This window comes from Colossoma macropomum, unplaced genomic scaffold, assembly GCF_904425465.1.
Source record: "Colossoma macropomum unplaced genomic scaffold, Colossoma_macropomum, whole genome shotgun sequence".
NCBI lineage: Eukaryota > Metazoa > Chordata > Actinopteri > Characiformes > Serrasalmidae > Colossoma > Colossoma macropomum.
The window spans coordinates 34,580,745-34,652,833 of NW_023494799.1; the positions used below are offsets into that span (position 1 = coordinate 34,580,745).

Consider the following 72,089-nt stretch of genomic DNA (forward strand, 5'->3'; position numbering starts at 1 on the left):
GTAAAAATAAAAATGTTCTAATGCAACTTGCATCTGGCATCGTAATGAAGACATCACAATTTGTTGGAAAGGTTTCATACAACAACTAACATTCACTGGAAGAGGCTTCCGAAAGTTTCCAAGGACAACATTATTTAACCACACTCTAATGGAGGTCGCTACAGAGTCTTTGCAAAGACCTTAAACATCCCTGTCAGTATGTTTAGTTTGATAATATGAACTGAAAAGTGAAATGAAGAGAAAAGTCCATGGAAACACAATTAATCCTCCCTGGACAGGAGCAAGATTTCACAACGTGCTCTCAGAGTAATGATAAGGAACGTAAGAGACAGCAGTCACTTAGCGAGAGTTGCGTGATAACCTGAAAGCAGCAGGAGCAATAGTTACATCAAGAACAACAATAACTGCATTGAACTGCACCTCAATCATCTCTGTTTCTCCCCACAAGCAACTCCTCTGCTAAAGAAAAGCACAGAGATGAGCATCTAAAATTTGCATTTAGACAAATCAGAATTCTTTTGAAACAAAGTGCTCTTTTCTGACTAAACAAAAATAGAACTCTTTGGCAAAAATCCAGCTCATCATATTTGGAGAAAGATGAGTTGTGCGTATGATTCTAAGAACACCACAGCCACAGTGAAGCATGATGGTGGGAGCTTCAAGACACTGTGCTGCTTCTCTGCAATTTCAACAAGACAATGACCTCAAATATAAAGCCAAACTAACTCAAGACTGCTCTATGACAGAAGTAATGTTGCTTGCATGGCCTCTTGACTTGAATCGCTTTGAAAATGTATAGAGCATTTAGAGTCCATCTGAGAGACCCTTATAACCTTTAGGGAACTATTTACCAAGAGGAATGGGACAAAACTGAACCACAATACTAAAAATCACTTCTTACTGTGATCACTTTTTATGGTAGATATCTTGAAGCTGTAATTGCTAACGGCTTTGCAGCAAAGTACTAACATTATTAATTTGTGGTGTCTAATTACTCTTTTCCCCACCACTTTTGTTTTTTTTAAACATATCCTTATTTATGTTTATGGATACCTCAATGTCACTGCTGGACTGAGAATAGTTCACCAACCAAGAATAACCAGCCAACAGCATCCTGTGGGCAGTGTCCTGTGACCACTGATGAAGGACTAGAGGATGACCAACACAAACTGTGCAGCAGCAGATGAGCTATCGGCTCTGACTTTACATCTACAAGGTGGACTGACAAGCTAGGAGTGTCTAATAGAGTGGACAGTGAGTGGACACAGTGTTTAAAAACTCCAGCAGCACTGCTGTGTCTGATCCACTCAGACTCACACTAACACACCACCACTACATCAGTGTTACTGCAGTGCTGAGAATGATCCACCACCCAAATAGTACCTGCTCTGTGAGGGTCCATGGGGGTCCTGACCACTGAAGAACAGGGTAAAAGGGGGCTAATAAAGTATGCAGAGAAACAGATGGACTCCAGTCTGTAGTTGTAGAACTACAAAGTGCACCTATATAGTAAGTGGAGCTGATAAAATGGACAATGAGCGTAGAAACAAGGAGGTGGTCATAATGTTATGCCTGATCGGTGTATAATATAATGTATCCCTATAATGTAACATATTGTCCAGCTCTAGTCTTAATACTTGTTTTCCTTCACTCTATGCCAAAGATGCACAGACAAATGCAACTGCATAAATGTAACCATATATGACAAACATAAATACTGGCCTTTCAATTGTGATTCTCCATTATCAAGGAATGACTTGACCTAATCTGTTTTCAGGAATCATTTCTTGCTCAGCAGGCATTTCATGCTTAATCTCAGTCTGGCTGTGTAATGAAAGGAAACTGGCCCTCCGTGTAACATAATGCAAAGTTGAGCACAGTTAATTGAATGAAATGACTATAACAATGTGCTACAGCAACAACTGTAACAACATGACTTTCCTCCTCTCATCTTGGTCACGCTCTAGTGGAAGTGTAGTAGCTTAACATGTCTTACAGGTCTCACTGTGATTTCCAGGCTAGCAGTGAGCACACTGGCCGCAGCCCTATCCACATGTCTCCTTGCGGCCCACTGGGCTTGGCTGAGTTACCGCATAACCAGTTAGGCCGGTCAGCCACAGGCTGCGTTTAAGGATACGGTATGAGGGTTTAAGGGTTGGGACTGTTTAATGAATGTGTGTCAATAGCACAGGAGCCCATACTGTGAGAAGTACACAGTCCAGGTGATACTGTGACAAAACAATCTGTTGTACAGTATTACAGTGCTTCAGCATGACTACGAGGACTTGATATGTGATATGTTTACTTAAAGGGGAATTCCACTCTTCATTTAAAATTTCAGCATAACTCATATGTTGAGATGCAATCATTGTAGGAACTTACCTACTCTGTGGTGGTGATGGGAGCCAAGGGTTGCAATGTCTCCAACTCAAATATAGTCATTTTATTTACTATCCAAAACCACTACTGAAGAACATATGTCTTCTGAGATATTATATGTAACGTTGATGATGGTAAAATAATATTAAATGCAAAAAATGTTTTTTTTTGGTACTATTTTGCTTTATAATGCCCATAATGTATCTCTTACATCTCACAATGTCTCAGGCATCAGGCAGCATATTCATAACTGCATGTGATAACTTTAAGTGAGAGAGCTTTTAAAGGCACTCAACTCTTTAGACGTCTGGTTCCTATCACCATCACTGAGAACAATTACGACTCTGTAAGTTTCTCTACAACATCTTAACCATTACATTATGATGAAATTTTGAAAAATTTGTGGAGTTCCCCTTTAAAGCAGATCCAATTGCTTTTAAACTAGGAGAGCCATGTCTGAAGGGAAAAAAATACATTACAGTTTTAATTCTTTCAGTTTGTAATAGTATTATTACTGTATTTTAGTATTTTAAGTATTTTACTAATGACATTCTGGTTCCATGCCTCCTCATAGCTCTGTTTTCCAGCTCTGTGAACCAACAGCGACATCTGCTGGTGGAAAATGATTTTGGACCATCCTCCAGGAAAAAGGAATACATGAATTCACTACAATTAAAGATGTTCCAAACTGAATATGTTTCAAATGCAGAGAAAGCCAGAAATTAACTATCAAACTATGATACATGTATCGAATAAACTAACTAGGCTGTAATATACAGTAAATAATTACAAAATTGAAATAAAACATTTACAAGCATCATTTTAAGCTCATATATGCAAATACATGCTCCGGCCATTGCATGGATTGTTACTGCCTTGTTAAACAGCTTTTAAATATGATTTTGCTTAAGACTTTTGCTCAGTGGTATTAATCATACCGTAGCATATATATATATATATATATATATATATATATATATATATATATATATATATATATATATATATCAGCCATAACATTAAAACCACCATGTATCTGCATTTAATGTCCATTTTATCAGCTCCATTTTCCATATAGGAGCACAATGTGGTTCCACAATTACAGACTGTAGTCCATCTGTATACTTTGTTAGTCCCCTTTCGCCCTGTCCTTCAGTGGTCAGGACCCCCACAGAGGGTGGCGCGTCATTCTCAGCACTGCAGTAACACTGACATGGTGGTGGTGTGTTAGTGTGTGTTGTGCTGGTACGAGTGGATCAGACACAGCAGTATCACTGCTGGGCTGAGAATAGCCCACAAACCAAAAATATCCAGCCAACAGTGTCCTGTGGGCAGCGTCCTGTGACCACTGATGAAGGACTAGAGGATGACCAACACAAACTGTCCAGCAGCAGATGCTCCTGTTTCTGGGTTTACATCTACCAGGAGGACCAACAAGGGGCAACAGCAGCAGCCTGTGCAGAAGGACTGGGCAGCGGCTGAACAAACCCAACACAAAACAGATTTTTCTTTAAATCAGCTCATCGGAAAATGCCGACTTAGGCTCAAAATACTCACAAGACCCTCACAATCACACAGATGACCACAGCCTCGCTGTAATCTCAAAGGCGGAGGAAATAATCTTTAAATTGTGGCGAAATGGGAAGAATTCCCCGCTGGCGTGAATGAGGCTCGAGTTTCTGCTGAAGGGAGAGAGGATTTCCCCCTCCCGCTCACCAAAACCACGTGACTGCGTTCCCGGAGATATTTTGACATGGCGACTCTCGGCGTCATGTATTGTCTCTGGTTTTATGGCTACATTGGTTGCTATAGTAACGTGGGTGTTTACTGCGGAGGGATCTGATCGCTTAAGGGGAAAAAAAACGCTTTAAATTTAGAAATTAAAATCTAGAAATTTGAATTCTGCGGGGAATTTTGCACATGTGCACGCAGTGGTTGCTAGTAGACAATCAATCAATCAATCGCAACAAACTAATCAAATAATTATTTATTTTATTATTAATTTTAAATTTTACATGTATTATTTGTCTTGCCTTACTTTATTACTTATTTAAAATAAGTCTTAATTAGTTCATTTGTGGGCACACATTTCTGGTGCCACAAGCTTTAAAATTCCATTTGAATCGCATTAACGGTACCAAATCAGTGTTTGGGTTGGATTAGAATTTGTAAAAAAAATCAGATTCCATGTTTTTTTTTCTCTGTTTTTGCAGTTTACACTTCAATTCAGAACAGCAGTCCTACTTCAATATCTAAATCAATCGGATTGATGTTATCAGTGTAAACGCAGCCTTATCAGCAGCTATCTCCCTTCGCTCTCGGCCCACCTGCGCAGGCGCAGACTCGGCGCCGCGCGGCTACTTCCTCGAGGCGAGTTCATGGTTCTGGGCTTAGCTAGTCTCTTCAAGCGTATACTTTGACTTTCGCTTTATCTTTCAGACTCTCTCATGGCGAACTGAAAGGAAGGACGCATGTAGCCGCAGCAGTTTGAACCACTTTGTTTCTTCGCGAGTTTGTCAGCAGCCCAAACTCCGTCAAACAGGTCCGAAGTGAGCGAAGCAAAGTTCCGTCAGAGCTGGTAACTCCGGCTGGGCGGCTAGCGCGTTAGCTAGCTTAAAGTAGAGCCGCGCGCTCTTCTTAAACTTCACTTTAGCCTTTACAATGGCAGAATCTAACGAAAATGAGAGGACGGATGACGGTGAGCTGCTGGGGGCCACCGGCGGGGAAGGTAAGACACAAACCGAACTGACTTTCAGCTTCTGTTTTCCTCCACTTAGCCAGTCGACGGGAGCTCTGACGTCATCGACTGGAAGGACCGAGGAGTTGGCCTGACCTTCTCGGTGTCAGAGCCAAAGAGACCGTGTCGTTTCTGACGAGACATTTCAGCGATTCGAGCACGATTTCAGAGTGAATAGCTAAATGTGTGAAGTTTGGACCAGACGACTCCAATGAATGACAAACACCCTTTAGGAATTTCCTCTGACGTCACACAGAGACGTTTATCTGTCTAGCTCTACCTGCTCTCACTCAGACTCTCAGACCTGGCGAGGGTTGTTTTTTTAAAAGAAGAAAAGACAAAAGAAAGATTTCAGAGATAACCACAGGGCTGAGATTACGGCTACAAAGAGAATAGAGAGTAGGTCATAGACAGAGAATGGAATATAGCATTATATGACATGTCAAATTGCCTTCAGTCATTGTCTAGGCCCTATTTATCAGAATATACTTTGTACTTCCACTCACTAGCCAGATCTACATTTTAGGCCCACTATATAAATATAAAATTACATATCATAGTAATGAAGCCAGGATCTTACAGCCCCAGTGCAAAAAAACACCCTACCATAACTGTCACAGTTAGCTACTACACAACTGCCTGGCTGCAGATATTTGAGCTGATCAAAATTACTTTCCACAGTTGTTAAACAACAAAAGTTTATGGCATGATAAACAAAATGTGAACTGGGTGCGTTTTCACCCCGTAGATTTGAGGTCGTATGAAAACAACAACAGTTCAAACTTCCAACTTGGTGGTATGACGTGATTGAAGGATGCATATGTCTGTTTATATGAGCTCAAACTGTTTCTGTTTTCAGTTGGGAGCTGTCAGGTATCAACAGCTATGAAGCAAGATCGCTAATCAGGTGGTTTGGCCACTTTAGACTTTAATAATATTAATTAACTAAACAAAAAAGACAATTGTTAATTGTGATTACTTGTATGGCAGTTATTTGTTAGCTAAAAGTTTATGATCGTGACAGGCCTACCCCGCCCCCCCATATGAAAATAATACTTTTGTTTAATATTTGCTGCTGTTATCTATCTAACAAGTTGATGCTCTCAAGGCAGGACACTCCACCCACTAGCGTCTAATGTTACCTTAAGTGGATTGTAATAATTATGTCATATTTAGCCATCTAATATGCCACTGTCCAATTTTGAGAACCTTTGCTGTGTGAAATAGATTTTAATAAAATACGTATTTGATGTTTGAATGGAATCATTTTGATCTTTTTAAGTTTAAGGTTATAAATAATAAATATATCACGTTTCAGGTTGTGAAGGATCTGTTTATAAATAGTTACTAAGCATGAAATTTATTATGAATAGATGTAGATAAATAGATGTCAGTGCTGTAGTGTTGATGGAAGATAACTGGTGAAGCATGTTGTTAAGAAATTGGATTTTGGGTCTACGTTTGTGTTAGTATCTATGTGGGGGTCCAGTAAAGATTTAGGGGGCCTGAGTGACTTCCTCGCATCCCTCAACCCCCGCGTTTTACACTTGTCTGTGTCAGTGCTACGTTAAGAGTGATCCACCATGCAAAAATATCCAGCCAAGAGCGTTTGGCTTGAAGATGACCAATATAAATAGTGCATTAACAGATGAGCTACAGTCTCTGACTATACAGCAGCAATGTGGAGTTACAGGGCAGGGGTTCCTAAGTGGCTGATGTGTGTATGTCATTCACTGTCTTAATTTGTTCTCTTTTTTGTTTCAGATGTCATTGATGATAGAATCGTAGAGGAAAGTGCATTAATATTTAGAGGGTACAGAAATTTCCTTCTTGCATGGTCATGTGTTCACATGCATCACATTTGAATATGCTCGTTAACTGTGCTATAAGTTCCTCTGTTCCTCTTTAACCTGGCTGTTGTGTTTTTTTCACATGAAGGTATGTTATGGAGCGGGTCAGTACAGAGAACCCTGCCATGCATGTGAGCCCGGAGGACCTCGGTGGAAGACCTGAGGAATCTGACAATCCTCAAGTAAAAGTGGTTGTAGAGCAGCTTCTTAAGATCGCTGATGATCTGAATCGAAATGCTGAGTTTCAACAGTAAGAATTACGGATTTGTTATACATCTCCAATATATACTGCTGTTGAATTGTTGGTATATTTTCTATTTGTTGAGAAATTTGGTTTTCTTGAATTTTCACACCCAGGGTAAAATTGCTACATTTGTCGCTAAACTCACTTGTAATTATTATAAAATGAGTTCTTTCATTCATACTTTTTAATTATAATGTGATGTGAATTATGTAACATGATTTTTGTAAAATGATTATTGAAGTGTTCAATAAGTGTTTTTACACAAAGATTCATTTAGATTTCACTGAGGATATAATGTTAATGGACTGTATGCTAAGCACCTCTGTCTTCTGGACAGTCTCATCAGCACTGTGGAGGCTAACTGTGCTCAGGATGTGTTCATGACGGTGGCCAGGAGCATCTTTACAGACGGCATTAACTGGGGGCGGATTGTGGCTCTCTTTCATCTGGCCTATCAGCTGATTTACAGGGTAAAACTCTTCTGCTACGTGTTACTTAGATTATTGAGTGTCTAAATATTTGATAAGTTGTTGACTTGTGATGCTCAGATGCTTCGTTTTTATTCAGTGAGTTGTGACATAAGTGATGTGAATTTGGATGCCACTGACAGTGCGTTAAAAGTATCGTTTGAAAAGCAGCCTGAAATGCTCCTTCATTTGATTATTAATTGGTTAAATGTGTTATGCTGTTACTACTAGTGCGGCCATTAATCTTTATTGAATGACTTTTTTGGGCCATGTCATGTATTTTTATTGTAAATATTTATTTCTTGACAGCTTCACTTATGATGCTGTAACAGTCATAATGCATTTGAACTCTTTTTGACCAATAACTGACTGCTGTTAGTTTGTGATCAGATATTTAAACAAAAAATTTAATTATTCTCAACAAGAAAACATAAATTTGTTATGTATAAACATGGGTATGTGACAGCTTTGAAGGTGCAGAGAATTTGTGCAGGCGCAATAACCACAATACCGTCAGCTGTAGTCTTCTCAGTGTCCGAGTACAAATTTTCATATCAGCTTGGTGTGTCCCAGGCCTAATGGTTAACCAGCGAGCCTGAAAACAAGGAACCGACTCATCACAATTTAATTTTAAAACTGATAATTCCATTTTTGAAACCTGTATTACGTAAGAATGTTCCATGCTGGTAAGACCAAAAACTAAAAAGACTGTAGTATAATGAGCTACTGAAAGTTATGTATTCAAAAGTTCTAAATTAAATTAAGTAAATATACCACTCATAACTAGCCAAAATAACCATGCATTTCTCGACTGGGTTTTGCTTGGCTTAGTGCATCTCAGTAGCTCTCAAAAGCCATCAGCGTCTTTCAAGTCCTACTCTGTTATTCTTGATCTCCTTACACCACCATGCATCACACTTTCCTTCAGAGAACATGGATGAAACTAGGGTTGTGAAATTGAGTGTAATATAACATTATCCGATCACAGCCCCTTGCTTTTATCAGTTACTGGAAAAAAAAAAAACAAAAAGAAACGGGTTTAAATACTGACTGAGCAGCTGCTCCTAAAGCTGACAGTATGAGGATCCTCTTAACTGATAACTGTCTGGCTCCCATCTCCGAGAACCCGTTTTAGCATGGCAGATAATGTGGAAACACAACAGAGAAGCATGCTTAAACCAGAGGAAACAAAACATTGTTAGTGTTTCTGCTCAAAAACATTAAGCTAACTTTGTTCCTGGTTTGGTTTGGTTGTTCTTGGTATTGTTCAGTAAGTTACGTGTTTGCAGTCTATAAATTGCTTGTTGTTAAACTAATAAAATAGCTAAAACTTACTGTGTGAAGTAACAGTGGCCTTCAAGCTACTGTTACTTTAGCCTATAATTATTATTATTATTATTTATTATGCTATTAGTAATAGATTTTTGTCTTATGATTATATCAAAGTTATAAAAACAAAACAATGTTGTTTAATCTTTTGATTAAAAAGGGAAGGCGTTCACTGTGTGGCTGCTGCATGGCTTTGTCTGCTTAAAAAGCCCATTGTGCTGAATTGTCTGAAGCCAGATGACGTATTAGTACTGATTCAGTTTTGAGTTTAACAATACTGCCATCGGTCAGCTCATGCATAGTCATAATGGCTGTCTTGTGAATGGTTGGTACATTGTTGTAGATGTATCGCCCTCTCAAAAACCGATCCTGAACATCACTGTTTTTGGTTGAGTACTGTATTTTGTAGTAGGCCTGTCTAGCGGAACTATTTGCCTATTTCATTTGCCTAAAACGTTCCTCAGCTTGAATGATAAATCCACCTATCCAAATAGAACCTGTTGTTTATTGGAAATAGAATAAAAGGAAATTAACATTTTTTTTAACGGACATCGTTGCTCGAACAATTATTTATTTGTTGGTTAATCGGATAATCATTAACATCTCTACTTAGAATCAAACAGGCTTTTTTACCAGTAAGTAAATAGTTTTTTTGTAACAACTCAAGAACGGTCGATTCAAAGTGGGCTGTTTTTTAATATAATTTCCATATATGGACTGGGAAAATAAAATGATTTTTAATCTTCATCAATGTTTACATACTCCATCAAACTCCTACTTATAAAAAGTGATAAATGCTCATTTTTCCATGGTATGGGCCCTTTAAAAGATGTAGTAAAGATGAAATAAGGTCATTACAGCACTTTAAGAGAAATTCCTCAAACTAAGTGCAAATACCACTGCTTTGAAATGACCTCATGATTGCTCCAGCATGCTTATCTCTGGTAGAATAATACAGGAAATTGTGGAGAACACTGAAGCTACAGGAATAACTGCTTTCTTTTCTCTCCTCAGGCACTGACTCAAAACCACTTGGAAATCATCAAGACGATCATTAGCTGGGTATTACAATTTATCAGGGAACACATATCTGCCTGGATCAGACAGCAGGGAGGATGGGTAAGTTGCTGTGTTGTTAGGCCACCCATACAGAACCACACAGGTCGACCCAGATACCAGGCCACCACACACAGAGACGCGCCCACTCGAGTGGCAGGAAGCACAGGGGCGCAAACTCAGATGCATTCCACTCAAAAATCCACACCCAAACCTGCTGACCCACTTTATAATAGACACATATGTACTGTGTACACAAAACGCAGCTGGATTAAACAGTAAACAAAAACAAAAGTCACATGTGAAATGCGTGTATTTGGGTTAGGGTGAAGCTGGCAGATGCTGATATTCCCCCTGTAGCAAACATTATCACTGCAAAGACTAATTACTGCTAATTCACTGTAATGTAATCACACGCACACTAAAAAGGAGGAGGCTGGTTTTCATCATAATTGTTACTCTATGGCAGACAAAACTAGTCAGAAGGCGGCTGAACTTTTGGCTTTGCTATACAAATTCAAGATATCTAGTTTTGACTCCTGCTTACAGCTCTGATTGAGGCCTTTGGCTCAAATGTGTTTGTACGCCGGTGTCCGAAGGCCATCATTACGCCCCAGTGGAGTTCAGTGCACATGTGTGGCGCAGAGCCTCCTCCAGGACTGGTGGGAGTTGACTGGTTCCTGGGGCCAGGCAAGTTTTATAGCACACACATGATCATAAAGGCCATAGTACGTGCGGTGGTGGGGTTTAGACTTCAAACGGCTCAGCGTCATGGAGCATACCCTGATTGCCGCTGCTAAAATTGCGGATCATGGGAACGGGGCCCTCAGTAAGCATGAGACACGCTTCAGCCCAGCATCTTGAGTGTGAGAGGCTGATGAGGGAGAGCACACATGGAGAGCGAGATGGCTAAGAATAGCATAATATAGACAAAATGCCATATTGAGATTATATCACTACATTTGAGATTACGATATGCCTTGCATTTAGGGATTGTCAAAGTCGGTTACTCGATTAAAAGAAATATAACATTGACCATTTCAATGAATTCACATTCATTCATTGTCAGTTTTCATGATGATGATGCATATATTAAATTCTCTTATTGGTCTCTCTTACAATAAGAAATAGGCTTAGGCACATATAATTGTATGCTGCGTTGTTTAAAAAATGACACTATATGGTATGTATGTATGTATATATATATATATATATATATATATATATATATATATATATATATATATATATATATATATATATATATATATATATATATATACACACACCGATCAGGCATAACATTATTACCGCCTCCTTGTTTCTACGCTCATTGTCCATTTTATCAGCTCCACTTACTATATAGGTGCACTTTAGTAGTCTGCATACTTTGTTAGCCCCCTTTTACCCTGTTCTTCAGTGGTCAGGACCCTCATGGACCCTCACAGAGCAGGTACTATTTGGGTGGTGGATCATTCTCAGCACTGCAGTAACACTGATGTAGTGGTGGTGTGTTAGTGTGTGTTGTGCTGGTACGAGTGGATCAGACACAGCAGTGCTGCTGGAGTTTTTAAACCCCTCAGTGTCACTGCTGGACTGAGAATAGTTCACCAACCAAAAATATCCAGCCAACAACATCCTGTGGGCAGCGTCCTGTGACCACTGATAAAGGACCAGAGGATGACCAACACAAACTGTGCAGCAGCAGATGAGCTATCATCTCTGACTTTACATCTACAAGGTGGACTGACAAGCTAGGAGTGTCTAATAGAGTGGACAGTGAGTGGACACAGTGTTTAAAAACTCCAGCAGCACTGCTGTGTCTGATCCACTCGTACCAGTGCAACACAGACAAACACACCACCACCATGTCAGTGTTACTGCAGTGCTGAGAATGATCCACCCAAATAGTACCTGCTCTGTGAGGGTCCATGGGGGTCCTGACCACAGAAGAACAGGGTAAAAGGGGGCTAACAAAGTATGCAGAGAAACAGATGGACTACAGTCTGTAATTGTAGAACTACAAAGTGCACCTATATAGTAAGTGGAGCTGATAAAATGGACGATGAGTGTAGAAACAAGGAGGTGGTCATAATGTTATGCCTGATCAATGTGTGTGTGTTTGTTTATTTATATATATATATATATACACACACACACACACACACACACACACACACACACACATGAGTGAGAGAGAGACGTCTGTCAAATACTGTCTATACATACTAGAGGTGCAACTATATGAAACTTTCACTGTTGTTGCATCCTGATATGATACATTTTCGACAGATTTATATAACACTGCTAACATAACTTTTGCATTTATTTATTTATCTATTTATTGTTTTGTTCATGATGCGTCAGGCAAACGTGTGCTATGACAGCTCATAATAGTAACCATAAACAAAAACCGTGTAGACTGTTTACAAAATACAGGCTACACGTTACATCTTAATATTAAACAAACTGAGCTTTACAATGAATGTTTTCTAACTTGGCTCAGTCACTCCCAGGAAACTGTCGAATCCACAAGCAGAACAGAGATTGACTTTACAACCGGTTAGCTATTAGAAGCTACAAGCATCCCTGTCGGAATTACTTGTTTGGCCCATTCAGACTCTGCACTTTGCCCCTGTTGGAAACCTGTGTGGATCCATAGCTGCTGCCACTCGTGTTTTCTCCTTGCTCTGGTAACTTGGTTAAGACATGTGATTGAGTCTTCACAAATGAGTTAGCATAGCATGACATGAAGACCAAGTTCATCAAAACAATAAAACTCCTCTGGATGTTCATGGCACACAATAAAACATGTAATGATTAGTTTAAGGGTTTACTTATGCATATTATGAGCCTGTGATACCACTAATAAAAAAGCCAGCATTATGATGTCCATTAACAAATGATGTATTGTGCAGCTCCAGCTGAGAATGTTTTTTGAACTGAAGATCAATGGTTGTAGTTATTTTTATAGCATCACAGATCTGCTTAAAGCAGGGCTCACTTCACATTAAAACATCAACAACTTTGCATTCATCATGGTAAGCCAGGCCCACAGATGTTAACATCACCATGTCTGTGGTGGAGAGACCACATACGGGAGAAAGAAAAGTCTGAAAGCATTTGCAACATGCTTTTTTGCAAGGGGCCACTACTTCATACATTTGTTAGAAATGACAGCGGCAGGTGCCGAGCCTGAAAGAGCTTCCTCTCTTATGCAAACATAGGCAAAAATCCTCTTATCAAGTACAGTATGCTAACCTTTAGAAGTCACTTATTACAGGCGATATTAAAAGGATGGTGGTGAATTATTTCTCACTCGTCGCTTTAGTGAAACAAGCGGAGATTTTTCTCTCAAAAGTGCACATTCTAAAATTTCAGTTCATTTCAGTCAGAAGAAATCAAACATGCCAAAATGTGGTGTGTGTGTGTGAAACAGTAATTTAAAGGTCAGAAGCGTTGGGTCAGGTCACATGCAGACTTAAAAAGAATATCTGACTTGATGTTTTGATCTCAGATGCAAAATCAGCATATACTGATGAAGATCTAATGATATTAGATAATTCACTCACATCCTTAGAAGACAAGTCCTTCACCAAGCTTTGACCGAGTTCTCAATGAATGCTCTTTCAACACACTCGCAAACATCAGATTCATCTGCTTGGTGAAGAAAATGTTCTTCCACCAGAGAGGTCGCCAAATCCTATGCAGTGTAGCTATTCATTAAGAAATAATGAAGATATTCATTATGTTAAGTTACACCAAGATGTTATTAAATGATTAATAATATACCATAATTATCTATTTACAGTAATTCTTTGATGCATTGTCTGCTTGAGATTTGATCGCCACATTTCCAATATGAGGCATGGATTGAATTTTATTAATTATAACTTCATTTTCAATCTTAAATACAGGGAGATTCAATTGAAAGAGGCCCTGAATATTCTGTTGTAACTCCTGTTAGGATGATGTAATTTGAACCAAAAAAATGCACTACATACCTTGATGTATGTGTAATCGACTGCATTACATGCAATGCTGGAAGTGATCTCCGTTTTCTGCCAGACACATGAAATGGTAGAGGGGTACGCACCCGGAAGTTGCAAATGGAGGTTAAACGTCGCGACGGCTGTCCGGCGCCTATCTCATTGCACCGACGCAGGGTCATCCCGGCTTGTTCGAAGCTCTGTATACTGAGGAGCACATTGCACGCTGTTTCGATCAGATTGCCTCATCCTAGTGAGAGTTATCGCAGAATATTCGGGACCTCTTTCAAGTGAATCTCCCTGTAGCTTTCCCATTCATTATAGAATTATATATGGTCATATTTCTGGATATATCTAAATTTCTTCATTTTTTTTCACAGCTTCCTACAAATAAGATGAAATGTGTGACACTGTAGAGAAATATCATCATATTAAATTCATTTAATACCTGCACCATTTTTAACATTTTATTAAAAACATTGATTCCTAACCTCTGAATTATGATTCCCAAGTTTTGATGAAAAGTTAGTGTGCATACTGTCTTGTTTTGTGTCATCATGTATATTTCTGTCATTGTTTGATGTCAAAACAAAAAGCCGGAACTGCAGACTTGAAGCCATCAATACAGACTGAAAAGCTATGTCATTAGTTAAATTAGCTAGTTAAATTAGTTGAAGTAGTATTATACAACAGCAATAAAAAATCTATACTTCAAAGAACTTTTATGGGTATAATGCTGGAGATGATTTGTGGAATCAAGAAGGAACTTCATTAACTCTCAGCACATGGTTTATCAGACCTCATGGTGGTGCTGTCCTGTGTTTTGCAGGAGGGCGTTATGCGTAGCGTGTCCAGATGGCGCACGGTGTCCATCATTGCTGCCGTGGCATTCATCGCTGCTGCCGTGTACTGGAGAAACACTCGCTGACCTTCTCGGACTAAAAGCCTGGAGCCAGATTTAGTTATTTGCACATGTGGAAATTGATATCAGAAGCAATAGTACATCATTGATTGATTTGCTTGACAAATATATTGACCAAATATTCATGTTGTTCGGCACATGTTTAAAACCTATTGGGTTATTTAAACCAAGTCATAAGTCCAGCACACACTGAGAGCCAATGCAGTAGACACTGTAGCCCTTTTTTTCCTAATTTGTTTGTGTTTATTTGTGTCTGAGATGCCTTAAGGAGGAACTATTTATTAACAAAGAGTCTCTTTTTATACTTCCCACTATGTTTGTGGTTATTTTTACAATCAGGGATTCCACTCCTTCTCAGATATCAGCTCCTAAGTGCCAATAAATTGTAGCCCTACCTCCAACTGGTGAATTGTCTAGGACCAGTTGTTTATCACATGATTTTAAATGGAATTTAAAGGTGCATCTTATTGATTTTTTTTTTTACATTTGAATGTAACTGAACAGATAATTGTAGGTTGTGAACTTTAAATCTCTTTTTTTTTTTTAAGCTCTTTTTTTCTGTAAAAATGGTCTGATCCTGTCTAGACAAAGTCTGATCTGCAGGAAATCTATGGATGTGTTGGTAAGCTGTTGACAGGCAATATTCATAAAATTTAGTTTCATAATAAGCAACAAAGCCTGTGGAAGTGATAGATTTATCACAGATTAAAAATCAAAAATTAAATCATCCTAAATTTGGATTCCTGGTTCCAGTCCCAGCTGTGTGGGTTTGGGTGGAGCTGGGTGCTGGCATTCATGATCTGATCCATTAATTACTCTGAGAACCGACCAAATTCGGAAGAAAACTGGCATTTATAATTGACAATTTGTTAGTGTAGTTTGGTAGTAAAGATCAGTGTATAGGTCAAAGGAAATTATGATTAGATATGGTGAAAACATTACTGCATGTTCACTTTTTATGTAGTGAATTGTCCTAAATGGGGAAAAATTAAGTTTTTTTTTATTTGTACTTGGTCATTGTTTACATCAAAATAAATGTGATCAAGATTCTGAGTTTGACCATTCTTATAAATGAAAAATGTGCAGTTGTCTTGTTCGGGGTGCTGTATGTGGGTCGTTCTACGTTGTAGCTGATGTTAGTGCTTTATTTCTGTTGTAAAATCACTTAATGTGTCATGAGTAACACCAACGATACGATCATTTGGTGACACATGAAGTGTCCGTATTTTAGCCAAGTTTATCAGAAACATAAAAAGATTTCACTTTCTGTGGACTTAGAGATGCACTTTCTTTCAGATATTCATACAAGAAGCAGTTTAGAAAGATCTTCATGGTTATTATTATTTTTTTGACCTTTTTTTTTGTAACACCACTGACAAAAAACTATGAGCAAGATTTATTATCAAAATAAATTTGTTTAAAATAATTTGAACCTAGGATAGACGATACCTTGTTTCACATAGAAATAATAATTCAACATCTGTGAATTCTTTGGTGTGACACACCAAATGTTGTCATGAACATCACTAAAAATCACTGAATTTGAAAAATAATTCTGGAAATAGTTATAATTTTTGTTGATTGATTTAGGATTCGAATGAAGACTACACAGACATCAACTTTCTGTGGTTTACTCCAATCATAAGCCAAATATTCATGGCTTTAGATGCAATGAAAATGCCACAATGGTAGAACGACCCCTCCGAGTCCATTACGCGGTCCCTGTTCCAGTGCTTTTCAGGCTGGAGACACATCTGATGCTCTTTCTCTTGTGTTATCAGGCTTTTGAACTGCCACATTCTGTTCTGAGGCTCACGCTGCTGCTAAATATACTGCAAACACAGCCTGCACACTTCAAACCCACACACAACTTCCTACATCACATTCTCTCTGGGCCTGCCTTCCATCACTGCCTTCCATGCCTGCTTCAAGGCTGCTGAAGTTCTTCACATGACACAGAGACAGAGGGAGAGAAAGCAGTGGTCGGCGGTGGGTTGTGGATGCTTGCCGTTTTATCATTTCCTGTTGTAATTGAAACCACGCGTGCTCAGATGGGGAAGAGGCTCTGCAGTGTGTCCGTGGGTCCATTACCCTGGCGGACCACTAGAAAGAGGCTCCATGTGTGTGCTTTGCAAGGAAGTAGTTTCCTTCCTCCTCCTCTTGTCTCTCCTCACCCTTAAACTGAAGCATATGAGCCTGGGATGGGTTTGGAGGGAGGTGTGCGCAGGCTAAGAGTTCAGCACCGGCAAAGCAACAAACAAGTGTAGCCTTAAATCCCGTAGTGCTAATCATTACTGGTCTACAGCAACGTGTAAATGAGCCTTAATTTTACATAGAATAGAATAGTATATAGGCTTAAATGTCAGGTTTAACCCTAAGAGGGGCATTTAAACCTAAAACTAGCATTTTAGGAATTCATGGTTTGGTATTTGTGTTGCCTCATTATAATACACAATACCGTAAACAATAAAGAATCATATAATAAAGAATTCCGGACTGCTAGTGTAGTCACTCTCTACAGTTCCAAACCGCCTCTGGAAGCAACATCAGCTCAAGACTTGTGCATCAGAATCATGAAATGGGTTTCCATGGCTGAGCAGCTGCACTCAAGCCTAATATCACTATGTGCAATGCCAAGCGTCGACTGGAGTGGTGTAAAGCACGCCGCCACATGACTCTGGAACAGTGGGAATGTTTTCTCTGTAGTGACGAATCATTCTTTACTATCTAGTAGTCTGATGGATAATTCTGGGTTTGGCAGATGTCAGGAGAACGCTACTGAAGTTTGGTGGGGGAGGGATAATGGTCGGTGGGCTCGGCCTCTTAGTTCCAGTGAAGGGTAATGCTAATGCTATAGAAAACAGAGACATTTTAGACAATTACTTGCTTCCAACTTTGTAGTAACAGTCTGTTCCATTATGACATTCCCTCTGCACAAAGTGAGGTCCAGAAAGACATGGTTAGATGAGTTTGGTGTGGAGGAACTCCAGTGGCCTGCACAGAGCCCTGACATCAACCCCACTGAACACCTTTGGGATGAACTGGAATGCCAATTGCGAGCCAGGCCTTCTTATCCAACATCAGTACTTTACAAATGCTCTTTTAACTGAATGGGCACAAATTACCACAGACACACTTCAAAATCTTCAAAAAGTCTACCCAGAAGAATGGAGGCTGTTATGGCCACAAAGGAGCGGCTAACTCTGAATCAATGCCTATGGTTTTGGAATAGAATGTCCAGCAAGCTCATATAGAGGGCGTCGTCAGTTGTCCACAAACTTTTGGCCATGCAGTGGTGTCTGTTTTTCTAACCAGCAAGTGGAAAACAAAAATACCTTTCAAAGAGTCTGCTACAAAGCTCTGGTAGTCTTTTAATTGTCTCCCACCTTCAAGATACATCATCTGAAGGGGGTTTTCCTAGTCTTTAAACTTTCTTTACTGTGGCACTACTGTAGGAGGCAAATAGACATGTTTACAACAGAAGTAGTAATAGTTAGATTTTTAATTTTGGCCGGATTTCCCCCTAAATCCTAAGGGCCCATTTGTGGGTATACACTTCCTCACTCTCTTAACATGGTTTCATAGTAGCTACTAAATAATAAATAGTATTTACTGAACTTGAATAACAAGCCTAGCGTTCAAAGGGTTAAACTGTTTGAACTGTTTGAAAGCTGCTCTTTAACCTAATATAGATAATCTTATAAACACTGCAGGCCCACAGTCATGATTGAATAGTCCTAGCATGTAGTGATTAGCTTTAACCACAAGATGTCAGGTCAAACCACACAATGGAAAAAAATGCTCAGGTTCTTTATGAAACTGTTCAGGCCTGCACTTGTGAGAAGCGTTTTGCAGTGTAAATATGATCAATTGTACCATTTGATTGGCAGTTCAGGCCTTCCACAGCAACAAGGCGTCTGAGCCGATCCATTACAATTTTGTGAATATTTGTCTCAAAGTCTTCTTAAATTGTGTAAGTCAGCAGTGCTCATCTGGCAAAACAGCTTTATTGCAGGCCACTTTCTCCCCACCTCACTAACAACACCGCCATGGAAATCTGGCCATGCGCTGTAATAAGGCCCTTCCTTTTTCATGTACTGGAAGGCTTTTGGTTTGATAAGCTTAAAAAAGCTCTTATCTGTGGTCGCAAACACGAAATGTTGAAGTAATTACACGCTGGGGTCACGGATCACACACCAGCAGTAATGTATGAAAATCGGTCAGTGCAGAACACCGATAGCATTTCTGAAATGTCTCAGGCTTCTGTACCGTTACATGAAAAAGGAAGGGCCTTATTACAGCGCATGGCCAGATTTCCATGGCGGTGTTGATAATGAGGCAGGGAGAAGGTGGCCTGCAATAAAGCTGCTCTGCCAGATGAGCACTGCTGACTTACACATCTAAGAAGATTTTGAGACAAATATTCACAAAATTCACAAATTTCCTCTTATTCTTTGAACCTGATCAAGTATTATACATGATGAGCCCTTTAAGCTTCATTTATTTATAAATATTATTTATTTATCATTGTTCAACATTGAATCTAATAAAACATACATTTGACCGTTCAAAAAATGTGCAACTCATCTCAGGAACAATATCTCAGTTTTACATGGTCACAAGGTTGGTGAATGTATGTCTGTGTGTTTGCCCTGTGGTGACCTGTTCAGGGTGTTTCCTGCCTTCCGCCCGATGAGCCCTGGGATAGGCTCCAGCACGCTCTGCGACCCAGGAGGATAAGTGCCTTAGAAAATGTTTATATGGTTAACTAGCATCCATGCTAATAGAATGAGGATATAAAGAACTTTCTACTGACTTATTTTCTACTGAAATATTTCACTTTCAGTCCAGAATTTGGGTATCAGGGTGGAACTTTCAAGGTGACCTCGTCAGTCAAAATCACAATATTGTTGAAAACAAAAAGTAAAAGTGTTGATGAGAACTTTTTTTTCCCTATAATCTATAATATAATGAATATGTGACCATTGGAATGTTCCAGATAAGATGGCAGTGAGTGTATTCTGGTATTTCATGACCTATAATAGTTTAAAGTTTCAAGCATGAGATGTTAAATTGATTCACATATTAATGCAAAAATATGATTTCTGAACAATTTTAAAGATTATCGCAGGTTGAAACATTTATAGTGGGCTGGGGCAGCAAAATGCTATTTTGGAAGTGCTATAGTTAGATATTACTCATATTTTAAGTCATTTATCTGAAAGATGCACATAGGTTATTGTGAAGGGCACTTTACCTGCGTTTAAAATGTCTTTTACCTTTACATACATATTTGTAAATAGAGCACAAATGTCACTCCAGTTGTGGAATCACCCTTATTTGATAGCAATGTGTGAGGATGAGATATGATAAGATAAACTGCAGAAGCAGGTGGCAGAGCTAAATGAGGTGGTTTGGCAGGTGTATCCGGCATTTGGGAAGGCAGCATGGATAGAGTTGGCACAGGTGCACTTTTGCCAGAGGAGCTGGGCTGTGCATGGGATGTGCAGCTTGCCACACCAGCTGGCCTTCCAGCTGTCATAACTGAGGCAAGAAATTGTGCTGTGCCTAGGGAGGAGGATGCAGTGCTCAGTCTCTCCTCTGCGGTGAGCCAGGGAGAGAACAATCCTCTGGGAGAGAACTAGGGGCATGTGTGGTTGAGGAGGCATGTGTGTTGACCGGGATGGTGGAGAGAAGGGAGAGTAGGGGTTTCGGAAAGTGCCCGCGCACCCCAGGGACGCTGCCTGAACTCTGTGGGGCAGATGTATAAATATGTTAATTGTGTCATTCTGTGTCCAGTTGTGGGAGATTTTGTGCAGTGTTAATGCCGACCATCAGGGAGGGCTGTATGGTCAGAAGTGACCTGCCTGCTATTTTGGCCATGTCAGCAGTGCTGTTCTCCTCTGCTGCTGTTGTTCAATAAAAGAGCATTTGCTTGCAGCGCTTCGTTTTCCATGTCTTACTCTGTGACGATGCCACCATATTTAGGGGAATTTTGTTACGTCTACATTTTAGTCTTTTACATGTAGTTATAAATTCCTTTTTTCTTTCCAAAAAAAAAAGAAGGGAACGATAGGGCATGACCATAGGTGCCTGAGCAATGAAGCAAGTGGAACATGTGCACCCCCCACTTTTATTATTCAAACAAAAAGTTGGCTTCCAGTGGAACGAACTCTGTGAGCGAGTTTACAAGTGTAACTTTTTTTCATGTTTTTTCAGCCTCCCAGAAAAACAAAACCAGCCAGCCATAAGAGAAAAAATATTGCCTGTTTTTTCGCTGTTAATCTCACAGAATTAACATTCACTTGAATATAGATTTAGGCTATTTGACCTGCTGATTAAGGTGGCGCATGCATACACATTCGCTCCCACACTTTTTATTCAAACCAAAAATTGACATTGATTTGTCCTAAAATTCAGTGAGAATAACTTACAAAAACATATGTTTACATTATAAATGGGTTAATTTTGTTGAAACAGTTATAACATCAGCAACTGTTATGACTGTAAACAATTTGAGCACATCTTGCAGTTAGAAGCAAATGCTATCATCTTGCAGATGTCATTCTAGTGACTTTGCTAGCAAGATACACTAGCTAGCTAATCAGTTTAATGCAGTGTTAGTTCTTAGCTATTGTTAAATGGTTAGCTAATATAGTTTTAGTTAGAATTTCATAAGTCCTCAACTCAACTTCGAAAAGCTTCTTGGTCAGATCAGGATTGTGTGGGCATTTCAGACCACACAATGATTGACAAAGTGTAGCCATGGCAACAAAAGTAATCAAATCAAAGCAGTGGGATTTTTTCATTTTTTCCTTACTTTTATTTTCTGGCAGAGTCAGATTTTGAATCTGTGTAGATATTGGATTATTTCTTACATTCAAGTTACGCGGTAACCACTAAGGTTAGTGTTACCCTTTGTAACATTGTGTGGGGCGTGGCTCTGACAAGGGACAGCTGAGGCGACGTACTGTATGCTCTAATTCTGATTGGTTTGAGGAATCAGACTCTTTCCAAATACCGCCCAACTCAAATCCAACCAAGGAAACACAAAGACGCAAAAATTTCTCTGGAAAAATCTCCCAATATTATTCTTTATTTGGCAGTCAACAGTACATTCATGTAAGAACCTACAGGTAAATGCATAAATAAATGAATGAAATAAGCTGATAGCCTCTTTAAAAGGAAAGCTCAGATAATGACAGAACTCTCATTCAGAGATGAAGTAGTTTTAATGGCCATCTCTTTTGGATTGACTATAGTGTTACAGTGAGTAGGCCTAATTATTAAGTGCAGTGAAGTTAATTATTGTTCACATGAACATCATTTGAACTCGGTCTTGTCTTGGTCTCAACATCATTTGGATTTGGTCTTGACTCGGGATGAGGTGGACTTGGAAATGTCAGTTTCAACATCTTTTGGTCTTGTTTCAGTCTTGACATCATTTGGACTCGGTCTTGTCTCTGTCTCAGCATCATGTCCATCATAAAATAGCCAAATCAAGGAATTGTTTTATTCTCTACGGAAAGGCACAGTATATACACTATATTGCTCTCAGGAGCTCAGTGAATTCCAGCGTGGTACCATGATAGGATGCCACCTGTGCAACAAGTCCAGTAGTGAAATTTCCTTGTGACTAAATATTCCCCAGTCAACTGTCAGTGGTATTATAACAAAGTGGATTGGGAACAACAGCAACTTAGCCACGAAGTGGTAGGCCACGTAAAATGACAGAGTGGGGTCAGCGGATGCTGAGGCGCATAGTGCACAGAGGTCGCCAACTTTCTGCAGAGTCAATCGCTACAGACCTCCAAACTTCATGTGGCCTTCAGATTAGCTCAAGACAAGTGTGTAGAGAGCTTCATGGAATGGGTTACCATGGCTGAGCAGCTGCATCCAAGCCTTACATCACCAAGCGCAATGCAAAGCATCGAATGCAGTGGTGTAAAGCGCCGCCACTGGACTTTAGAGCAGTGGAGACGTGTTCTCTGGAGTGACCAATCACGCTTCTCCGTCTGGCAATTCAATGGACGAGTGGAGAGCAGAGACTGTGAGCCAGGCCTTCTCGTCCAACATCAGTGTCTGACCTCACAAATGCACTTCTGGAAGAATGGTCAAAAATTCCCATAAACACACTCCTGAACCTTGTGGAAGGCCTTCCCAGAAGAGTTGAAGTTGTTATAGCTGCAAAGGGTGGGCCAACATCATATTAAACCCTATGGATGAGCAAATACTTTTGGCAATATAGTGTACATATATATATATATATATATATATATATATGTATGTGTGTGTGTGTGTATATATATATATATATATATATATATATATATATATATATATTGTAGTCACAGTGAGAATTTGCTGAAACTTATTCTAGTTTTAATCTGTCTGAAGGTTGATTCATTCACAAAGTGGCCTTCCAGGTGTTGCTGCATCACTGCTGTGATTTATGTTTCCTGGTTTCAAGACAGTTTTGGTGGTAGGATTTGTCAAATCAAGCGGAATCTGCTTAAGTCATGTTGAGAATGTCAGTGTTTGTTTATGCAGTTATGTGGTGTTTCTGCCCCAAAGAGCCTCGACACACCGTTTTCTCGTCAACAGTGACGTCACTGGGATTTGTGTGTCACGTCTCCTCTCCCATGAAGCATAAATTGTGGTGGATTAAACACAACAGTCTTATATAACAGGATGGCACCTCCAGTGAGCTAAGTCGCTGTTGCCAAAGGGTTAATTTTTGCAACCAGGCTGCACGCTGTGTTTGTTGCTTTTTAGGAGTCAGGTTGATGTCATAAGAGTGGTGACTCTCCACAGTCCTCTTGGAATGTTCTGGAACATCAGATTCATAGCTCCTCATTCCTGACCTGTGTGGACCCCTGGAGTCCATGTGCCCTCTTTTGCTCTGTGGGACAATGTGAATTAGCTGTTAGACCTTAAACACTGTCAGCTTTGTGTTCAAGAGGCATCACAAACAAGTATATGGGTACTTATGTGGCCTGGAAGTTTGGCCTAGGATACATGCATAGATAATGTGAGGGAGATGCAAAAAATATTTGCTTTTATTCGCTTTTTATAGCTATTAAAAAGTCCATTAACATAACTATATTTTGTAATACACTTATGCTAGCACAAAAACATTTGCTAGCAAAAACACCATTTTATAGTCCCCTGCATCTTCACAGATTTCGATTATTAAAATTCTCATATCGTACATTTCCCCTACTGTCCATGTATTATATACTAATTTGAATATGAGTGGTATATAACATAATATTCCTATAATTTATACATGAAAAGAGTCATAATTAAGTGTTACTTTACCAGTTTCCAACTTCTCTTTATACTTCAGAATTGAACAGGCTGCTGTTCTTGTTACTGTACAGTTATCTGCAAAATTTTGGCACCCTTGGTTACAAATGTTAAAGAACATTGTTGTTGTTGATTAGTTTGACAAATAAAACAGTAATTATGGCATGAGCAAAAGTTTAGACACCCTTCTAAGTCAGTACTTAGCAACAACCCCTTTGGCACACATCACTCGACCTCAAAGCGTAACAGCCCCACTCCTATGCTTAACAGTTTACACAGTGTTCCTTTCATCAAATACTGCTCTTTTTCCTCCAGACATACAAATTGGTGATTGTGGTTAAAGAGTTCCATTGTTACTTCATCTGTTCACAGCACCTGTTTCCGAAATGCCTCTAGCCTATTTAAATATTGTTACATTACATACTTCAGATGTTGACTTCATGAAGTCACAGGTAAGGTTTCCTACTGATGACTCTTCCATGCAAATCATGTTGGTGCAAGCAACACTGCATACAGAACGGTGCATCACTGCTTCTATGTCTGCTAAACCTTCCTGCTGATGCTTTGCTGTTTTACTTTGCCTTTCTGGCCAGTATATGAGCATTTTTATTTGAGAGTTTTTCAGATCTCACCTTTACTCCACAGTTCCCCTTAACTGCCATCTCTTAATTTCATCAGTGGAAATTGCGAGCTGGAAGCTATTTTGATATCTTTATATAGCCTTCCTCTTCTTTGTAGGCTTCATTTTTAGATCCTCAGACAGCTGTTTAGAAGAGTCCATGGCATTTGAGTGTTTGTGAGGTTTAAAGTGTGAGACAAAGTAGACAAACTTTTGGACAAGCCATAATCACATTTTTTCTTTTTTTGAAGCTTTCACAATGCTATACTACATCATACTACATCAAACCTTTTTGTTTAAAAAAGAATAATTTGGTTTTCCATGATATGAGCCATTTAATAAAAAGCTTGAAAGCTGTAAAAACAAATTAAGTAACTTTTGATATGTCTTAGGTAATAAACGGTGCTGTAGATGATTCTACAGTGACTTGAGAAAGCTGTACATCATCAAGAAAGAAGTTTTAATAAAGTTAATATTTAGATTCCCTTATATTTCTAAGGTGGCAATCAAGTTTAAAGGCAGATAACAAAAAAGGTGTTTAAATGGATAACTACAGCGCATTATTTTCCATATTAACTTATTATTGTTCCAAAATACTTAGAATATTAAATAAAAAAATGTATAACTACCCTACATTATTTAAGTTATTACTGTATATAAAAACATTATGCTGTTAAATGTATATGGAATTCAATAATTGACTCCAAATTTTTGAACTAATATTCAGGGGTTTAGTCAGAGTTTGTTTCTAAATAAAAGCAAAACTATTTCCCAGAATATTTAGAAAGTTGTGAGTGTGTCTTAAGGTGTCCCCGTTTGTGCAGCTGGGAGTGATGGGGGAGTTACGTAGGCCACCTTTCCTAAGGCTAGAGGGGTGTGTAACTATCGTCATAGCCGGGCAGTGTGCGTCCATGGACTGGATTGGCTCTCTGCAGAGGCGAGCCCACCATGGCGGTGGTCTGTAGGAACTCTGCAGGTGTCTCCCCCCCTGCTCTCCCACAGCAGGCTTTACCCCTGCGTCATAGACGGCAGCACACAGCTGCATGGGGCTTCAGTTCTGTATAGACGACGAGCTTTGTCTCACCAGGGTGTCCTTTCTGAGTCACTGCCAAGTCTATCTTTCGAATAGAGGCTGCAGAGCTTCACCTAAATCATGGAAAGGTTAGGGCTTAAAGTAACATCCTCCACTGTGACCTGAGTGTAACGACACATGACAACTTCCTTAAGGAAATAACTTCTCTTTAAGCTTCAGTGGCCTGACGGGATGTAGGCCACTGACTGCAGAGTTGCTAACTTTTCTAGAAAATGCACTTATGAGACTAGTTGAAGAGCTTACTGTTTACCTGAGGCCTAAGGCGTGAATAAACATAAATTAATCAACAGATTGCTTTGCAAATCAAACTGAGAAATAATTAGATGGACAACCAAAGAGGTTAAAGACCACACCAGTAATCGGACATCGATTGACAAGTAACCAGATGACCAGGTTTCTGCAGACTGTGACATACACCGATCAAGCATAACATTATGACCACCTCCTTGTTTCTACGCTCATTGTCCATTTTATCAGCTCCACTTACCATATAGGTGCACTTTGTAGTTCTACAATTACAGACTGGAGTCCATCTGTTTCTCTGCATACTTTGTTAGCCCCCTTTTACCCTGTTCTTCAGTGGTCAGGACCCCCATGGACCCTCACAGAGCAGGTACTATTTGGGTGGTGGATCATTCTCAGCACTGCAGTAACACTGATGTAATGGTGGTGTGTTAGTGTGTGTTGTGCTGGTCTGAGTGGATCGGACACAGCAGTGCTGCTGGAGTTTTTAAGTGAGTGTCCACTCACTGTCCACTCTAGTAGACACTTCTACCTTGTCAGTCCACCTTTTAGATGTAAAGTCAGAGCCGATAGTTTGTGTTGGTCATCATCTAGTCCTTCATCAGTGGTCACAGGATGCTGGATATTTTTGTTTGGTGGACTATTCTCAATCCAGCAGTGACACTGAGGTGTTTAAAAACTCCAGCAGCACTGCTGTGTCTGATCCACTCAGACCAGCACAACACACAGATGGACTACAGTCTGTAATTGTAGAACTACAAAGTGCACCTATATATAGAGCTCACTTTCTCACATTTGGCAGTCTAAAAGTTTCTCCGCAAGGGGAGCTGTTACCACACAAGTCACTTTTCTTTGCATCATTTAAATAGAAGGAACAGCCATAAAGTCACAACAGCAGTGGCTCACAAATGTACATGTTTGTAGTAAGACATTCTCGTACTAATTATTTTTATTATATCCCAGGTCTGCTATATAGCATGTCGCCAAACCTTGTATATATGACATGGGAACTTTACAGAAAGACGTAAAAAAACATTCTTAATGTTAATATATGTTAACACAAAATTACACAGTACTTTTGGATTGTTTCTGTTGGTCCATTTGTCTACGCAATGTAAGGGCAGCTGCCTTTTTTTTTCAGGAAAAAAAGCTGCGTAGTACGTTTCTGACAAACAGCTACAAGATAAAGGTATTTGTGTTTTCTTTTCAAAAGTCAGTATGTAAACAAGTTGCAGTAAACCAGAGGGATGCTTTCCATGCTGCTGCACGTGCCCAGCCATCAAAACACACTCAGTCATGAAACATACCGCAGGCTCTATCTACGAAAACATTCAGAGTCTTGATAAGAGCCAGGTTGCTTATTGGTCTGTAGCTGGTGCCCACATTGTTCAGGTGCAAGCGCCATTTGCACAGCTGTGTGTGCAGAAGAAAGGCCAGGTCTCCGAGATCTGCAGGACAGCTTGGAGTCCTCAGGTCCGCTTTGAATCAGAACCCGTGTGAGCTCACGTGAGGCCCAGAACATCAATATTGTCATACTGACAGCTTCCAAGAGATTAACCATTGCTGGGTATGGAAAGTTACCTAAGAAAGCCGGGCATTGACACAGGCCTTTGAATATTTTAAAATTAAACCTAAAATACAACAAAATGACAAATGATTGCACGTTTTATTTGGTGGTGTTGAAATAGACCCCCTTTTTCCACATAGGTCTTGGTACGTTTTCTATTGAACTCATATACAATTGACCCAAAACCCACTTTGTTGCGTCTGAAAATGGACACTTGCATCTCTTGCACTGTGCAGCATTTTTGTGCATGCTTTTTGTCCACTTCCGTTTCTTTTGTTTCAGTGTAAACCGCATTCTTTCCTTAGAAAGAAGTCATTCTTACACTTCGTCTAACACCCCCTGTAATGACAAAGTCTGGTTTGCTGTTTACAAAGTCCAGTTTTGCAAGTCTCCACCTGATCATACAGTGTTTATAACGAGCCTGTTTCATAACAGCATGTGGTGAAACTCTGGAGCTGACCACTTTCAGCATTGTCACGTTGGGGATCCATTCCCCACCTTTGTAGCAGCTGAGCTAACACTGGCACAAGGCCGCCAATGTCCTTGAAATGTGTGCTGGGTTACTAGGTTCGAAAATCACTTTAGACATCTCTTGGAAGTTGTGACATAATGACTGAACATTATAATGCTATACATTGTATAGATTTAGAAGAATAAGGCAAAACTGTCTTTGTAAATAGAAAACAAAGGGACGATTGTAGTAATTTGCATTCAATACGCTTAAACTGCATGTGCAAAAAGAGAACTGTTTCCACTTTCTTTCAGATGACTGGCTTTTGCTCTGTTGTTCCTAAATATGGAACACATGAATTCAGCAATAAAGGTATCAAATGGGACAGCTGGCTTAAGTAGATGTGTTTAGAAGTACCTTACTAATTTTCAGAACCTTGCTAATTTCTTAGCTTGGGTTTCCTTAAAAAGTCTTTAGAGAAAGTTTGCAGGGCTTATAAAGATGCTTAAAATATTAGGCAGAGCTCCAAAAGTCAGCATGTACATTTACACAGTTAACCTAAGATTAAATACTTTTCCCTTATGATTTCTCTGATTCATAGTCGCTCTGCATCTGTAAAACAGCTTGTCACAAAACCAATTTTCAACATTTGAGAAACCATTTTTCATAGAGAACAATATTTTTAAGAGCTTTAACTTAGGAATTTGTATAAAATAGATTCACATACACTTTTTATATCATTAACATTATACTGCATTTAAAATACAAAGTATGTATTTTATTTTAAAAAATCAATTGTCACAGAGATTTTGGTCGCTGGTCTTATCAGCACTCTTATGTTACATTTTAACACAGTATTTTCAGCTCTATTAAACTGCTTCTTTGGGTCGAGGCTCATTAGAGAGGAAGCATCTCAAGGCATGAGAAGGCGAGTCACTCGCTCACTGTATTTCATTCATTTATTGATAATTTTGTTCATCAGGCAGCTCATAACTTCTATGTGTCACTGGTGTTATGTGCTTTAATGGCTGAGTTATTTATTTTTTTTTAAATAATGCCGTATATCTTTTTTATTACTGATTTTAAATAGTTACACAAGGTCACCTGACGGCCAAAGAGTCAGCCAATTTACAGAATCCTCAGTTTTAACCAGAATGTCACTGGAGTCACCGTCACTTGGGTTATACCACATTCATACAACACCACTAACTGTAAAATATGTTTATATCCTTTTAGCATATATGATAATAGGAGATGTTAACAGACATATTAAGATGATTTCGTTTTTTGGATGAAAGAAACTGATTTTTAAAAAATGTATCAACCTGAATTCCCACTCCAAATGGAGATTGACCCATCTAAGAAAATTCTGGGGACAATTATGATTTATACATACTAATTCATACATCTTTTCTCACCCATGATGTATAATTTCAGACCTTTTGAGAGGTTCAGATTCCATTAACCACTAGATGTCAGCATTAACTACATTCTAAATCAACAGCTTGAACCAGTTTGCTACTGGGCATGTAAGTACAAGCGGCAAGAAGCAGCACTGTCCCCCCACAACTCTACTGATTAGAAATAAAATGCTTGGACCGAGCACGTAAGAGTGCAGTGAGGGGTCTTAGCATTACTGGATACTGTCTCAAAGCCAGCTGTACCTAAAATGACAATACCTGGACATTTTAAGCACAGATATCGCAGAACTTATAGTCCTGTAATATGCGTGCAGTTGAACATTAAAGTGCCCTTGATCTTGTTTGTGCGAATGCTCCTTGACCTTTGGAGTTAATTTGACATACTTGAACACCTCCAGCGTCGCTACGGCAAAGCCAACTTTCTTTGCACTTCTATTCCATTTCAACATCTAAATGGACTGTGAAACTCCAAGAAGTAAATTAGTGGGTTTGTTAATGATGAACATCTGTGTTGGACATTTCATTTGGCCTATTACAATACCAAATAAAAAAGATCAAAGGTTGAGACCTGCAGGCCCGCGGGACAATCGGAACAAACACGTGCAGTTTTAATGATGCTGCGGACCTGACCGAGACTCCCATGAAGGGCTCGGGAAATGCATAAAGATAGATGAAGCCGTATGAACATACCTCCATCTATACTGGGCAAGAAAGACATTCATGGGCTGGACAACTGTTCTGTGGTCACTCCAAATTCCATTCTGACAGCAAGGGCCCTTTGAGCGCTCTTGAGTGCTACTTCACCATAGACCTACAGCAATGTGGGTTTGGCCAAAGGGTTTTCTTTTGCTTTCTTTTCTCCCTTTTTAAAGGCAAGCGGTTCACGGCAGTTATTCTAGACAAATTATCGACACTGAGAAATCCTTCAACTCAGATGTCCTCTGAGGGGGAGCCTTTAACCCTTTGCGCGCCTTCGAGAGCTGCCACCACTTCACCCCCACCCCACGAGCACTGCACGCTTATAAGGCACTGTTAGATGCATCAGGCAATATTCTTAGGATACTTGGGCTTTGCTTATTATTTCCACAGCAAATGTAAAGTGACAGAAGTAGAGAATACTTGTTAGCATGTGGCTAACTAAGTTTGCTATGAGTTAACGTCATTCTCTGACCAGTAATCCTCTCTCTCTCTCTATGTCTAGCCCCTCTTCTCACTCTGTTTTTCCTCTTTCTTTCCCTTTACTCTTGTCCCTCCCTCCCTCTCTGTCTGTCTCTCACTCCTCTCTCTCCCTCTCTCTGTGAATGGGGCTTGGGAGGTGGGCTGAGTGATTGGGGGGGAGTTGTTGTAGGCTGGCTGAAGCTTGCTTTTCAGCCACTGTCTCTGTGCCTCCAGCCAGCTGTGCAGGCCCAGTGTTAGGGGATTTGGGATAATTTTTCCCCACTGTGGCTGGGCCTCCCTCCTGGTGGCTGAGCACTAACTCCCAGACTGGAGGAGAATATGGCCCCCTGCCTCCCTCCAATAGTCCTCCAGCAGACTGCTGGGGGGCGATATGCTGCATGGTGGTCTTGTCCAACAGACCCTCCACTGCTTTCCCAGGTAATACCTCAAAAGGCCTTTAAATTGAGGTCAGACCCTTCTTTCTCCAGTGGCTATAATACTTATGCTCTGCAGGGGAACACAATTGCTTGTTATATTTCCCTTTGCACAACAATGAAGTATAACTAATCCAACGTTCTTAAACAAGGCCATTGTACAAACCCTGAGAGGTGACAACAGGTGCTGAGCCTCATTAATGATGTATCTCAGTGAGAACTCGTCATACAACAGCACTGGAAGCAACTTCTCTGATCATCATCATATATATGAATGAAGATAAAATCAGCATTAAAAGCTGTAAGTTACTGTTCCCCTTCTACATGCTTCCCTCTTTACTGCTCTGAGTAAACATTTTTACAGCGAGGGGTGAATCCGGATTTTCCCATTACTCCGACAAAAGGCCTCTCTCTTCATCCCGATGTCCTTCTTGCTTTTTCTGTCCCTGGAAAATCCCAAATCAGATGACAAAAGCCTGCTCTAAACAAAGAGATTATCACACACCTAATCCTGAGCGGGGTCTCTGGAGACAGAAGCCGTGAGCTAGGGAGTCCGTCTGCTTCATGATGTATAGGTGACATGGACGAACAATCACGGAAAGGCCCATTATGTTTCCCAGTTGATCTGGCTGGCTATACTGGTGTTCGTCTGTTCAGTCACAGCTCTCTATAGAACAGGTAGTAAACATGCACTCATTTCGTACAACAGGCCTTTTTCACATTTCCATGTTTTCACTTGTTGCAGGGTTACGCTGCTTCCACTAAAACAACAACAACAACGATGGCGAGTAAAGCTTGTATGGCTTGACCTAATGTTCAAACTCAAAGTAAAACAGTTTTACCTCAGTTTCATTGGCTTCTCAGCAGATGATAAGCAGAGGAAAAATGGATCTGTGCAATTAAGAGGGACAATATGGAGGGGGAGTACCTTTGTGCTGAAGAATTCCACTGGCGGCAATTCGCACTTCAAACTTTGCGCTGTTCCCAGCTGCTTTCAGTGGAACAGTTTTGTGTTCCCTTTCAGAAACTGACGGCATTTGACAGAGTAAGAACATGGCGGTGGTAGTTCCCTGGAGCTGGTGGTTGAGGGAAACGTTTACGTGCTACAGACCACACCCCCTTGCTGGCATGTGTTTATCTTTTTGCTAATAGTTTATTGTTAGTAAGCTTCTTCAACATCTCAAGCTAACATGGTTAATTTTGCTTTTTGGTTATAGTAATTTTCACCAACTGATCGATTTATTGCTCTGTAAACATTACACTTCATCCTTAACTGTCTGTATAGGAACTCTAACAGGAGGTATTAATGTCAGTTTTAATTGCCCAGATTGTTTCCCTACTGCTCTGTATTGCTAGGTAGCTTCTTTCCATTGCATTTATTTCAGAGAACAAACAGCAGCGTGCAGACCAGACAGCCATTCATCCGAAACAGAAAGAAACTTATTCAGACGTCACTGGTTGATAAGACAGACACAGCACAGTTAAGCACGTACATGTGTATAAAGTGTTTTTTGAGTGGCTTAAAAACTTGAAGAATCTTTATATAGATACGAATCCTTGGTCACCCCCTTTCTCACTGACAAGAAGTGACTACGAAGTTGTTTTCAGTTTATAAGACAAATGTGGTTAAACCTGGCCTTGCTATGACAATAATTGTTCATCAGGGATGTTTTTATGTTACCCTGCAGTATTTCAAGTTTCATGAAAAAGCATAAATGTAAAGAGAAATAACTTAATAAATTCCAGCAGTCATACAAAACTAACACAAACTAATTAATAATTAAAAGGGGAAAGTTTGTGAACAAACTTTAAGTTGATTTGATAAAGCCACTGCCATGAAATCCTAAGTGGTTGCTAAGGTGTTGCTATGTTATTCCAGGTGGTTTCTTAGATGTTGCTAGGCCACTCTGGAATCCCAGGTGGTGGCTAAGGTGATGTTAGACCCTTGATATGTTGTTCCAGATGGTTAATGGGTGTTGCGAGGCCATTGCTATCCATATGGAATCCTTAGTGATTGCTAGGGTGTTGCAAGGCTGTTGCTATGGTATCCAATGTGGTTGCTAAGGTGTTGCTTGGCTGTTGCTATGGTATCCCAGGTGGTTGCTAAAATGTGTGCATGCATATGTGCTAGTATGTATGTGAGTCTGTGTGTAATGTCTATGAGGGGCAGTGTGAGAGATGTTCTTTGTAATATCATTTGTGGCAGGTTGATTTGAATTTTCTCAACATTCTGCCACTCATTTCCTGTTGTTTTTGAATGAATGCTGTATGAAAACCATAAGCTTGATCAGATTCAAAGGCACAGGCACTCTATTCTATCTACAGTCTTGCAAAGTTTTTGTTTCTAGCTTGAAACTGCCACCCACAAAAATGGTAGGGAAAAAAACACAGAATAATAAAATGAAGAACAGTAAGTTGGCTTTGTCAAGCCAACATAATAGTAGTAGTAGTAATAATAATAATAATAATAAGTTTAAAAATAATTTTTCATTCATTCATTAAAGTGAAACACATCTTAAGTGGCAGATATTATCACTACTGGCAGCAGCACTTGGCCTACAAGTGAATTCATTTTTGGCCAAACAAAAAAACATGACCAATATGCTAGCAATGTTTATATTTTCAGTGCAAGTCAGTGTAAAACATTTCTCTTTTTGACTGTATGGAATTCATCCATCAAAGATAAATGGTTACAAATAGAAAATTCATGTTACATGGTTATACAGTCAAGAGACTATGGCTATATTGTGTTCTCTTTGATAGCATTTTAAACAATCAGGTTGGTTACATTTTCTTGTGGGTCATAGAAGCTTTTGTGGAAGGTTGTCTGGGCCACAAACTGCAAAAGGTTGAGAACTGAAAATATGAAAATATTGAATAGTCGAGCCCTAAACCCAGCTATTTGGAACTGAGACTGAACATCACAGCACACTTTCGCTCTTCCCCACTGCTAAAACTGTATATTTTTAGAGTTGTCAACCTCCCATGGTCAAGCACCTTGCCCTTCTGGCAGGACCTACAGGACCTACGAGGCATATTTTTAGCAGCAATTGGCCTGGCTGGTCACACACTGCCCAGATTTGCAGGATTACGATGGAACCTCTGAATGAGCAGTTGACCCATGACATACTGCAGGCCTTGAGCTGGACGGATTTCAGTGGCGATTTTATCACCCTGAGGCTTAAAATTGAGGGGATATTTGGCAGCCAATGAGATGCTAATGTTTTATTCGTTCCCTTATTGAGCTGTCAGTTGTAGTGGCAGACAGATTTCAACAAGCTGCATATTTACAGTGTTTATATTTAGAGGCAGCACTTCATTGGGAAAAAGTGCAATGACCCCCTCACTCCCCGAACCCCCACTCCTTGTCCTCCTCGCTGAAGCTGACCGTATATCATCATGCCTGAACTGCGGCTACCGGGTCTAAGATCACTGTAACACTCAGCAGCCGTACGTTTCCCCTCTCCCTGCAGGAACATACACAGATATGGCGCAACTCTTCAAGACTTTAAAGACGAAGCCTGTTTTTTCAGATGGTATTTTTGGACGTGGACATTTTGAGTGGACAGTTTTTATGTGATAACTTACTATAACACCTCCCCTCCCAGTCCACCCTCTGTCCAACAGCTTACTTATCTGTGAGTGACAACGCAGCGTGGGTCACTTCCACGAGGCAAGCCGTGCTGATGGATTGGATTGTGTGCAACAGATATGTTTATCTTCCCGCTTTCAAAGCAGTGTGCCTGACCAGCTAACACGGATAGAGGTGCCGGACCCTGCTGGGTCATGACCTTGACAAGATCCGGCAGGAGACCCAAAAAGAACAGATCACAGGAGCCGTTCCCTGGCCAAGACGCTTTCCTCTACCTCCTCACCACCCCTCCACCTCCCCCCAACAGAACCTCGCCGCTCAACAAAGACGGCACAATTGGGAAACAAGAATGCAGAGGGTCAAAAAGAAGTGTGGTGGTGGGGGGGAGGGGGGGCTGTCCCAAACAAATCACATTTGATCCAAAGCTAGTCAATGGCTATTTAACCGGGAGCATGCTTTGAGGAGTATATGGACTGTGACTTTCAGGCCCTGTTTGCACAAAAGTGATGCGCCTTTGAAAGGGCCCCTGAATTGACAGCTTTTTCTCGCTCCGTGTGGCGCGGCACCGGGGCCCCCGAGACACTCATATCGCTGGGCCGTGACGGCAAGGAGAAGAGTTACACTTTGAAAACACACACTGGGTTCCGTCGCTAGCTAGCTTTTGTCCCCCCCCCCACCACCAATCGTGGGCCACCATTTCTGCTCCCCAGCAAGAAGACAATGCAAGGGGCAGCCACTGGATTTGTCGCTCCCGAATCGAATAGCGAACGGCTGCCCATGCAGAACTAATCTGTGAAGAGGTCTTTCCTGTGTGATAACCGCCCCCCTACCCCTCTGCTAGCCCTGCCACCACCTTCACCGAACCACCAACCTAATCTTAGATGGGAAATCACAAAAAAACCCTCCTCTCTAACCAGCTTTAAGCAATGGTTCATTTTTTTTTCTCAGCAGTTGTAAGGCTCCCATTCGGAGTTGTTCCTGCTTATTTGATGTGGCAGCAATTAGTGAGAGACTTTTGTGCTCGGCGAAGACGGGGCGGCCCACTTCAATGATCACATTTATGCCCTGAATGGGGATACAAAAAAGCCAAGGAGACAGATAACATGGGCACATCAAACGGCCGCGCTGGTTGCGCTTGTTACTGTTATGGCTCCTTCTCCTCTTTTATGGTGAGCAGAGGGGAGTGTTACTTTTCCCATGAGAAAGCTTGTCGGGGGCCGAGTGACATCATAGGGTGCCCCCTTTGCACCCATCTCTCCTCAGACGCTAGGCCCATCTCCTATTTATGTGGGCACCTAGCCTTTGATTCCTCTCTGCTCTAATGGCCCCATTGAGCGATAATAACAATTAGGGTGTCCCGTTTGAAGCCGCGTACACTCAATCAGGCCTAGACAGGGTGTTTATTTTTAATGACAACGTTTTTTAATAACAAGAGCCAGGAGTCGCCCACCTCAGCCACAGTCTTTCACTCACATTCTCGTGGTCTCCGTGTCGGTATATCTGTCTGCCTCTCTCTCTCTTTCTCTCTCTACATTGCTCTCTCGCTCTGTCAAACAGATCAAACCTCAGGTTATTCTCAGAAGCAATATTTAACATGGTATATTACCAGTGTAATGGGTAGTTATTACAAAAATATAATCCATTACATTTTCTCAAATTAAAAGAAACGAAAGAAATAGCTGGTCACAGTACGCATCATTTAAAAGACCTCACTCGCCCTGCCTTGCTCTGAAAAAGACACAGGCAGTTATGTGTAATTCAAATGATTATCGAAACTAATGCTGTTTGAAACTGAGAAATGGGTCAGTAGTAATAGTTCATAAACAGCTACCTATTTTTAGATGATGTTCTCTTCTTTAGCACAAGGTTCTTTATCCTTCAGTTTCATATTAGAATGATTAGGTGATTCAGCTTCTTGAGTTTATGGATACTTTCCTCATGCTTACACTGTGAGGGTCATATTCACAATGAAAGTCATGCGGTCAGCTGTCACAGGTATCACATGGGTAAAGTACATACAAAAACAAGCATGGATAACCTATGCAAAAGTTTGACCACCCTTAATCAAATTACATGTTTTGTTGATTTTCTAAGTAAAAAACAAGTTAATGCATCTTCAGCTGTGGACATGCTTAAATACAGCATTTTTCTGCAAACTGTACTGCTATTTTTTGGAAAAATATTTTACATAAAAAATTTGGAATAACTTTTGCACAGGCCACATTATATGTTTGATTTTTTCCCCACTTAAATATGACATTTTTCAGTTTCACATTTTATTTTTTTTCAAAAAGTTTTTTTTTTCCCTACTTAAATACGGCATTTTTCTGCAAATTGTAGTGCATAATTTCTATTTATTTTCCAAGTTTAACATTTTTGTAAACAAAAAAAAGTAAAACATAAAATGTGGCACACCTTTTGCACAGGCCACATTTAATAGTTTATTTTTCCCCATGTCAATATGTTAAATTCAGCAAATAAAATAAAAAATAAAGTAATTGTGTACTAAAATGTGCTCTCTGTAGAAGATGCAAAAAAAAAAGTATGGTTTGGTTCTGTTTGATGCCCTGCGTTTAAAATAAAGGGCCCACTAAAGTGTAAAGAAAGCATAGTTTGGCTTTTTAATGTAAAATAGACAACAAAAGAACATATGAACAAAAAAAGGGTGGAATGATTAATGCACGTTTTCTTTTGTTACAGGGGCTCAACTTCTTTTCACTTAGAAAATCAACAAAAGGTTTGACCAGCACCCAAACTTTCAACTGTATATAGAAGAAATGTATGCTTTAAATGCATGTCACATTATTAATAGTGTTCTCTTAGAGACATATAAGTTCAGCAAGTATTGGAATTCTTATTACGTCAGTACTGTAATGCATTACTTTGTACCATGTCATCCCCAACACTGTCTGTTACAACTACAGGAGCATTTCAGACTGTCATCAATAATTAAATTATATTAAAAGAAATGCTCTCAGTTAACTAAAATGAACTGAAATAACTGAAAAAGCACCACAAGTGCTCACAACGCTGTACCATCAATCCCGTAACTGTAAAATTGTGCTGGTAATCATTCCTTTCTTACCACCCATGTGCTGCGCCTCTGTGTTCTTTGCCTGGCTCTAATGGGCATACTTTAATGGTAACTCATGTCACCGTGTCTACTCTCCCTGCCGCTCACACTCCCATAAAATATCTGCTGCCTGTGGACAATTAGGAACGTGCTGTTGTTCGACTTACAAGAAACAGGATTAATGACAGAAGTATTTCTCTCACGTAGTGTCCAATCCTTTACCAGAAATTCACACCCAGGCCCTTACAAAAAAGCTTGTGCCCTTATGTACCTCAATCGGGAAGAAAAACATCATTATCATATGACGTTAGATTGTGACCTTGATAAACCCCGTTAAATCACACTGACTCCAATTAGGAGCTGCAGAATGAAAGAGACAACTCAATTGGAGAGGGATCAAGGCAGGCCCCTTAATCACATAATGAAAGATTCAAGTGGCTTTGGAGAACTCACAATACACAAAACTCATAGCCCCGGCTTTGTCTTAGCTGTTAAATGTGTGTATTCCCTAACCGCTCTGTGTTGTGCTAATTGCAAGGCTGACTTGTTTATTGTGCATGTACAATGCAATTGCCACTGGCTGAGCGACTGAAGGGACGTTGGGCCTAACATGAAAATAATACATCCTGGCCACCATAAAGCGCTTCTCATGATTATGTGGGATCTGGCCTAAGCATATGTTGCTTTCGAGGTTAGCGCTAGTAATATAATTACTGCTTTAATTTGTGTTTTACAGTCTTTAGGGCTTGTTTGATTCCAGCAATTTATTTAAAGAGCTACGCACTGATCTAAACAGAGTTTTTTTCCCCTCTCTCTTGCTTACACTGCTGTGATGTTTAAAGTAGAGGATATCGCTGTTTAATGAGGCTTTGCTTACATGCTTACATGCTACATTGGCTTTAGATTCAAACATGCAAACTGATTCTTCATTCGCTTATCTTAAAGGTTCGTGCGCCGCAGTCTGCAGAAAGGCTGCGCCTCGGCCTGCCGACATCGTGTGGGATTTTCAAAAAAAAAAGAGCAAAATAAATGGTACAAGCCCCAGCAAACCGCAAATAATCACAGCTCCTTCTAAGCCCTGGTTAACTCCCCGCGAGAGGAGCCATAGGTCCCCACGCTCTTCATGGAGGCAGCATGAGGAATTTGGAGCCTGTCCCAAGAAGAAAGGGGAACAATCTCTCAGACGCTCAGAGGAAGCGGCAGGTCAGTGAAAAGTTGTCCTAACCAATCAATAAAAAAGGGTCCCAGGCTTTTGTTCTCTGGAAGAGACTAAGGCTTTCTTTTCATCACATGCCTTATTGCTCAATTCCATTTTTTTTTGCTCTGATCCAATTTGGTTGTTTACATTTGTGATTGTTAGCAACTCATTTGTCATTTGTGTGAACAGGACGCTGCTGACACACGTTAGGCTGCTGCCACTTGTGCCTGTGCAGTGAAGTATTATGGAACAAATAAAACCCAAAAAAACACATTTTTGTGTTCAAACAACTCTAAAAAAATCTGATCTGTGTCATATCCAGACAAAGAATATTAAAATAGACTTCCTCAACCATTATATGCGAACACAGTCAAAGTGGCTCAAATCCACCTTAATGGCACATATTGTTTGCCTGATGTAAAACAAGTCTGATTCTTCAGAGCTGTGTGAACACAAAAATCTGATTTTTTCTTATTTTTATTTTTTTCAAATTGTATGTAAAATGGTAAAATATGCATATGCACACACTTTCAGGACAAAGGTATGTTCACATTAATGAGAGATATGGTTTCTTAGAAAAGAAATGTGAACTGTTACAGAAGAAAATCTGAATTGAGCAATAAGGCCTGTAATGTGGACATGGCCTGGGGGGCTTGCTCGGACTGGGGCTGGGGCTTCAGGCAGGCTCTGGGCTTTTAACACACTGAACGGGTGAGTGGGGGTCTCGGCGGGGGATCCTCTCCACCCAGCTTTAGAACGCACATTTGCCACCTCATTACCAATTGGAGCTTCTGAAGGGGTGCAGTCCTCTGCTGTCTGTCACTGTAGGCCTTCATCTCTCCCTCTCTGTCGTGATGGATGACAGGCTGGGAGAGATGGGCAGTATGCATGATAATGGCTGTGGGATTAACCCTGCTGTTACTCTGACAAATAGACTGAAAGCTGCTCTTAGCAGTCATGAGTAAGTTAAGCCTAATATTATGCAACACTTCGCACTGGCCAGCTCTGAGCTCTCTGTCAGTTTTCATTCTGACAGCTAAGCGGTTAGTGACCTATACGATAAGAAATCATTTTTAATGTTAATTGTAAGGATGTTTAAGCGAGTTCCACTGTTTTTTTTTTTCAGCATAATTCAGTGGTTCAAATGGAAATGAATTCAGTGTGGTTCGATGTGAAATGCTGCATTGTAGAGAAACATATTAACTCAAATTGCTTACAGTGGTGGTGATAGGAAATAGGAACTACATGTAATGTGAGTGATCTGAACTCTGTGGGGGGAGGGGAGGGGGCATATGTTGGGGGTCTAGGGTTTACTCAGAAATTAAAAATGAATGATCTGATTCGTGTGTGATATTTGTGTTGTGCTTGAATCATGGCACCAACTGAATAACAGATACACAGGTGTTGTTACACTGCAAACTAGGCAGCTGCTTTAAAAAATACTAATTTCTGCATGAAAAGAGAGATGCGGTGAGGTGACTGCTATAGCATACATGCAGCTATTGCGCCGTGAGGCAGTACAGCAGGCTTACATCTGCCTTTAACCAAGTTCTACAGACTTCCATTTTCTAAATGGATAAATAGACAAATCATTTATTCTATTTCACATAATAAAAAGATTATTTGTAAAGCTCTTGATAGTTTTCTGAATTGTGATTAGGATTTCAGGCCTACGAGAACATTAAACATTTTGTTTGACAGAACTTGATGTTTCTGATCATTTGGGTTTTATTTTCATTGGTTATTTTCATTGGTGTAGGAAAAATATTCTTTAGAACTTTTTTAGTCCCACGGCCTCCTTTGTGGATAGTACGTGCCACTGCACCTGCCCCCTTTCTCACCACCTCTGTCCTCGACTAACTGAAGAATGGCAAAAAATTTCTTGTCTTCAGTTCCCAAATTATTATTAAGTGCTTTTAAAAAGAAAGGTGGTGTAACACAGTGGTTAACATGCTCCTGCCCCAACCTTTTTTAAATGTGTTGCAGCCATTGTATTTGGCATGAGCATATATTAATAAAAAAAACAATACATTTCATAAGGTAAAACATCAAACATTGTGTTTTTGTACTGATTTCAACTGAATCCAGGTCAAACACAATTAGGCCTAATCACTGCTTTCTGTTTTTATTGCCATTTCACACACTGTCCCAACTTTGGAATTGCATTTGTATCATAAATCAGTGTCACAGGCATCAGGTGGTGTCTTTGTAACCATTAGATGTAATACACATGTAATATCTTTCTATGAAGTTGCTTTCAGAAGCATTAAACTCTTTGGGGCGTCTGCTTCCAATCACCACCACTGTAAATGACTTTGTTTGCCTTATCTTAATCATTTGGTCATGCAGTAATTCTGAGAGGTTGGTGGAATTTCCTTGTAATGTCTGACAGTTAAAAGCTAAACTATTGGTTTATCCATCTACATAATTCAATCCAACTCGCTGGATAAAATTTGGCTTGGTAAGCAGCGCAACCCTAGCAGTGCAAAGCATGTCCAGCTGCTCCTCTGCTAAAAACTCTTCAAGTGTGCCCTGCATTCATACATCTTCATGACTGTGCTACAACAAGCACACTACATGCTGTGTCCATCATCAGGCCTAATAAAGTCCCAGCAGCCAGAACACACACACACACAAACTATCCCAAGTGGCTGTCTGATGTTCTTTGGTGACAGCAGACAAGCTCACATTAAGGACATGAAGAATCTCCAACAAGACTGAGCCTAGAAAAGCTGTTGTGATCAAGGCCGTCTGATCCACAGGCCGATCACTCCGCAGACATGACGGCACACATATGCACTCATACATGTTTCCTGTGTTTTTTCCTAAAAGGAATTTAGACAGGTTATCTGATTCTTTTCTATCTCTCTGCCTATCAAGATCTGAGGCTTGTAATGTGATGCCTGTTGATATACAGGTTCACCTCCTGACTAGACAAAGAGGTCAGTGGTGCACCAACATGAGAAGAAACTCAAACTACCAGCATGCATTTGTAGTGACAAGAGGGCTATTTTCAAATTAATTACCATCTATTGTACTCTCAAAGGGCCTAAAGAAAAAAGGGCTTAGTGCCACCAATCAGCTCTGCAGATATACACATCCATGTGTCAACTTCCTAAAACAATGCACAGCAATGTTTGACTGAAGCCCCCGTGTGCAACAAGTGGCCAAGTGCACTCAACATGAAATGACCCGCTTCATGCCTATAGAGATGAACTGGTGGCTGTTTAATCTAAGTGTTTTGAGAGCACACTAAACACACACATTTGCTATCAGGCCAGCTGATCAACTGCTACATCCTTCCTTCTTTCACCCGTTCGCTCGCTTCATTAACGCCCTCTGACTGAACCCGCAGAAGTGGGACTCTTGCCGGACATCCATGTGCCAACAACTGTGGCTCTCTCTGGTCTCCGTGTCCAGAAGTGGCCCAGGACAATAGTTCTAATAGAAATGAGGTGATTTACCAAGAGGAAAGCATGTCTGTGGGGGTGGATATAGTGATTCTGGGGCTCTAGGCAAAATACAGGCATCTGGCCCCTTAGATAGATATTTTTAAAATAGTGACACAACTGTCTACACTGCAAAAAATATCTTGGCAAGTGAAATCATCTTAAATCCAGTCGATATATCTAAATATTCTCACTTTGAGATTACTGAAAGAATATAAGATTATTTAACTTATATCTAGTTACTTTAATTAAGTAGTTTTCTTAAGTGAAATTATCTCACTGTATTGGCAGTTCATTTTATGTGTTTTAGGAAATATACTTGAATCAAGCAAAAGTATCTGCTAATATAGTGAAATTATTTGGTACAGAGTAATGCAGAAGTGAAGGAATAAGACTAATAAGATTACTTTTTTCAGGAAGTTATAATTAACATACTCCTATTACGTTTCGAGTAAATATCCCAACACTAGAGCTTTATATACTATCATTATTGCTAGGTCTGTTAAACCTGTGCAAGCAGTGATTTGCAAATCCACTTTGACCTGTATTTAAATGAAAGCAGTACCAAAACAAAATATTTAATGTTTTATCTTATCGACCTTCTTGATTTTTTTGTAAATATATGCTCATTCTGGGATTGATGCAGAAAATTTTTTAAAAAGAGATGACATAATCATGCTTGAGTATAAAAGGATCATCCAGGAAATGCATCTGTGACCTAATCCTTTATAAGCAATCAGGGTCGAGGCTCGCCACTTTGGCAAAAAATACATCAGCAAATACTTCAACAGTTTAAGAACAACATTCCTTAATAAGCGTTTGCAAGGGTTTTACATACTTCACTCTCTACGGTTCAGAATATCATCAAATGATGCAGGTAATCTGGAGAAATCTCTGTACGTAAGGGCAAAGCCAAAAACCACAACTGAATGTCTGTGAACTTTGACCGCTCAGAGGAAACTGCATCAAAAAACAACATGTTTCCATGATGAATCACTGCAGGGACTCAGGAATACTTAAACACATGATTGTCAATAAACACTGTTGCTGTATGAACAAATGCAAGTTAAAACTGTACTATATACAGTGGAGGCCATATGTCAAAAAAGTCCAAAAACACCGCTGACTTCTCTGGGCTAAAGCTCATCTGCAATGGACTGATGAACAGTGGAAATGTGTATTGTGGTCTGACAAGTCAGCCTTTCAAATTATTTATGGAAATAATGGACATCTTGTTCTCCAGGCCAAAGAAGAACAGGACCATCCAGATTGATGTAGAAGTAAAGTAATGCGTAATGAGATGATTTTTTCCAGGAAGTAATAAGTAATGTACTTTCATTCCTTTTTAAATAATTATCCCTAAATTAGAACTGTCTATACTAACATTAATGCTAGCAATATGTATGGTCTGTTGGGCCTGTGCAGCACTCTATTCTGACTCAAAAAAAAAGAAAAAAACAAATTTAGCTTTGGAAGTTTTTCTTCTCTCTTTTTGTGTTTCTTTGCTATATTTGTATAACTTTATTTGAGATTCCCTCTCAACAACCATATAATCACACCAAATGACCTTCTGTGCAGAATAGAACATGGAAAAACCCATTATAACCATGACCGGGGCTGAGGCAGTATTGAAAATAAATGCAAGAACTGCTATTTTTATTATAGCCCATATTATGAACAATTTTATCTTAGCAAGATTTAAATGGAGAAATTTAACCTAATAACACAGAGCTTGTGAACTGTCTGGAGATCAGTTAGACCAATCAGCAATCAGAAGCACCCTGCCACAGGCCTGGACATTAATTTAAAGAAAATAATTGCAATTTAAATCACAGCCACAATATCAATCAGAAAACCAGTCAAATAGCTATCTTCTCCAAATCATTCAGCTATTGTCTCAAATTTATCTTTGTTTTAAAGGTCCTGCTATCTTCTCAGAAATTGTTTATTTATCTTATCTTGTTGGAACATTCGTGCAGAATATACACTGGGTCAAATTTGTCTGTCTTTTAGAATATACAATTGTCCTACATTCTGATGCTGGACAAGCTGTTTTTCATTTTCATTTTCTCCGTGTAATAGCTTACTATTCTTAATCTACAAAATGACCTAGTACATATTTATTGATTATTGTGGGCTGCTATTTAAAGGAATGGTTCAGCGAAAAATCATATTCATACCAGATGAAGTTGATCAGCCGAGACATGTTTGTTGTCCAAACTTGCTTCGGGAGCTACGAAGCTAACAATGATAACACCTAGCTTATCTAATTTTGGACTAAAAATGGACATGTGTACTGTGGTCTGACGAGTCAAGAAAAGCACCATCCAGATTGTTACCAGCATAACGTTATCTGTGAAGGCACCATTTTTGCTGAAACACATTTTGGAGCAACATGTCCCAACTGTTTTGGAACGTGTTGCAGGCATCACATTTGGAATGAGCATATATTTACCAAAAACAAACAAAAACTCCTAAAAAACAATAAAGTTGATCAGCTTTGTATAATGCAGATCAGTTGGAGTTTAATAATAGCTGATTTCTGTTTTAATTTGTATTTAGAGGTTTGTGCATTTTACAAGCAGTGTGGGCTTGTTGTATAAATAAGCGCAGTGGCAGCGGGGCTTTCACTCACGATCGGCCTGGATCAGATCTAAACATTTAAACCAGTAACCACATAGTTCTGGCTCCGAATTCATAAATGTGGAGTTCATTAGCCAGGCAGTAATTAAAGATTACACTAAATTAAACAGCATTCACTTTTTAATCCGATTCAATGTTTTTTTTGTTTTGTGCTCACTGGTTTTAAAATGAGTGGCAGAATAAACATTAAAAAATTTTAAAAAGTTGTCTAACTTACAAACTGAACATATGTTGATATTAACAGCAATTACCATTTATTTTTGCAACTATAACAAAGTCAGTATAGGCTGACTGTATGGAAATGTGGGTAGGAATTAAATTAGGCTCATATAATCATTTATGTTTTGAGTGAAGTGTATGTGGAGCTCAGTGCTCTCTGCTAAGCCCACAGGTCTGTTTTTTTCCTCTGGGCCAGTGAGAAAGTTTGAAAAAAGTGGCATTAGGTTGCAAGGTGGTCACATTTGAACTCCTTTGATGAATGGTAGGTATAGGGCTACCTTTGAATGCAGATAAAAGGTTGGGGGGGGGGCAATGAGATATCTGGCTGGGTGCCAAAGGAGGGGGGACATACTCGTTTCTCCGCTGGCAGCAGTGCATGAAAATGGGAAGCTATGTGAAGAATCTTTGACTTTGTTGTCCTCCTCTGTGTCCCATTCTCCCACTGATGCGGAGAGAGAGAGAGAGGGTCTTTTTTTCTGCGTGGGCTGACACAGTCACTCTCCCATGCCATTGCCGGGTGTGAGGCATCTTGTAGGACAAGACTGATGACACAGGGAGGGGCCGAGGGGCGAGGGGCCGCGTCCTTTCAATTCAGGCCTGCTTGTTACGGCCGTCCGCTGATCGATTAGTGGAACAAGGCGAGAAACACTGCCTCCGCTGGCGAGGGCCCATTCATCCACTGACACAGTCACACACTCTCAGTTACACGCAGTCCTGTGCAAAAGTCTGAACAGATGAAATGACGTTTTACTGATTTGTTGAAGTGAAAAGAAGAGAACACATCCTACAGAGAGCACATCGTACATCTACAGTGAACAAATAAGATACAAATATGGCTTTTTTCTGCAAATCTTAGTGCACAACTTTTATTTGCTGAGTTTAATAAATTGGAAAAAAAAAACATAAAACGTAAAGGGTGCCATTACTTTTGCACAATGTGTTTTTTTTTTACATGCTAAATTCGGCATATAAACAGTAATGGAGCATTAAAATGTGTAGAAGTGTGCTCTTATTTTCTCTTAGAAAATCAACAAAACATATCATCTGACCTCGGGTGCCCAAAACTTTGCATTCGACTGTAAGGCAAGGTGAGTTTATTTGTATACATATATGAATTTATATGAATATATATTTATTCATACACTGCTGTCATTCAAAATGTTTTACAAATGAGAAAATACAAACTCATTTAAAAGCAAAGCGAAGGAGAATAGAAAAACAAAAAGTGAAAGAGAACAGAAGTTAAAAACGACTAAAAAGTGATTAAAACAATAGATTTAAAAAAAAAAATCAGTAAATTAAAAATCAAATTAAAAATTAAATTAGGATAATGCAGTGCCGTTATAGAGGAGGCTCAACAGCCCTTAAGTAACCATAATAAGGCCAAAGGGGCATCATTGCATATGCTTTTACAAGAGTTTATAGGAGATTATAATAAAGCACTTATTATGATTTACAAAGACTGACAGTAAATATTGCCTTGTCACTTAATAAGTCTTATTTTTGGTGCTTACATGGCTGCCGTTTTTCATCAGTGTCAGAGAAAAGACAGAGCTTCTCAAACATATTTATTTATATTCAGTAAAAAATGATACAGGAGATAAAAAGCTTAAAACTACAACATTTTATTTTCATTTCTAAACTACTGTTAAAAGCTTATGTTTAAACTCTATGCTGTACAGTCCCTGCATTACTAAAGCCATTGGCTATTTTGTTTCTGCAGCACTTTGGCCTCTGTTGCAGAAATGTCAGGTTACATTGACCACAAGTTTAAAACCAGTTACCAAACAACTGAGAAGCACACAGCGAAATTGAGCAGGGATTTTACTATTTACTTTTTATGAAAACAAAAAGTCAAAGTAATAACGTTTTTGACCTTGAACATCTGATGTATTATGTCAAAAAATATATTTAAAAAAAAAATTACTTATAGTGTTGATATACCATATGTTCACATACATCCTCGATAAGTAATGACTAGACATTATTTTTGACCTACTAAGTCAATATCTCAAGAACATAAGTTATTATTTTGGGCTATTTCGTCATTAACGATGATCCAGAATTGAGAAGGATTTATGTTTTTTTTTTACTGGTGAAACAAGTGTCTGTACAAAAAGTCAGGCCAAGGCAAACACATGGTTATATTGCGCTGCTCCTATGTTAATTATAAAGTGGTGCATGTGTTAATTTGCATGAAAGTAGTAAATAAGCTGCTAAGTTGGCCACCCCCACCAGCACAGTGTTGGTAGACTGTTATTAATTAGCGCCTCTTTTAGTAAATCTGCCCTTTAATATTTAATAAAGCATCTAATAATAGATTTTAGTGTTTACAGTCTTTCAGTCTACATTGTATCAGCTATTATTAAATAAAATAACACACTGCGTCAAGTGATTCCAAACTTTTTAACGGTACTGCACAGACATACATGCTCACACACCTCACCCACACAAGGTCAATAAACTCAAACCATAAGCAGCAGATCTAAAGCTGGGCTCAATTAGCAGTGCAGATTTCTGCTCTGCAAAGCTGAACCGTGATGCAAATGGGCACATACAGCTGGAGGGCTAACAACTGTTGCCCAGAACTCACACACCAGTATGCTCAGGATAAATGAAAGAACACAGGGGATCCAGTTATGCTGAAATGCTGAACCATGCTAGCTAATTGTATTGCCACGCTGTTGTAGCACTTTCAGCTCCAGACTCTAACTTGGTTATAAAGGCTCCATATAATGGAAAACTGGCTTTTCTTTTCTTTGTTTAAAAAAAAAGATTGACATAGTATTGTTAAAGTTTTAAAACATGCAGTCCAGTTTTGAATTTACTGTTTTGGTGATGTCACAAAAAACATATATCTGCCTTTTCAGCCGACAGCAGTTTAGAGGCAGCTTTGCCCCGCCTATTCAGGCTGAAGTTATAAGGAGTGTTTTGACCCAGACTGCTATTTTGAATGAGGCACAATACAGGGCAGCCAATCAGACAACAGAGATCTTTTCCATATGTGAATCTTAAAGGCACATCAACCAAAACAGCCTGTTAAATTCCAAGGTCTAAAGAGAGGCTGGAAAATGATAATGTAAAAATGAACTACGACTGTTCATAAAACCACACAAATTTTATAAGTGGTCTTCAGGGGGTAAGCAAAATGTAAGATGTGAGTCTATTAATGCTTAATGGTCTGTAAATACTAACAAACTGGGTTTTAGTTTTAATGGGTTAAATCATTAAGTGGATGCATTTTCTATGAATAAGTCTCAAACTATGCGGTAGATAAATAACAAAAATGTCCCATGCAGGAAAAGCAGAGAAAAGCAGAGCTAACGTACAATGTCAGGAGAAGGAAATTGGTCCTGATTTGGTAAAATGCTTTTCACAAAATACACACAGTTGTATTCCAGTGTTTAGGCAGGTCCACTGATGGGAAGATGATGACTGGGCCAGTTTTATTTATAAACTTCAGGCAGCAGACATCATGTCATCTGCTGCTGATGTGATCAGATATTAGTCAGGACGAACAGCAACTTCAAACACTTTAATCAAAAGAAACAGCACCATGCAACCACCCCCCCACCCCCCACCACCCCACTCCGCTTTTAAACCCGGGCACTTGAGCTTTTCCCAAACCTCTCCCATGGTCTTTGCTTTTTTCCAGGTTGCTCTGGCCTGGATTGTACTTATCCAGCTAGCAGCTCAGACTCAGCTGGTTAGCATTGCTCAGCGCTCACTCACTGCTAAAACTGTTGCCGGGCCCGGCTGACATCAAACACGGGCTATGATAACTGCAACACGATACAATCCTGCACACGGCCTTCCTTCTCTGAGGCAGGCCTGTAAATCTGTGACCTCACAACAGTCTGTTTCGATTACGATGCGTTATGGAACAATTTAATGCATCAACAAGTCTTTTGATTTGAATGACTTTAACACAATGTAGAATTATTTGCAAAAATGTACTGAATGCTCAAATGCTCAAAGAAGAACTGTTTACAAAATAGTGAAATATAGAGAAATATATATGTGCAAACAAAACCCTCTATCTCAAAAAACACAGCTTTACAGGAGAAGGAAAAGCAACTTTAATCTTCAATGTAAATTAATGTAACAACAGTTTATTCTAAGTCATTTAGGACTATTTTTTTAAAATAAGTTAACACAATTGAAGTGAATAAATCAAATCAATTTTTCCCCAAGTAATTTTGGAGCATTTCTATTGGTCTGTTCATCAAGAAATTTTAACACAAGGTAAAAGGTAGCTAGATTTTTTTTCCAAATTATGCAAAACGGGAAAAAGGATTTATAAAACCCTGTATCTTCATTTTTGTTGTTTTTCAGTTTTTGACATAATTTGAAAATGCCTGTTGTCCTTTACATTGTGTGTACATTTCACGATGAACTGACCAAAAGAAACGGCCCAAAATTACTTGGAAAATCATTTTGGAGATACAAGGTTTTGTTCCGACAGCAGCATATATATTTTTATACATATATATATATATATATATATATATATATGTACACACATTATTATATTATATATATATATATATATATGTGTCAGTAAAATATCTTCGAAACGGGACGTGTGCACCATACCACAAAAGCCTGAGAAAACGACTGAGAACCGGCTGCAGGTCACACAGCAACGATACGTTATTCGTGTTTATAAGCACTGCAGTTGATTCCTGGCAAGTTAAATCTGCAACTAGAGACTGTCAAACACTAAAATGTTGTGAAGATGAAGTCGCTTCTCTTTCGAATTTCCTCGTTCCACCTTAAATGGTGCTGCATTTACATTCGGTACCTCAGTCAGATTTTAAGGTGGAACGGGAAAAAGCTCGCGTTTTCGTTTATATTGTTTAACCTAACTTATACTAGGACATTTGCAGACACTGAGACATACTGGACATAAATGTTGTGGCTCCCAAGGTGGTCTGATTTTTGTTGAAAGAACAAAATGGCTCTTCTTAATATTTGGGTTGTGACTCCTGACCTAACCTGGCTTTTAACGTAGAGGGAGCCGGTCGGATTTCTCGCTCATTCATGTGTGTTTTTGTTGTGTGCCAGAGTGTTCCGTCAACACTACGTTATAAATTAAATATTTAGAAAATCGATTTTTGACATTTGTGAATTGATTCAGAATCGTTCACATCCGCATCACGATGCATCTAGGAATCAATTTTTTCCCCGCACCCCTAATATATATATATATATATATATATGTGTATATATATGTATATATATATATATATATATATGTATATATATATATATATATATATATATATATAGAAACATCTTCATTTTTTAATTTTTTCTGCATCATTTGAACATGGCTGCTGTCCTTTACATCATGAGAAAATTTGTTTATGAATGGACCAATAGAAATGCTCCAAAATTATTTGGAATTTACATGACAATTTACATGGAAATGCATGGCATAAATATATTTCCTTTGCAGGTGGGAAAAACTCCAGAAGCCAGTGCATACTTTACTGAACATTATTATAATCGAGTGTATTCAATTCTAACTTTGCCAAATAAATGCAGCCACAGTGATGCAACAGTACCCAAGTAACAGGACCACCTCTCTTTGCCTTCCTATGAAAGGGGAAACTTAGGGAAAGGGCAAAAAGAGCCTTTCACACACTGCTGGCCAGGATGCTGTTTGTGAAAAAACATGTTTTGCAAATCAAGACTGCCTGTCTCCAGCCTTTGGTCTCCCAGATGTCAATGGTTTCACCATCAGCCTTGGTTGCGTGCAACGGTATTGACAACATTTCTAGAGATAACCACGGGTAGAGTTTCCTGCAGAGCACCCTATGAAGGAACACACCAAGTATTTCTGCATTTTTAATAAATAAATAAGTATAAAAAAAAATAAATAAATCCGGTCAAAAACAGGGGCCATGGGAAAAATGACTAAGCACTAATTGCATTCCATCTAAGAGAGCCTCTCTGAGTCTCTCCTACTCTCCGACTATGTTTGGGACGTTTTTTCCCCCTCGATTTAATTGCATGTGCAGTTGCCAGGCACATTTCGAGATTGCGGCGAATGGCCCAGAGGACGCGGCTGTTTTCAAATTGTCAAGTAGTCTCTCTGGTTTTGGCAGAGGCCCAGCTCAAATGTGGCGTAGCGCAGATCTTAGAAGCCAGCGCTGGCCGCTCTTTGCCTCTAGCGAGTGACTGCATTGTTTTCACAGAACTGGCCTGGAGTGGCTGAAGCCGATGAAGACGAGGAATGGGATTTGGAACAAATAAGGGCTGTTAGGCTTGGGAAATTCTCTGTACACATTAGCTCGCGAAGGGCTGGGTCTTGTGGTCTCTGTATTAAGAGACCAGACTGTCCTGTTTGCGTCAGATTTGCAGCTGTGAATGTTCATCAAGAAGAGAAGATACATGAGTTTGGTTTGGACCTCATAATTTAAGAAAGGAAAAGTGAAAGATGGCCATGCTGGGTGACCAGCTAAACCATCATAAACAAGCTAAGACAGCATGGAATGTGCTGTTTTTTCAGCAGAGAAATCTGTCTTTTTGTTTGTGGAGCTGTTAGCCTAAGCTACTTCTGCTTCAATATCCTTGTTAGCACTAGAAGCTAGTGTTAGCTTGGTGGGAACGCCTAAACAGCTTTACACACAACCACACAGGTTCATGCATCACTAAAATCTCACTGATGCAAATTTTAGAGAATTAGACTCAAATCTACATTGATAAATCTGTGTTTTTGTTTGTGGAGCTGTTAGTTTAAGCCACGTTTGCTCCAATATCCTTGATAGTACCAGTAGCTAGCACTAGCTTAATGAGAAGGCCTAAAGAGCTTTACATGCAACATTACAGGTTGTTCCAGCTTACTCAAGCCTCACTGATGCAAATTTAGAGGATAAAGACTCAAATCTGCGTGAGTTTGGGTGACTGATGCCTGTGTGACATAAAAACAGAAATTTCTGGATTATTAAAGTTACAGTGGGAGCTTTGTGTCTGCTATGTCTCATAAAACAGAGACAGCGTTCAGAATAGTGGGGTTCCTCAATTTGGTCGCTTTTTTGAAGGCAGCACAGATGTATCCTAACCCTCTCAAAAGACTGGAAAAAGGATGCTAACGCTAACAGCTACCACACATGCACAGCAGAGACACATCAGTATTTTCTATGGCTGTGTCGAAACTGAAGGCAGCTGTCTCTATTCCTTGTTGCCTCATAAGTCAGTGCCTCAGATGTGATGAACATACCTGCAACCAAATCGCTTTTGAGACATGCTTTGAAAGCAGCGATACATCATACTGTTGCCACGATATGACACCTCACTTTTAGCTGTTAGCGTTAGCATCTTTTTCCAGTCTTTTCAGAAGGCTAGGATACATTTATGCTGCCTTCAAAAAAGTGACCAAACTGAGGAAACTCTGGCAGTGTATTACATAAACACTCAATTCAGACGTGACTGGCTGCCTTACTGCCTCAGAGTATTGTATGAGTTGGCAGCATTAATTACATTTCAGACACAGCCGATATTGGGCAGGAGCCGTAAACCAGTTGCATAAATGACATACATTTGCGCGCATGCGTGGTCCAAATCGGGTTTCCAGTTTAAATCGGGTAGTGACGGGGGAAGGGCGGTGTTTCGAAAAAGTACAGCAAGGGTGGGTTTACAATTTGAATAATCATGCATATTCATGGTTCTTTGCATTCTTGATAAGCGTTAAGGTTTAGGGACACTCCTATGCCATTTTAGTAGTCTCTTCAGCATAACAATAATAGAAAAAATATTTAACAATTAATTGTTTAACATGCCTTTAGAGGTACTGGAAAAAATAAGCAGGATCTGAGGTTTGTTTTTAAACCTTACATTAACACAGCACTGACCTCATTAGCTGAAACAGCGAGCCTCTTAATAAAGAACATGCTCAACAAACTTCAACACGAGTAAAGCAGCTCGAGTATAAATATCCTGCTGAAAGATCCTCCGGCCTTGCGGACTAAGGTCAAGTGATGTGAATACCTGCTAACAGCCAACACTTTCCACTGGGGAAGGAATGAATGTCTTATCAGCAGGCCTCTGTCGGCAGTCTTATCATTGTCTCAATGAAAAGAGAGAGGCAGAGGGAGAGAGGAAAGAGAGACAGGGAGAGGGGGAAGAGAAAGAGAGGGAGCTCTGTGATGGAGGAATTAAGAGCGTGACGCGCAGAGGTGTCAATGTGTCTTTCTCCTCTTTCTCCTGGATAAGATAACAGTGACCCTCGGTGATGGAGCACTCCCAGCCTCAGCTGCTTTTGTTCCTTTTGTGTCTTTGTGTCCACTTATCTGAGGGCATTTATCCAAAGATCCTCCGAAGATCCTCGTTCACCCCTTGCTTTTAAAGACCCATATGTCTTTGATTTCAGCAGGGTAAATAAATAGGTAAACGGGGGCATTCTGACTGAGATGTGAAGAAAAATAAAAAGGCTTTTTAGCGAAAGAATGCTTTTGTGTCGTGAAAAAACACCCGTGACACCTCCATTATGTCTGGACATGTGGTATATCATAAAATGAAGAGTCCTCCACAGGGAAACTGGGGAGCTCAGAGACATGGAATGTGGCAAAAAAAGGTCAAACGCATTTGTACCAGTTAATGTGCTTTTCCATCTGATGGTGCACGACACATTGCATAGTCTCAACAGTTATATAACTGTGTTCATTAGATGACCTTTAATTATGACTATAAGTCATAGTTATTTCCAGAGATAAGAAAAACATGGCATAATTTGATACTAATTATTTCTTCCCAGTAGATTTTTTTGACAAGTGGAGAAATAATTAAATCATATATTATTATTAAAAAAAAATTCTGTCTTTTTTAATCAAGACAGATCATAAGCAGCGACTGAAATTTGTTGATATAGAAAATAAATTGAAAGGAAAAATTGAACTACATAATTGAAGCTACATAATGTGAGATTTGGAGACCTCTCTGGTGAAAAAGTGTAACTGCATGCAATGTATGGAAGAGCATTTTGTGACGTTGTGCTTTGGACCCCTGTTGAAGTGGTATTCAAAGAGAACTTGGTGAACGATTAGTCTTCCAAGGTTGTAAGTGAATTATTTACTATTGTTGGTATGATGTTGATTTTGCATTTTAGACTTAAAGATCGAGCTGGACCTTCTTTTTCAGGTTGTACTCGTGGTGGTAAAATGTATAGATGCATGACATGAACTCCTACGAAATCCGACCCGACGCCTTCGAATTTTATTTTAATTATTTTGACCAAATAATTTTACATAGTGCAGTTTTAATTATATAGTTTTGTAATTACACTTAAATAATGTAGCTAAACGAGAGTAATAACTATAGATTCTGAGGAACAAATTGCTTCAGTTGCTGTTTTGTCCATGATTATAAATGGCCTGATTTAGCTACAAGATCAATCCGACTAAATTACAGTGCCTAAACATGTGTGTAAGTTCCCTTGTTTACATTTGGATGGTGAGATAGGAGTGGGCCTCACTGAGTCATCGTGGGACAGAGCCGCTGCACCACTCAGGCGGATAGAGGCCGCCACTGTCCGTGCCACCCTTTCTGCTGAGGAGAGTCAAAATAATGACACAGAGGCAGCACGCAGACAGCAATCAGCATAGGCCCAACCGCACGGATGAGACACTGCGCTGCAGCTGAAGCCTGGGAAAAATGTTGTCCCTGGGGTGTTTACTGTCTAAGCATTGGAACTGACCAGCGCAGAAAGGATGGCATCTTCCGGACCCCCCACCCAGGCCACTTCACTGGCACGGTCTCAGGAGAGATAGCTGACAGCGGGGGCAGTGGGCAGGATGGATTAAATGGGTGGGTGGTGGGAGGACACTTCTCTGGCTGGGGCCTTGTGATTTAAGTGTCTGGCAGCTTCCAGGGAGAATCCTAACCTTGGTAGACTGGCCAATAGCCAGGCCCCAAGTATGATGTAGACAGAAGATTGCCTTGGTGAGCTCTATGACAGGCCATGCCCTGTCTACAGACAGTGAGGAGAAGACAGTGCCACCCTTTGACCTCCAAGTGGCTCCTTCAATCTTAAAAAGTAATGGACTTCAGAGGAAACCGAATGGAGCCACAAGAAATCTGCTCTCAGAGCACCTCCTCCATTCCTTTAAATAACCCATGAGTGGTTGAATTCTATACAATAGAGCAGTGTAACTGGAGTTTATTCTAAAAGGTGCATGAGTCAAAATTGAAGATTAATTTTTTGTATAACAGTGACGTCTGGCCAGAGTAGGCATTAAAGTCCCCTGTGTCTTTTGTCCAGGGAACTGTAAAAGTACAGGCCTAAAAACTCATTAGGCATTCGGTTCATACCGATTTGCTGCTTGAGAATAATTAAGAGTGTCTTTGCTGTTGTGTTTTCTTGGTAATAAGCTCCCAGATGTTTTGCAGTGAACCGTGACTACCAGACAAATATCACCTCTACAGCATTTAAGGAGAAACGGAAAGTTTGAATACAAAGTCAACTTCAGCCTCACCCAGTTAGCTTCACTACCTGCATGGGAGTTTGATGTAGTTGACTAGTATTACATAAATCTCTATGAAAATAATTCATCAAAAGCATAACTTTATGAAGCTCTTTGAGTGATAAAGATGTATCTGCTTGATTTGTTATGTAAAGACGGCCATTCAAACAGTTCAACTCATTAAACATATTGCATTTATAACAGTGCTAATCTTGCATTCAATTTTATCCCCTTCTTTTGTAATATTTCCATCTTTTTTTTGGTGTTTTCCCCTACTGTACTAACCCCCCCCCCGGGTTGCTAACTGGATTCCGCCATGTTTTCTTAGCCAAGCAGACGGAGATGGGAGCAGCGTTATGTGGTGTAGGGGAGTGTCTTTTGAAATGACTGACAGGAGGTCAATATAAACACAAACAAGCCCTCTACTCCACCCTGCAGTTTTCCAAACAAAGTTTCTCAGGCACACTTCTACTGATGCTATTGCTAAAACAAAACATTTTTTTATCATGTTCTACACATTTTTCCGGTTATTTCTTCCAGTAAAAAAAGAAATCACTGGACTAAAGCACCTTTAAGAATAGCCAGCCTGCTTTATTGCATTTGACACATGAACTGTCACGTCATTTGCACCTCATATACCGTGACTCAGAGCCTTCCTATGCAGCTGTGACGTCCGTGTTCACACTTTTCACTGTCCTTTCCTTGTACATGCCCACGCTTTTAATTTATTACAACTCAACCGCACTTACACTTTGGGGTAGCAGCATGTTTAAGCCACAGTAAAGCAATCAAATAAAAACAAAGACAACAGTAAATGAGGGCTGCAGCTTAGGTGGCACTGACCACACCGATCTCCCACAGTCTTGTTGACTCTTTGGAAACACATGCCTTGCCACGCTCTCTCATGCCAGCCATGCCAGGAATCCGTGAAAGAAAACACCGCACAGCAGCCGTGACCTAGGCATGCTGTTGTGAAATGTGGTTTCCTTTTAAAAACACCCGTTTGGCAAAAATAGCATCAGTAAATGTTACTGTTAAGCAGGGCCAAGAGGGCCCATTGTCACCCAAACTGTTTGAACAAGGAAACTCAAAGAAAACATGTTGATAGAACTATTGAGCAAAATCTGGCTCTGCTAGAACACAGGACACAGGGTTAGTCTCCCAAACTGAAGCTAGGTGGCACAATGTGTGCGCAGAGTGAAAGGCTCATCACCCAGACAGATGACAATGAGATGGTTTTATAACATTTTGTACAGTGAAACAGTGACTAGCTCAGTAATACTGACTCTTGGTTCAAGATGGTGGACATATTATATCATGAACATCTAAATAAATGACAAAAAATTGCCAAGAAATGTGTTGTCACAGATCAAGAAAGCCTTTCTCGTGGGCAGTAATGATCCTTAACCGTCCCAAGTAATTTGAGGAAAACACTGAATAGAAATGCCCCACAATTAGTGCCATTATTTGCGGGAGGTTCCCTCCTTTGACTCTGAGTCAAGCAATGTTTACATCTTTCTAAAGATGAGGAACAAGATAGATAGATGCTTTTCCTCCCCCACAAACACGCTCAGATGGTTTTTGGTGTGGTCCACTTTATTTAGAAGAAGAGCACCCATAACGCAGAGCTCGGGAAGATACTTGCGACCGATTCAGTCCACCAGTGGCTAACCTCAATGTTTGCTAATTTAGCACTGAACATACTGGAAGGACCGGTACACTAAAGCAAAAGTACATCCTGATCTGCCCCCTTGTGTGAGCTTTCTGTAGCATGTGAATAGCATATCCTCTCCACAGGGTCATCTCTGGGTGATGGCCACCAAACGTCTGGCCACATTGTTTGCTCCAGTGGATTGACAGAAATGCTCTTACAACTTCTGCAGCATGACTTGGATTAGTCACCACGACAACTTCAGTTAGGACTGAATTTAGGACAGAAGCTATTACAGAACAACAGTTCTTAAGTTCATAATCTTATCCTAACTCCAGATAAGAAGACAGTATTACAGAAACATCCTAACTAGACAAAATCTTCAAAATTCTGTCCTAACTTAACCGCCTGTTACTATTGTTTTGTGCAGTAACAGGCAGCACAGTTCACTATAACTGGCTTAATGATGCTACATTTATCTACACTGAAAACGGTGCTTTGAATTGTTTTCTAGAAGCATTTTAAAACCCCAGACACTGCAGACACGATCTCCACCAACCGTCTTATTATCTTCATGTGTTAATGTTGGTAAAAACTTGTCAGATAAAACATGACAGTGATGGTGGTGAATAATGAGGAGAGAGAGCATGCGTCTGAATGTGTGTCTGTTTATTAGGAGGAATAACGTTGGCTAAAGCATTTGGGAAATGAAACTGAAACGGTGGAGCTGCGATGCTCTGAAAAACAGCACGAAGCACTGCCACAATATTCTTAACTTTTATTTTTTTTTTGATGTTTATCATGCTTTAGTTTTGTTTGATCTTTTTTACCTCAGTAACGGCAGCTAGCCCGGCTAGCAAGCTTGATTACTTTGACTACGTGTTTACGTTTCAACTGTGTGCCTATGGTCGGTTGCTAGATAACAGACACAACAGTTGATTGTAGACTTCGATCGAGTGAGTTAACTTCTTAACTTTAGATAAGATAAGATGCTGTAAGATAAGATTCCTAAATAGGTAAGATTTCTGTAAAACGAATTTGTAAAAAATCTTATCTTGACCTGTCAGATCTTAAGTTAAGACAAAAAGATAGGAAGTTTCTGTAATACGACCCCTGGAGTTTTCCCTGCTCTAATATAGTGAACATGAATTCCTCAAGTATATCAATATTCCTTTGCTGTTCCTGAGGTGATATTCTTTTTCAGGGCTCAACATTAACACTTGTCCATGTTAAGTGAAGTTTTGTGTCAAACAAGGGGATGAATGAATTTAGGTCTGGTCTGATCAGAAGAGGCTAGCAAATTATTTTACAAAACAAAAGCAAATGTGGCTGCTGGTGGTGTCCAAAAGTCACTAAAGATATGTTGTGTTTTCCTGATGAGTCGATATCACAGTGTGAAGGATGCTAATGGTTTAACAGTTGTCACTAGACTGATTACAGATTCGTTTGATGGGTTCCTAAGGGGACCTAAAGGTGTCCTACAGTAAACTGGTTTCTTATGATAACTATTAAACCAAATTCCCATTGGAAACAAAACCAGTCAGTTTTAATCCTAATTGTTGTAGTGGTCTTTTTTCAGCAGGGGAGTAGCCTACTGAAGCACTCTTCATCACCCCTGAGAGCCTTTCTTTATCAGCAGCTTGGCTAATCAGTCAGAATGTTTTTAGAACTGCCACATCATGGCTACGCTCCAGCTAACACTCCGAAATGAGTCAAAGGCTAACACTGACATGTATGAGCCTAAGAGCAACTGAATTTGAGTGGGTGAGCGACGTCGAAGAACAAGGTATGTTTTGCATTACTTGCAGTGCGCACACTAATGTGGCTAGAAAGTAAATAGCTATATTAGCTACAAAACGTAGCTACTTACTTTCCAGTACTTGCTTAACCATCAAACTAAACAGCTTGCTCACACTATACGTGTGCTTTTTGGATAACATTATTTTTATATAAACTTTAAGAAGCAGGACTCAGGTAATGCTAGCTAGTTAGTGACTTTTTTGAACATTATCACTCCAGCTAGTCATTTAGCGCTAACTGTTAGCTAATTTACCTCAGAAAATCATCATATTGAACATTATCACTCCAGCTTGTCATTTAGCGCTAACTGTTAGCTAATTCACCTCAGAAAATCATCATATTGAACATTATCACTCCAACTAGTCATTTAGCGCTGTTAGCTAATTTACCTCAGAAAATCGGTTCTAATTTACCTCAGAAATTCACTTCTGAAGGAGTGACAGAAGGGAGAGGAAGCTACACTTCCCTCTTTTTCTGCCCTGAAACAGAAGAGCTGAAAGAAATGAAGGACGGAATTATTTTCTCTCTATTTCCTCTCTCTCTCGTTCTTACACACACATTAAAACTGTTCAGTGCTAACTGTAACATTTTAATAAACTTATAAATACAGCAGTCAGTTGTGAACGTTGTTCTTCAGTGGACAGGTGGTTTTGGTCTTTGGACAAGTAAAATGTGGATTTACTTTAGTCCTTGAAAAAGCTTAATGTCAAGCCCTGCTTTTAATTATTGCCATCTGATGTCATCAGTGTGTGCCTGCCGCCCACTTGGAAATCGTCTCCAAAACAAACCTGTCCTTTCAGCATTTCAGCTCATAAAATTAGGCAAAACGGTTCATCTGTTAAAATATTTTTAAACAGTGACTAAATTTAACCATATCAGCCCAAAGGGGCACTCTCAATAAAAAAGCAGCTAGCTAATGTTAGCTGAGCTATTAAAAACATTCCTCTATAATGCGCTGTTTTCCAGACAGTAAAACATTGTGTAGCTCTTTACAGCTCCTAAAGCATAAACAAAATCCTTGAATTATTGCATATATTGAAGCTGCTCCTCCTTTCCCTGATAGTAAGAGGACAGTGGTCCACTGTCGGCCCGCTAATGGCAAAGCGGGCGGTCCACTGGCATTTTGCTCAGCGTTTTCCAGGCGGTCCACTGGTGGTTAAGCGGAGTATTAGACAACAGTCCACTTATCATCACTCATTTTCCACTCACAGCCCAATTTACTGATTTTTCATTCCTTCCTTTCCTTAGTTAAACTTTGTAAAATAGTTTAGCAATTAATTTTAATCTAGCACAGTGCCAGCAACAACATTTTCTATAAAATCATTTTTTATCAGGCCCAGTCATAATTTTTTTCTCTCAGTTGTTTGTAATATTTGTCTTTATTTATTTTCCAAAATAAAAGTCTCTGTGCATTTAAAATCTGTTTGAGGAGATTAAAAAATAGATAGAGTTTGTATGCAGGAAAGTAATCTGGGCGGTCCGAGGGTGGACCAGCAGTGGCAAACAGTCAGCAGGGTGCCGACCTTATCAAGCCAGCGGACTGATATATGCTCGCTCGCTGTCTGGCTTATGATTCATTTAAATGAGAAAACATAGTAGTCTTAGCAAACTTAGCTGGCTAGCATAGTAATTTAGGTTTACTATGAAGATAATGGTGCTGAATCAACATTTCAAGAATGTTAAAATTTACAGAGGACAACTTTGATGATGACATTGCTAATAACCAAGCTATTAGCCAACTCGTTAGCCTAACAGCATACTAGCTGGCTAACATTAACTAAGACTAGACCTCATTTGAAATAGAGCTGGAGCTTCTAATCTGAGAGAAACAGTCAGTCATTTTTAGGAACTGAACTACAGTTAGGAGGTTGTGACTATTAGGAAATTAGATTTGTTTTATCTCTTTGCACTGCTGGTTAAGTTGTTCTGGAACAGCAAAAGGATATTGATCTTACTCGGCGAAATCATGTTAACCCTATTCTAGTCAACAAGACCAATTGCTAAATGGCTGATTAGTTGAATAAGGGATGAATAAGTAGAGAACACTAAAATATGCTGGTATACTGAAGAACCAGGACTGGGAGCTACTGCTAAAGTACGGATCAAGGCAATCAAAGATCTGGTACCTCTGACATTACCTGTTTCAGAACTTATCATCCATTGCAGTAAAGCAATCCTCAACCACTGCTTCCTTCTGACCAAAGGGCTAAATAGTAACACCTGCTAGAAGCCACAAAGCTACAGCCCAGGGACAACACACAAACAAAAGGTAAAGAATGAAGGAGAGGCCAGCTCTACGGAGATGAAAGACAACAGCAAGGAGGGCCTTTCTTCTTTTGATGAAAACAAGAATCAGACGATGAAGACCAAAGAGACCTGCCATGTCGTGGCTTCGTTCAAAAGCCACACCTGCTGTTTGCAGTGGCTGTCTCTCCTCTGCCGCCGCACCGAGACGAAACAACGCAGCCTGAAAAAAAAAATAAAAAAGCTCAAAACTTCAAACAGTCGGCTGGTTTCTGCTCATACCGCCACACCCAGCTGGAAAAAAAAACACTGTTTTTGATGGCCATGCCTAGTAGTGTTAGAGGTAAAGACAGGTTGTTATCACTACACATCAAAACCTCATCCTCATTTAACCTGTAGGTGGCAAGTCTGGGACATCTGACCACAAAGTCTAAGTCCAGTCTATGTCTAAGAGCAGCTAAAGTGATAAAATATCTTATGACTATTGGTTAATACACTGATTTATGGCATTTTGGCACTAGTGAAAGGCACCTTGCCTAGTTCATAACCCATTTGGTTGTGCAATGTCATCCGTGGGTCCATTAACTCATCTTTTCATCTTTTGGGTCATAACATTAGGCTGTTATCAACCTGTAGCATGAATAACAAAGCATTGCTGTCAAAGGGAATGTTTTTTTAAAACCTTTTCAACATGCTTGCTACCAATATGCACCAAAATTACATTTAAAGACGTCAAGAATGGTTTCCCTTCTCGTTTAAGGCTAGAGTTGTGAAACACTGTACTGTGAAGGTTGACGACCACCCTTCATTTGTTTAATTTCCAGTCAAAACAACCATTAAATATTTTTTTCATTTTTTTGTGTGTCCAAAGTATACATTTATCATAGCTTCCATCCTTTTCCGGGGACTTGCTTTCAGTTTTTCAAAGAAATCTGCAGAGATATTTTTCCACACCTCCAGAAGTTGGTTGCAATTTCTGCTTCTCAAGATCCGTTCCCAAACACATCTGGACTCTGGTTTGGCCAGTCTATTGTTCTGAGAACACCAGCAGACCTCTGTTCCATTTGCAAATTGCTGCACATCCATTCAGACCCACAGTGTCGAGTTGTCTTCTCACAGTGGAAGGATGGACAGAAACACCAGTGGATTTTTTCAGATCTGAAGCAAGAGTGGAGCTAGATTTTCTCTCAAAGATGAAAGTTTTAAGTACTGCTTATCTGATGGTGACGGTTTTGGTGGTCTGCTAGGTCTTTCACAGTAGTTATGAGCCCAATTTGTGCTAATTCTTTTCATTAGTCCACTTTTGAAAGTTCCTGTTTTTCCCATATCTCCTAAAAAAGGAATAACTTGTACTTAATGGCTGTTATGTCTGGGAGTTAAATAAATGAAGGGTGGTCTCTGACTTTTGCACAGTACTGAATAAAGTGTTTCTAACAACAGTGATGAAAAGAATTTGAGAGTCAGACAGTCATTGGGCAAAGAGAATTCCGTGTCCATGTCATGAATGTGAAGCTTAGTCCATGGAGTAGCGTGACTGGGGCTGCTGACAAGACAGGTACTTGCAGATGGAGGGGAAGCTGGGGGCAAGGGTGACAGCCCAACTGCCCCACACTGACTGTTAGTAGAGTATTTTTAGGTGGCCTTGTCCTTGTCCTTTCTGGCTTGACTTTTCACCGGCCACAGCTAACAAAGTCCTCTAGTTGCACCCACAGCCTGAACTCCCTAAAAGGAAAGCCAGAAAGCCATAGTAGCCCTAAGCAGACCAATGACAAATACATTTTTTTAACATTAAAATTTCTCAGAATGTGTTTTTTAAAAGCAAACCAAATCGGTCAAAGTGATCTCTGTACTTGCTGGAACACTTTCGTGCTCACGGTGTTGTTTCATGACGTAGACTTCGGGGGAACGTGTGCTTACAATGGCGGGGCAACCACATCAAGGTCAGCTTAGTTCAATGATCATCAGAGCTATAAAGGAAGCAGGGATCAGCTGGCAACAAGAGGCTGTAGATCAACAAGACTTTAATGCAAAGGGACAGGCAATAATGTTGGATTAATGTAACTTGTAACTTGGGTCTGCACTCTTGAAGATGAAGGCTTCTAAATGGTCTTTGGCTTGATTGAAAAACGTTTTGGCATAGCGCCTTTACATTCTGTGGAGGTTCTTTAGAAAGCTAATTCACGAACACACATTTCTTTTAGAAAAATGCTTCTTTAAAGAACCATTGAAAGGTGATTCATCGATGGCATCTCTTCAAAGAACCCTTCTTGGCACCTTTCTTGCCATTTGTACTGAAGTTTTTAGCCATAAAACATCTTTATAGCGTGACTAAAACTCAGTCAAGAATGCAAACAAAACAAAGTTAAATTGGAGTTTTTTTTTTGGCCTGAGTTGCAGAGGCTATTTTTGTCCATCTAGGACTGTAAAGTGTGGCATTTAGCATCGTGTACAGCAGATATTAGACCAGTTCTAAGATTAGAACTGGGTCACATACTGGCAGAGATCAAGGGCAAGTGTAGATCAGGTACTTGCGATAAGGGGACAAACGCTGACTGCTTGCACAAAGTTCATAAGTCTCCCAGGAATGTGATACTATCGGAACGGCCGGGCTCCTTTGTCACCAGATGACGTGGGACCAGATGCACAAAGCATGTTCACCATGTCGCGGCTACAAAGCCCTGTTGGACAGCTCACCTTTAAATGGTGACGTGTGAGGCATGTTCGGTTATCTACAGGGCTTCTGGACTCCAATGAGTAATGTTGTGATGGTCACACATTTAAATTCTGACACGCATACACAAACATACACACACATACCTTCCCTTCAGGCCTGATGTAATTGTTTGTGTGTGTACCCAGCGGGAGAGGAGAGCGATTTAGAAAGGAGACTTGGGGGGAGAAAGGGGGGGTCCCTCTTGCTTGCTCACTTTGGTGTTGCGGTGTCTGATGGGGTTCCGTTTGCCTTCGGGGAGGGAAATTAATTTGTAGACTGAACATACTCCCGCGCACGCTTTGAAACTGGAGCGGGCCTGGCATTGGCGATGGCCTGGGGGTGCTCACCAGCCATCCAGTGATTGGTGACTAGCGGGTAGTGACTAGGACACTAGAAACTTCCAAGGCAAATGCTTGTGATCTCCTGATGAACATGATGGTAGCACTTCATTTCAAGAGTTCACTGTAAATGCTCTGTAGATGCTAACCTTGTTTTTAATTCATATTCAACTGAAGTTATATTAAATTCAACTGAATCACATGCCGGATGTATTATTATCAATAATAATAATAATAAACTTTATTTGACAGCATTTTTCATTTTTGTTACAAAATCTCAAAGTTCTTTAGAGAAGAATAGCAGTCAAACATTGGTAAAATAAATACCAAATAAATATAAAATATCAAATGAATATAACAACACAGTTACAAACAATGAGCCACAAAACATTGTTGCTGTTCAGAAACTTTTGCTAATTGTTATTGTTTTTACATAATATACATGATGCATTTGTACTTTACATTGTATAAAAAAAATCATTAAGAGTGGACTGATAAAAATACTCCAAAATTACTTAATTACTTAATTTTTTTTTTATTTACCTGCATTGAAAGTTAAGAACGTTTTTGCCTGCCCTTATAAAGCTACCATATAACATATATATGTTTTTTCTTTTTTTTCTGGACAGCAACATCACCTAAACAAGAGTAAGCAAATATTTTTTACTCTGGATTTAAAACACATATTGAGCTTGCATTCCTTATATTCTCCCAGTGCTTTTGGAAAATTTAGGAGCTACATACGAAAACAATCTTCCACCAGCTAAGCTGTAAAAGATCCTAGGAATTTGTAGTAAGCGTGCCTCAGCTGAGCGAAGTGGTCTGGACGTTGGTCTATAACGCTTCAACAGATCTGTAAGATATGCCAGAGCTAGGGCATTAAGAGCTTTAAATATAAACAAGACCTTGTAATCCATGCAAAACGTGCAGAAAGCCAGTGTAAACTGAATAAAACCAGAGTAATATGATCAAACTGTCCCGTCCTGGTAAGCACACAGGCTGTCGCATTCTAAGTCTACATAGAGAGTTGGGAACACATTACAGTAGTCTGATTTAGTAGTTTTGAAAGCATGAACTAATTTCTCAGTATCTTGAAGGGTTAATGTGTCTTATTTTGAATGTTTCTAAGTGATCTATTTGACTGCAAAGTCCAAGTCCAGTGTATGTCTAAGACCTGCTAAAGCAATATAGTATCTAATGGATACTGGTCAATACACCTCCTCTTGAGGCCTGACCAACCCAGAAGCCAGAAACCAGTCCATCCATCTTCCATTCTCTCTCTCTCTCTCTCTCTCTCTCTCTCTCTTCCTCTTCTTCTGCACCAGCACAAAAAGACCACATTCAGGTTATGTGTTTCAAAATTCTCACTGCCTCCATTCTATTGGAGAGCTTTGATTCTCCCCTCCTCCCCCCTGCCTCCCCTGCATAGTTTTCCTTTTTTGTTCTGCCTCAACCATGTCAGCCATTGATGTCCCACCCAAACTTTTTTTTCCCCCTCTCTCTTCTCTCCCCCCCTTTTGATTCCTTTTTGATCCAGGCCTACCTGCATGGAGCTGGCTAAAAAGAGGGGACAGAAAGAGAGAGAGGGAGAGAGAGGGAGAGGGAGGGGACATGGCGTTGACACATAAAACCCGCGTTTCTCAGTTTTCAAATGTCTCATTGAGACTCTCACAGGCTTTGATATTTTAAGTAGGTATCACAACAAAGGGGCAACAAATGGCTGGAAAGGTAATGCAGAATATTAAGGCGGCTAATGGCCCTGGCCCTCTAGAGTAGAGCCGGCCCGAAAGGAAAGCCCTGTCCCACGAGTCCTATTCCATTTCCAAGGGGCGGACCCACCTGCCTGACTGCCTCACTGCAACTGCCCTCTGCATGACAATCATTTGGACATTTCAGTTCTTTTACCACAAGGGCACAAGGCGACTAACTGCACCGTTGCAGCTCCTGCTGCTGTTTCCATGCAGCGCAGCCCACATTACATGCCTTCCATACATGCCTTCATACCTTGTACGAAGACACGTGCAAAGATTCACTGCTTAGGGCCTGTGATTTATCAGGCTATGAGATGAAGGAAGGAAAAAAAAAGGAAAGAACCTTCACAAAACCTGCCCTCCAGGTGTGGTGTCAGTGTATGCTATTGTTTGACCAGGATGTTTTTTTTTCCCAAGGTAAGATTTAATTCATGCTATCAGTTTACATTATCTATGACAACATGCCACTTTGTTGTCTGCAGAGGCATAGTTTGCCAAAGTTTTCTTTAGCAATGCAAAATCACATTTTGTATTAACGCAAACCAGGAAGGTGGAAAAACATCTTCATCAAAGAGAAAAACATCACCATCAATAAGATAATTATATGATCATATGAAAATCCATTCTCCCCAAAATGGTAAAAGAGAAAAAGCAAAACATTCTTTTTTTATCTTAATTTAGTCATGGCCAACTCCCCCTGCTAGCTAGGTTCTCCCCATCATATGATGATTCCAGGATGTTGAGGGCTAGCATGAGCTTCCTCCAAGATGCATGGGGAGCCACCATATCTTTTCACACTGCTGTTAATGCAAAGTCATTGGCCAGCTTAACAAAATCAGAGAAGAACGCTAACTGCCAATTCAGTTTGGTCAGCAAACAGACCCCTGCATTGGCTAGCATCATGCTAAGTGATGGGGGTGAAGGAGGACCATCCTGCCCACCCAAAAAGAGCAAGGCCACGGATGGCTGTGGCATTAATTTTTAACCTAAAATACTGTATGCACTTACTAACTTTCAATTAACTAGTAATTTTCAATCAGGCTATATTTTTACTGATTTGTTAGCCCTAAAATGGTAACACAACTTAAAGGGCAGCTGGCTCAGTGTGTGTTCAAGTACTGAATCTGCATGTAGCTTAACTTGCTTGGTGTGACACAATCAGTTACCATGCCACATATCAACCATCTGATTGATCTTGGTTGCATAAAGTTTGTCACAACATTGTTACATTATCACAGCATACTTCACATATATACTGCTTTAAATTTCAGCATCATGAACATGAATTAAATTTAAAGATGCCATAGAATGGAAAACTGTATTTACATTGCCATAGGTGAACAAGGAGAGTTCAGTACAGCAGGAAATAATGACAACGAGCAGCAGCAATGGAAATGGCAAGTTGTGCAATTTCTGCAAATTGTGCAAGTTGTTGCAGGCTGTAAATATTCCATTCCACCTTAAATGCTACAGTTTGTACAGGTGCCAGAATGTACAGCACCAAAGAAACCACACATTACCTTCTGGGTTACAGGAGGTGCAGGAGCCCATCCCAGCAGTCAAAAAAAACATGCAAACTCCACACGGAAAAGCCGGGGAATCAAACCCATGCCCTTCTTGCTGTGAGGCGACAGCACCACTGTGCCGCTGTTTAGTAAGTTGTTAGGTTGCTCTGAACGTTTAACTCTGGACAGTTTCTCAAACCTTGCACAATATCAAGCAGACCTTGCTCAACGTTCCAACTTTATTAGCATCACAAGCCTGTAAGTAGCAATGCCATGTGATTTTATCCACTTTTAAAGCCAGATCATCTTAAATTAAAAGTTTTATAATGAGCTAACAACTTTAATTTATTTTGTGTTGTTGTCGATATCGCAAGCAAGTAGCTAGTATAACGTAGGCAACGTTAGATACTAGCTCCAACTCTAAGTGAGCATAGCTAACTGAATAGTATGATCTAGCTTACTTACATAGTCGTTCATTATATTTTCCTGCCTGTGTTTATTTTGACATGTTGCTAATGTGTAAGCCATTGTGGTGCCTCACTGTAAACCAGCAAATCGGAGTAGAGCTCATCAAATTATTAATGTGCCCTCCAATAGGCCAAATCTTAGGGTTGGGCATGTAAAATGGCATCTAGGCATTTTTACACCTGACCAAAGCCACATACCTTCTATGTAGACATCAGAGAACAATTTAACATATTGACTTAATGTATTCTATGGGACCTTTTACTTTAATTCAGTGTATATTGCAATTGCTCTCCTATTAGGGGAGAGTGTAATCATGTTTCAGATGAAGCCAAACGTAGTGTTGAGTTGTTCCAGAGGCAACCGAAAGGACTATCCCCAGTCACCAGCATGCAAAGCCATAGTATTACTCACTACACTAAGCTGCGGTAATGCATGACAAGTTGGAGTTACGGAGAAAAACCACAGTCGGTCAGTACTGCACTAGAGGGGGTGCACAAATCTTGTAGAACCCAAGCTGACCCACAAGCACTATTTGCTGTTCCTAGCTGATACAGATGTTGCGGAATGGTGGAGGCTATATAAAATACAGTTCTTATACACAACCAACAGGGGACGCTTGTAAAGTCTGAGGACAATGTAACAGGGGCTGGAGTCCCCCCTGGGGTTTATCTGTGCATGGGCCTGGTTGACAATATTTTAACTAGGGACACGTATGTGTGCAATGCTGTCACTGTAGGTGTTGCTGTTGGGGTAATGCATTTTTGGGTAGTCTGGAGCTATTGGTTGATGTCCAACTCATTACCCTCCTTCATTACACATGCCACATGTGTGCCACATTTGGTTCATGACAGTCTGGATATTCTCTAGTTCTTTGAGCTCTTGGTCTGACACCACTGTTGCTCACTTCTAAAGACCTTGATCACCCCAGGACTACCTCAGTTGATGGCTTGCCCCCATGGTCCCCTTTGCATAGGTGAAGACACGACCCCCAAGCCAGCTCGATATGGGAATAGAGTCCTCAAACAGGATGTCCCGGACTTTATTGGAGCATGCTAAGCATTACAGCATCGCACTTCCTCACTGGGAGTTTGAGAAAGGGATTAGTAGCATATGGCTCATTGAGCAGAGTTCTGCTTTTCATTAGCTAGCCCACCACCCAGCAGCATCCTTGCCTGGCAACTAATTTCTGTCTGAGAAAAGCATTCCTCATCTGTGTGTGTACATGTAGGTGTGTGTGTGGTGTTGCGTGGTGTGTGTTTGGGAGGTTTAGTTCGGGGGGGGGGCAAGGGGGTGTGGGGTGGTCCCGTTTTGGAGTGTTGGGGGAGGTGTCCAAAATGGCGCTGACAAAGGAAAAAATCTGGTTTTGGTTTGTGTTTTCATTCTTTTTCCAAAAGCAAAAGTGTGACACCGCCAGCAAGGCAGTCCCAGTGCTGATGTATGGGAATATTAAGTACAATAGAACAAGGCCTGAGCCGTTTTTTTTTGTCAGGCACTTTGCACAGTGGTGCCATTGTTACAAGACATATCTTGTGGAAAGCAGAGCGGCGTGTTTTTCGCAAAGCTCGAGGAGGACGAGCCATGTGAAAATGTTCTAAACAAACATGGTATTGAAGAGGCTTTTGATGTCTAAGGTTGAAGGGAAACTGACACTGTGAGTACAAGGGGCCAGACTGAAAGATGTTAATAGCCCAAAGCCATAAACTGAGAACTGGAGGGGACAGGACACAGGTCAGACAAGTTGTTGTGGTCGTGGCAAAGCGGAGAAAACAGAGCATTGTGCTGAGGGTAAGTGGCAGTCGCACGTTTTACAAAAGCCCAGTCCCAGGCTCTATTTTTGGGGTGAACCAACAACACTTAACCCCTTCACCTTTGCCAATGTGGACAGCGATTCCCTGCCTCCTCTAAGTCTCGCTGTCACGCAAAGCGGAAAAGAGCTATAAGTAAAACAACCCCCTGAAATTCTGGGGGCCTTGCCTTGCCCCCTGATGTTGCAGCATGGGCTGTTCTAACACATTTAATTGGGAGTAAATTCAGGAACCTCCCTGCCAAAAGACGCAGATCAATGAATTACCAAGTGTCTTGGGTGACAAGTATCTGGGGAGGGCTGGGGACGGAAAACATTAGCATTGCTGTGGTTTCCAACACTTAGAGTTTAATATCATCTGCAAGCTTCCTCACATGGGCTGCTGCCTTTAACTCTTTGCTGACTGGGCGTTCCTCTTTCCAAATGAAAAGTGTTGTAGCTGTCAAGGCAGTTAGCAGCATGAGCAGACACTCTAACATATCTATTCCTCTTACGCTCTTAAAGTCAACCTGATACCAAATTTGTACTTGTTTACCTTTTTCTTTCTTGTCCCTGGTTGTTATAAAGAATTGATATGGCAAAAAATAAAATTTACCACTGACCCCAGATGTGGTCGATCAGCCAAGACGGGTTTGATGCCCAAATTTAGCCTTTTTAGCACTGGAGCTATGAGGCTAAGGTATCTAACTAGTTACAGAAGTTTATCAATTAGCTTCATTGATTAGCATCATGCAAATTACTTTTCCATGTAGTTGAGGATGCAATATAACTAATAAAACTTCACTGTGTAGCTCAATGCTGAAGCTGCTATTTTAGACAGTTGTTTCACAATCAAACAATTGTTTGTAAAAAAAAAGAAACAACAGAAATAACAAACATAAACTGTAGCATCTATATTCCTGTGTGATGGTGTTCAACACAATATCCCTGTTTTCTTAAGTAGCTGCCCCCAGTTTTCAGCTACACGGTAAAGTTTTGTTCATTTTCATAGCTCATATTAAGTCATACTTCATCCTAAACAGCACTGACAAGTCTGTGAGACATTAATGAACAGCTGAAATCGTTTTGAGTTGAGAGAAGTTTTGGGGATGTATTTTTAGAAGAGATTGGGTGACTATCGACTTCTAGTGTTTGTCAGCAACATTTGCTTCGTAGCTCTACTTTAAAACTAAAGACGCAAAATTAAAATGTGTTTCCTTCAATCTTCCATCAATCAACTGTTCCATCAACTGTTTCCTGCCTCTAAATGTCTTCTGATTTTCGATTATGTCATCATGCCCCCAGCAGGCAGGGAAAGATAATATTATCCTATAATATCATGGATGACCCTCCCTGACCCGCCCTGACACCTGGGCCCAATCCCATTTCACCCCTTGCCCCCACCACTTAGCCCTACCCATCAGTTTTGCGCGTTAAGGTCTAGGGGTAGGGTGTCCGGATTCTTGTTGAGATAGAGGAGTAGGGCGAAGTGTTGGGGCTACATGGCCCTCCAAATGGAGGTTTTTCAGAGGCACACTCTAAACGGAGTCAAAAAGGAAAAAACGGCAAGATGGCTACACATGCAACCAAAGAAACCCACAAATGTGAGAAGTACCCCTGTTAAAAATTACGATAACCACTGTATTGTCTTAGTTTAATGTCATTTCAGTGTATTATGATCATTTTCTTAATAACAAGTATAAAAAATCGCTAGTAGTATGCTGATGTCTCGGTAGCTAGCTAGCTAAATTTCCTGTTCCACCTTAAATCGTGCCATAGTTTCATTTAAGGTGGAATGGGAAATTTAGCTAGCTAGCTACCGAGACATCAGCATACTACTTCAGCTTCATATCACTTTGAAGGCATATGATGCCCTAAGTGTAACTAAAGCCCAGCAGTGAGGTGCTGAACTTCACCCTCCTCTGCTA

At 40.0% G+C, this 72,089-nt stretch overlaps 1 protein-coding gene across 1 annotated transcript; it reads left to right on the forward strand.

The window, feature by feature from the left end:
• Positions 1-4,727: 4,727 nt before the first annotated feature.
• On the forward strand, positions 4,728-16,026 carry zgc:153993 (uncharacterized protein LOC767645 homolog). Its single transcript, XM_036586776.1, has 6 exons — positions 4,728-5,107; positions 6,881-6,929; positions 7,055-7,216; positions 7,548-7,680; positions 10,021-10,125; positions 14,881-16,026. Exons 1-6 carry the CDS (start codon positions 5,041-5,043, stop codon positions 14,977-14,979), a joined length of 615 nt encoding a protein of 204 aa, XP_036442669.1. The 5' UTR covers positions 4,728-5,040; the 3' UTR covers positions 14,980-16,026.
• The last annotated feature ends 56,063 nt before the right edge of the window (positions 16,027-72,089 follow it).

Coding starts and splice junctions, on each gene's coding strand:
- zgc:153993 (XM_036586776.1), top strand. CDS start 5,041: ATGGCAGAATCTAACGAAAATGAGAGGACGGATGACGGTGAGCTGCTG. Junction 5,108..6,880: donor GGGGGCCACCGGCGGGGAAG/GTAAGACACAAA, acceptor TTTTTGTTTCAG/ATGTCATTGATGATAGAATC. Junction 7,681..10,020: donor CCTATCAGCTGATTTACAGG/GTAAAACTCTTC, acceptor TTCTCTCCTCAG/GCACTGACTCAAAACCACTT.